The sequence below is a fragment of the Mugil cephalus genome, chromosome 1 (assembly GCF_022458985.1).
Source record: "Mugil cephalus isolate CIBA_MC_2020 chromosome 1, CIBA_Mcephalus_1.1, whole genome shotgun sequence".
Classification (NCBI taxonomy): domain Eukaryota; kingdom Metazoa; phylum Chordata; class Actinopteri; order Mugiliformes; family Mugilidae; genus Mugil; species Mugil cephalus.
Window position 1 is genome coordinate 6,607,466 of NC_061770.1, and position 60,948 is coordinate 6,668,413.

A 60,948-nucleotide genomic window follows, 5' to 3' on the forward strand; every position below is an offset into this window, starting at 1 on the left:
GTGAATGCACTTCTCATTAGAAGGAAATCTTACACATCAGTATCTCCACAGGATGGTACAGCCTTTGAATCACAACAGAAAGCTGCATGAAACCTGATAAACTGTCTCGAGTTGTGTCACTTTTCCATTTGATTACTCCTACAGCATAGCCACCGCCGACGTACCACACCCAACTGTCCAACTTGTCAGCAGCAAAATGCATTGTGGGCACTGTATGAGCCAGTTTTGATGAGGAGGAAGAAAACGCGGCATTAAAAAAAGACAAGTTGTTGGATCACATCGCATCAGTTTTGATGTTTGTCTTTAATCTGTCCACGTATCTGAACGTGTGTAATACTGGAACTGTGAAGTACTCTTTAAAGATTAGTGAGATCACAGCTTAAGGTGAGGTCAATACAAATACGGCAAGAAACTACAAATCAATGCAGACAAATAGCTGGATGGCACGTGGAACTAAGACTTTCCAGCTACATCCAGAGCTTTAATATGGATAACAGAGACTCAGCTGGAGAATGAAACATATCCGAGCAGGAGCCATAAAGACTTACTGCTGGGAGCAAACAGAAACCCAGTCACTTTGTGTCAGATTGGAACCAACAGAAACCCATTTTTTGAGAGGCTCTGATACGGGAGAGTGCCAGTGTGTGTGACAAGGGGGCTTTAAATGTTCTTCAAAGATAAACTGATCTAAACAGCGAGCGCCACGAGGAACAAGATAGCAACTGACTACAGCTTCCTGTTGGACGAGGCACCCGCTAGATATATGGTTATTCCCAGCGTGATGGTAAAAGTACTGGTGGCTCCCAGACCCCACTGACGGCGGCATGCAGGGCATACTTAGATGTATCTTACTCTTTCTTGTGGCACAAGAAGTAGCATCGTATCATTTGTTGTTTCATTATAATATTATGTTCACTCATTGACAGAAAAGTAATGATTAGTCTGCTATTTCTATGTAATGTTAGCTGGTGTCGGGGGTTAAGCTCGGGACACTTACAAAAAAAAATAACTTGAGAGAAGACAGGACTGGTTTTGCTGCGTGGGGGGCCAGTGCTTCAAGCTGTAAACAAAGCATTAAATTGTCCCCTTATGAATTTGACATGGGAAATGTGCAGCAGCAATTATTTGGACTCATGATGATGATGTGATGATAGACTTTGATGATGAAAAACTCTGCTACGGTTTTGAATGTTTTCTGTTAGCCTGTTTGGTTTTCCTGTTTTTATTTCGTGAAGTTCTTCCTTGGTGTTTCTTGTCTTCTTTTACTTCCACCTTTGATTATCTGATTGGTTTCTCCTTGTGTGCTCCGCCCCTCATTAGTTTCACCTGTATCTGATTAACCCCTCTACCTGTATATATATATGTAGCCTGCCTTTCCCTTTGTTTGCTGTCAGGTTGTCTGTAATGTCACCTCTGTTTGTCCTGCACTCATGCCCCTTTGAGTTCTTGTTTTGGTTTTGCTCCTGAACTGTTTTTGGAATTGTGTTTCTGGATAACCTGTCTTTCCTGTAGCACCTTTTATTCCTTAATTTGTTTTTATTAAAGTCATTGTGTTTCCAGCTCCTGTCTCCCCTTTGCGTCCCACATTTGGCTCCTACTTCAACAGAAACCTGGCAATATCTAAATATTCTTCCAGATGCTTATGTCCCTCAACCTGTTGTGAGCATTGGTTCAGTTCACATGGACAATAATAAACCCTATTGAAATCATTCTGATCCAAACTGTTTACGTGGACGATAAATAAAATGATCTTGTAAGATATGTGTCTGCATGCCCCAAAATATCAGTCACAGTGGTTTTGGTTGCTGTTGAGCATTTTTTCCAACTTGACGAGACTTAGTTCATTTAATAGAAGAAGACGACTAGGTCGGGCTCATGTTTACACCCTACAACACAGGTCTTCAACAGGGGGCCCGCGACCCCTAGGGGGTACGTGGAGGTACTGCAGTGGGGTCGCAAAATCTTTGGTTGATTCAATGTTTTTGTTATATATTTCATTTCATTTGCATCCACAAATTTAAATTTATTTAAATATACCTTGAAATGAATCCAACATATTTCAGTGAACGTTTCCCACAATTGGCCGAGAGCCTATTCAGTCCCCAGGTAAAATCCCTGACACACACTGCAATATCGCTGTGTCACTAGAATATTTGAACCTGTGTATTATTTGAATAGCTTAATATTGAATGCAAAATGATAATGATATGTATATGTATAAATTGCACTAGCCTGAGCTTAATATAGAACACATATAGTAGGTACGGGGTCCCTACTTAGTCTCTCCATCAGTTTGGGGTCCTTGTTCTGAAAAACATTGAAGACCCCTGCCCTACAGTGTTTACAACAGGGGCTGTTATTTGGATTATTAGTGGAACACTGGCCTCCATGTCTTTCATTAGAGGACAGTTAAGTGTTCAATGGGTTTTTCAGCACATTTTCAGTCAAAACAGACAAAAGCTTAAGGACGCTGGAATGTCTGAGAACCTATTAAAACTGCACGTAGTCGTCTACTGTATATTGTTAATTTGGAGCTGGTGATTTTAAGCAGCATTAATAAACACAGGTAACATTCATGATAAATGCCACAATAAGAGAATGGAGTACTTTTGCTGAAACTTGAAAAATACTTGACAAGTAAATGAGCAAACATCTGTTTGTTCATTTACGTGTCAAACGTTAAACATCAGACTTGACTGATCTCACTTTGCCAAAACTCAGAAAATGATGCATCTCAACAGTTCTTCCAGGCAATCAGAATCGCACTGATTGGTCCGAGGGGAAATTACAATTCAAAACAAAGTCACACATTCGCTGCTGATGGGCCCAGATGGGGACATTTTTGGGTATGACGTTACTTTTATTTTTGTTTTACTGACATGCATTCATAGAGGGCAGGCTGGTACAGAACATAGGACGTTTTTAATCATTTCATTTCACGGCCCTTCAGCCGCGAACACTGTTTTGTAACATCATAGCACGGTTAGGTATAACATTTATAAAATCCAAGGAAACAGGCTGGAAAGAATTTGACTGTCAGCGCTGGGCAAGGTCGTCCACGCCGTAAACTAACAACTGGAATTGGAAGGGATTGGATTTGGACCCCTCAGACGCTGTCAGGAGAATTCAGGGTTTGTTGGCTCTGTTGCAGCCAGCAGTCAGCAAGGGCACATGAATGCTTTCTTTTTGCCACTATAAATTTTTAGGCTCGCTTAAGCCCTTTCCTTCCCTCCCTCTCTGTGTCTTTTCCCACTCTTTCACAGGGAGCATGCAGCGTTCACACCTTCCTATTATTAGATCACTTCCTGACTTGCAGCCTTGTTGGTCCTAAAGCCAGAAATATGTATTCCTCTCTTGGGTTGGGCTTCTGCTGCTGCAACTCCATTATAGACAACTGACTTTTACATGACAAGCTTTTAGCTGACAAGCGCTATTACAATCTCTATACTTTGGATCTTAAACCTGACCAGATGCAGCGTAGTCACTGCTGAAGCCCTTCAATCGTAAACCACTGTGAACAGAATACCTGACAGAGCAGTATTATTTTAACAAGTGAATGCTCTCATTTTCCCTTGTCTATCAGTCAGCTTGAGTGGATAGTGGCCAAGAGGGGGATGGGTTGATGGATGGATGGAGGGTTGTGGGGGGGCTCTCCACCTCTTGCCCTCCTCTGCTGTCATCTGTTGCCCCACAGCAGGCCAGAGGTTGTTGGCGTTTTGCTCACTTGTAATCCGTCTCACTGTCTGGCTGCTGGCTCTCGGGTCACCTGCCACTCAATCTGACATGAATCAGCATTGACGCCAGCAGATTTAAGCTATTTCTCTCAGTCTGTAAACAGAGCCTGGGACCATGGGCCTCCAGCAAAGGAGAAAAAAAAAAGAACAGAAACACCCCTCACCACCTATCCAAAAACTACTGAATGTTGCCTAATGACCCATAAGAGCATGAGAGAGCATGCATAAGAATCTGGTTAGACATGTTTTTTTTTTGTGTGTGTGTGTGTGTTTGATATAACTCCAATTAAATGTGGAGTGACAATCAGGTTGTGTTAATGCGACGTGACATGCTGCTGCAACTGACTTTTCCAGCCCCAGACCAGGGCACCCAGAGAAAACCCAGGGTCCTGGCAGCAAGTTCCACATTATTCCAACAGTGTTCTCATTGTTGGACGAGGTCCGTCCAAAATTTTTAAAATGCTGATCCACACTTTCTTTTAAAATAATACAGTCAGATTGGACCCTTTGTTTAACTTGTTTGTTTCCATGGGAACAAAAAAAACCTTGTGGCCAGACAGACGTATTTACTCATAAGTATCAAAGAGTGGGTGTAAAGGAAGATTAATAATGTTGAGATCTAACTAAATTCTACCTTCAGGGACACTGTAATGTTCAGTTTGTGTTGAAGATGTATTGACCATGTTAGAAGTTGCTGTCACTACTCTATCCATGGCCACATAAGGCCCACCCAGGCTATTTGATTGGCCTGGCAGATCTTGGTCTGAGCGTGTTCCCAATGGAGTACCAACTTTCCACCACAAAAAAATGACAGGCCGTTAAAGCTGGGCTGGTACCCCGGTTAACTTTTCTGTGATTATGGGTTGTATTCAAAGATTATATCTAATCTATGCTTAATACAAATTGGGTGGCTTATCTTAGCTAATATTTAGTGAAATGATTCTCTATGAAATATTATCTCTCAGACTGGAGATCATGAAGAAAAGCTGCATCATGAGCATAATTAGTCTGTACAAAGATATATTTATATACAGTCTATAAATTATTCACATACTTGCACATATGCAACGTGTGTTACTAGAGGATTCCACCACAGAACTCAGGGCTTTTAGAGCCAGAGTTTTCACTTGACGTATTATTATGTGGAAAACTGTTCTCAGTTCACCAGTGATGGCCACAGTTGCTCATCCAGCTCAGGCGTCTAATGACTGGTGCACAAAACACACCATCAGCATCGTCCCCACATGATTTCCCAGCACCGTCTGCAGTGCACAGACCTCGCGGTCTCAGATCAGTTTTCAGTTATTTTTGCAGCTTTCCACTTCCACTTGCAGCTTCTAAAATTCGCCTCACCCCTCCAGCTATTTTAGCTAGCATATTTGTTTGCCGCCATGCAGCAACGGCCACACATACGTGTTTTCACACCTCTGGCGTCTTGCGCATAGGATAGAGAACGTCCGTCATGTGCAAGCGCAGGTCAAACCAAATATATCATAAAACTGTTGCATATTTTCTAGTCTAACCTTTTTCTTAATTACAGATTTGATAAATAAACAAAATTCTCGTATAGATCAGTCCATTACATCTCAGTTGTACATAGTGAATAACCTACTATGAACATATTGTTGCATGTAGGCATTCAGCAGTTGTACATTTTCATTTCTTATTTCATTTGACCAGACACTGGCTGTTTTTAATTCCCGTCTTTAAACATTTTTTATTTGTTGGCATTTAATTCACAATAACAAAATCTGTTTCAATTCAGTTCTTTTATTTTTGTGTTTTTAATTTCTTGTCATTCCTTACCTTTGTGTTGTATGTTTGTTGCATGCTTTTCTGTGTGCTCAGTAGTACAGCCATTTAAATGTGCTTTAGGAAATAGTTGACATTAATTTAGCCATTAACTAAAAGACCATGAAAATTGTGAAATAAATGTTTAGACACTGACGTGTGCGACAGGGCTGCGTAATGCACCATTGTGTACTGTATCTTGTTGAGATGAGCGGTGAATTTTTACTCATGAAGGCCAGTTTAGGGTCTGTTGATGACACGCGGCCGCGTTGCATCGCATGTATTAATAACCCTTGTAAGTCTTGCTCCAACTTTACTAAAACAAATGACCCATTTTGAAAAGGTTCTCAATCCTCTACATATTTGAAATATGCTTCCTCTCCGCCAGCATGTGTGAACTAATGCCACGAATTCATAACAGTTTCTGAATTTATGAGGAAGCTACCTCTCCAAGAATGAATAGCACGCACGGGGAAGATCGGCCGAAAACCCTGTGAGATGTAGCGTACGTCTCTGTAACACATCGAACACGCCGCAGCTGTCTGAGGCCAAATGGTTAAAACAAAACAACCGATATTTCACGGAAAAATATAGTTTTCATTTTATGGATTCCAGTGCATTGAACGTCGGCGGAATTAAATTCATCTAATGAGGCATTAAGCAGCGGGGAGGATGTGAGGCAGCTGTCACTGTGGTCAAAATTCAGACATGGACATGTGCAGTCTTAAAAAACCCAGCCAGTGTGCAGACAGGGAAATCAATATAGCATTTTGTTATCTATCTCTATCTTACAACTTAAAAGAGAAGGATTATATGTCATTGAGTGAGCCCAGGCAGGCTTAGGCATAGATCTATCATTGTAGAGAGTCACGGGCCTTTTCCTGTGTAAATCATGTGTCACATGGGTAGCAAGTTCATTCTCCGGCCATGGAATACATTTAGGCCTTGGACACAGACCTCCATTTTTCACTTTTGATTGAGTGCTTCCCTGCAGTGCTGGACCTGTAAGTAGATTACTCTCTAACATGACGCTTTCATTGTTCGTTTTGCTGCTGCCGCCCATATCAGATCAAAAGCGTGAAAAATAAGCTTTGTGCGCTAAAACAGGTGATTGATACATTTTAATTACTCCACTTCTCTTAGGAGTGCAAGCGTCAGAGCTGCTGAGGTTTTAATGTGACAAACGCTTGACAGCAAGACAAGAGAGGCAAATGACGCACCTGTGGCAAAGTTGTGAGCGAACTGAATTTCTCCCACCTGAGCAGTCAGTCCTGCACGTGTCAGAGCCTTCAGTGCAACCACAGGATCCCCATAAAGCAAAGCCTCAAACCGAGCGGAGACAATGAGTGATCGGGCTTCATCGTTTCCGGGACCCTCATCCTCGTGGAGGTTTCTGAACCATCTCTCATGTGGAACCTAATGCTGACCTAGCGAGCCTGAGAAAGTGAAAAGTAGCCACAGAAAATATGAACCGCCGTGAACTGTAATACATCCTGTCGGACTAAGATAAAGGGCTCTGCAGAAGATGCTCTGCGCATTAAAGCCTTTGGTGAAAAAGGGAATCTTGATATTAAAGCATAATATCCATGCTGTGATTGATTTTACATTAATGCCTGTTATACGGCAAACCATGAGACATAAAGGAATTGATCCTGAGCTCCAGTCTCACCTCCTTAACCCTCTTGTGGTTGACAGAGGAAGGTAATCTTGCGGTGTAGCTGCTGGTGTGGGAGCTGTATTCTACAGGTACTGTATAAAGACAGACCAGCGGGTAGTCACTCATTCACGACATCTATATTACATCTGCGAGATGGGGTCTTCCAGAGACAATCATTCCTGCGATTCACTTCCAGCACACAAGAATCATCTTATGTCATGAAAGTATGTGAGTGCTGAAATTGTCAGACAGCTCCCACTTCTAGCTTTCATCATCTCTTCCCAAAGCATTTCGATTTAATTTAAGTGTGCCGGGAAGTGCTTTCATTTTGTTTTAATGAAGTTTTAAAAGTTGGCTGATCTGTAATGTAAGCTGCTGCTGCCGCTGCTGCCGCCGCTACGATCCAACTTTCACGTACCTATCATCTGTTCTCCGCGTGATTGCGACAGAATACGATATGATGACCTGTCAACCATTACACAGTGTGGGGGATGTTCCTGAGTTCACTCAGAAGTTAATCACTGGTGCAGAGAAATAACTCTGTCCTGCAGATATACAGAAAGGAAGCCATATTCCTCCTCATTCATCTATCTGTCCGTCTATTGATCTATTGATCTACGGAGGATTAAAATGACAGCATTGACGCTCTACAGCTGTAAAATCGTCCTTTGTGTTTTGTTAAATTGCAACTATCCACAGTTAATGTGGACGTCATCTGCGCTTCGACTCAGAGGCTTCTCTGAATACCCTCGTTACGGGCGCACACTGTGGGAATTTGGCTCTTCCAGTGTCGCACTGCTGAAAGTGACCCAAGATTATGTGAAACAAAGCCGCGGTAAATGCCGTCATCTACACAAAGACAATGAGATGTTACGTCCAATGTCACGGCATTATGTTGGAGAATTTAAACAAAGAATTGAACCATAGACAATATCTGCTTGGAAATGGAGAAGGGCCTGAGCTGCCACATCAAAATGGAGAAAAAAGGCATAGCATTTGAAAGCCTAAAGGCTTAAACTAATACAAAAAGTCTAATCAGACTAGCAATCCCTGATGTTAATGAAGGTGTCACACATTGCACAAAGAAAGTTGTGCCTGGCAATCTTCCATTTTTCGGCTGCCTACACCAGTGACATTTCATCTCACATTCAAAGAGCGCTGAGGCCCCTTAATGAAATGCATAATTAACATATTCTAATTGTGCTGAGCACAGTGATGGTTTTGACAGAGCTCACTTTCCATGTCTAATTCAATGCTAATTTAATCTGTTCTTTTCCCGCCGACATGACCTTTCTTGATTGAGTTTCACCGCAAAGAATTTTTTGATGGATTGATTTATCAACCTCTTGGAATGCAACAAAAGTGCCAGTTTTAGACAGACGAGCGAGGGAAAACGACAACGGCGGTGGCAGCCGAAATCAGGTGACTGCGGAGGGGGGGAAAAAAAAACAATTTGATATTTTAAAATTAAATGAAGCCAGGCGAGCTGTATGGAATTATGTCTGATGATGCACTACGGCATTAAAGCACTCCCGCACAAAACATAGCATTCTGAATCCTGCAGGTCTAATGGCATCATTTCTCAGTCACTAGCAGAACATTGCTTAAGCCATTCAGCTGGCGTACCTTTAACACGAGGATTAAGTGGAATCTAAAGGCGTCTTTATGACAGAGAGAGCAAAAGATACCAGCACTATTCATGGATCTTCTTAATCTGAGTATTTACCAAAGGTTGATGCTGAGTAGGCAGCTAGGAGAATCTCAGCCCACTCAGCTGTTGAAATTCCCATTCTTTTGTAATGGGAAAGAGAAAATGATATTCAACAGAGGGGAAGACATATAGGAGACTTTGTTTAGCTTTGAGCTGCGGGTCACAAACTGAAAGGAATTTGTTGTTAGCAATAATTTACTTTCTGAATACACACGCCTTTTCCGTTACAGTCCCTCAGATGTCAGATAATACATTTTCATGCACTATTCCGAATGGAAATGGGAAGCGACGGAAATTCCCCCCGACGTCTGGTTCCAGGTCCCAGTGTGAGGCGAAAAACCTAGGTAGTGAAATTAGGGGAGAAAGCTGGGGATGAGGAGGAATGTGGAGCTGTCAGTCAGTCAGTCAGTGGGAAGGGGGATTATGCAGAGCTCAGAGCAGTAATTGAACACCGTCGGGCCCGCCCTCATTTACATCTCAGCCTTCTGCTGCCTTTGATTGGCAGCTGTACATGAAATGCCACATCAGTTGAAAGTATGTTGTGAGCTGGCACTAACAATCCTGTGGCTCCGGGGAGACCTGCCATATTGTAATTTGGTTATCAGGCATGAAGGAAATAATTCTAAGTGCCAGGAAATGTGAGGCAGAATAAATGCTTCATTGCTGCAAGTTGCCCAGGGTGACAGTTCTTATTTAATGTACAAGAGCGTCCCGTTGCCTGTAGATTTGGGGAGCGGGGTAGGGGAAGGGAGATGTAAACGAGGAGGAGGAGGAGGAGGAGGGGGAGGAGGAGGGGAATTTTCGCAAAGATGATGGGTAAATGGAAAAAATAAACACAGATAATCGATAGAAACGTCATTATGCTTAATTTGATGTTGAAAAAAAACAAAAAAACAAAAAAAAAAAAACAGGAACAAACCCTACTTAAGCCCTATTTTTAGGCTCTCACGCAGACAAAAGGCACAAGCAGAAAAAGCAGTGCAGATTCGTGCGTGCCGCTGCATCATTTGGTTGACATGTAGCGAAAATGGGTCCTGAACGCAGCCACTTCTCTTAAGTGGCTCGGGCCTTATTTGTTTTGATGCACTGTTTTTGCATGGGGAGTCTTTTCTCTTGAGATGGAGCTGTCACGTTGTAAAAAGAAGCCCCTGATGCTGGCAGCAGCCCCCGGGCAAAATGAAAACAAGTAAGTGGCATAGATAAATCATGCCAGCCAGCGTCTTGTTGATGAATCAGATAAGACCAGAGCATCTCAGGAACACTGGGCTTAATGGAGGTCCCAGTGGCAGCTGTGGGTGGGTTTATAATGACTGTTGAGTGTTTTCTTTTGTTTACTTGCAATTATAACACAGGCAGATAGATAGATAGATAGATAGATAGATAGATAGATAGATAGATAGATAGATAGATAGATAGATAGATAGATAGATAGATAGATAGATAGATAGATAGATAGATAGATAGATAGATAGGTTTTCTTGCTGCTGCAGGGCTAATTATTCATAAACTAATAGGGTTAAGAGAAGGTGGCCTCTGCCATCATCTCGCGTGTGAACAGACTGACTGAGAGACATGATGGCTGACATCCCCTGGCAGAGTGCGGATCATTTGTCCGCAGGAACAGGGGCCGCTCAGTTCCAAATGCCATGGTGTGTGGTGCCCAGACAATGGGCTCAATGCTGGGCTATTATCCCCTGTGTCAGCAGGGATTGGCCTCCCATTTGAAGAGGTCCACTCGTCTGCATCCATGCCACTTTGAGGAGCATCATTAGGTGGGCCTGTCAATTTCCAACCCAGTGTTATCTGGATGCTATAAATACCGTGCATCATTCCTCCTTATATTTGCCTTCATACCATCCATCCAGCTGCCTGCAGTCCTGAGTAGATGGTCCGCCCGGTGCCAAATGATCTCTGCCATTTGTTTTTAATCAAAATGGACAATACGGCCGAGTCGACAGCCTAATGACAGCACATTTACATCCCCTCTCCCGCTGAGGGATCGCCTGCGCATCGCGCATCATCAGCGTGTCCTTGTTTAGATGTTTTTCGGCCGCGCGCGCTCTCTTAATTTTAGCACATGCCTCGGCTCGGACGGAGTGACGGGTGACAGGTGCTGCATTGTAAGGCCCACATACAGTACATCAGTTTAAATAACACCGGTGTTGATCATCTGCCAGGCTCACGATGGAATTCAAGCAGGTAAATACTGCTGAATGTATAGTGAACTTCACGTCACACTGGATTTCGACTGTACCTGATCAAACGGGCCTGTGAAGGGCCGAGACAGGCTTAGACCATCATTAGTCCATAGTGAGGTTGCAGACTACTAGTAGCTATCTCAGCTCATGGCCAAATTGGCTGGATGTCAATCTGTCTGTGTCTTGTGAGGTGTTAAGAAGCCTAATGATGTCTGGTCTTGGCTGCTCCATTGTTTGGATGTTGATCTTCCTCTGCAGGTGATGTAGGCGGCTGAATGTTATTGGAGAGTGAGTATCAGTGATGAGAGAATTCTTCTTTTCTCTCTCTCTCTCCTTCTCTCTCTCTCTCATAATTATTCACGTTAAATGACACGCCGCTGCGATGTATGAATGCGCCTCAGTGGATAAACAGCAACAGAAGAAGAGATCGAATCCACGGGATTTATAGTAAAGCCTCCAAAAATTCTCATTAATGTTTAGATTCTGTAATTTAGAGAAATTAACCACAGCAGGAGCGAGAAGGTGGAAGAGGATTTGATGTTGTGACGCTTTGTTTGCAGAGATTTATATATGATGCTGTTTCCTGACACATCTCTTACTCACTCTTTTGGCTTGTCTTTAAACCTCCCTTTGGCATTGCCAGACTAAGTTATGTGGATTGCCTGTGAAGATGTGATATCTTGGAAGCACTCAGGCTGCCCCCAGAGAATTGGCCTGTAAACCATCATTAGCGAGCGGAGAAGTGTAAGTCTTTAAAATGTTAGATCCAGCTGACGTGCCATATAACCCTTTTTATTCCCACTGACAAACCAAACCATCTAAAATCATGTATAATTATGCCGAGGCAAATCCAATTTACCCCTTCTGAATGTAGGGTTTTCTAAATAAATGAATTATAGCCACAGAAATATATAAAGCATTCTACACAGAACGCCTCTGGATTTTAATTGTGTCGCGCAAATAAAAGATGAGATTTAAAATTAGATTTTACATGGGATGAATTTTACCCAACAGACTTGGCAAAGCATTGGGATTTGTACCATCTTTTTTTTTTTTTTTTATCTTATGGACTTAAACAAAAAAAAAAGAAAAAAAACACACAAAAAAGAAGAGCCCTGACTTTTGATGTAGTCAGGGCAAGACGGAATTTCATATTTAGCTTTGACATCTTTGACAATTGGGGAGAGAAGCAACCTTCACAACTTTCAAGCGCACATAAAACTTAGATCAGTTGTATTTTTAAAGGTGCAAAGGGAAGTCACCATACTCAACTGAATCAACATTTCAAAGTCTTCATGGAGCCCTTGACTTTTGTGGCAGATCACAGAGGAGTGGATTGGCAAGGCTCATTTACATTGTTCAGAAAATCGGCGGCGGTGGCTGGTCTGTCTTGAAAAGAAAAATACCCTTTACATGGCTTAAATGTAACCTTTTGTCTCCTACTCGGCGAGTTAAAAAAAAAAAAAAGGAGCAGGAGGAGCAAGCCTAAATAAAAGTGTTACATATATGCATGCAGATGCTCCTCACATTAACGCTCCTTAAAAGGCCTTAAAATCAAAAATAAATTAAAAAAAAAAAAGAAGTTTGATTGACTCTTTGCGTGAGCCAGATCTGTGGACCTGTCAGTTGATTAGTCCTCTTGATTACCATTTATAAGAGGCCCTGGCGCTCTATTATTTGCATTCCTATTTAGCCATGATTTTGCGGAGGGCACACCGTGATTAAACTTGTCAAGAGGCCTGATTGACAGGGTCAAATCTTCACATTCCATTCTGCTGAAATGAGAAAAGAAAGAAAGTAAAATAGACACTAGATGTGTCAGCTTCCCTTTCCTTTTCCTCTCCCGAGCTCAGCAAACTCCCCCCTCTCTGTCCCTCCCCCCCTCTTACAATCTCGGTCAGGAATGTTTTAATTTTAGGGATAGATTCTGCCTGTCAAGCGACGCTGGATGGCCCGTAGTTCAGACGATGAGATGTGATGGGTGTAAAACAATAATAAAAAAAAAAAGGAGTAGGAGATGTGAGAGAACAAAGAGGAAAAGAGCTCACTTTATTGGACAGATTTAATTACACCGAATAGAGATTAAGGCAGGCAATCCACTGAGGTGTGAAATTAACCCTTGATTACTGATGAAGGTCTGAACAGAGGCTGGAAACAACAGTTAAAAAAAAGGAGAGAGAGACAGAGATTGACCACTTGTAATTATTTCAGATATCACTTCTTTTTCTTTTTTTCTAACATCTGGATAGGTAATGCTGGCATGCATAAATGAACAAGGATAGGAAACTACATTATTAACCAGGCTGAAAACACTAACAGAGAAGGACTTGACATGATCTGAAATCTAGCAGCTTGCTTGCATCAGAGATTACTAACCTTTCTGTTAGACTGGGCTCTTTCCCTGGAGGGGAATGGGGCTATGGAAGGAGGAAAAAAAAAAAAAAAAAACAATTAAAAATGCAGAAATGAGTTGATGCAATCTGCTCACTTTAAATGATGTTGTGGACTTATTCTCGTGGAATCTCGTGGCTGTATTAGGCGTGTTTGGAGAGTGGACAGCTCTGAATCGCAGATACCTGAATGAAGGGATTATATGGTTTCAAAATAAATGGCTTAAAGAACGTACTTGGTCTGGACATCTCCAGGTGACGCTTACATTTCGGGTGTCGCGCGGAGAAGAAATAATACAAGAAAAAAACGGGTGCATCTACATTCTCCGCTTTACTAAAAGGTAAAAATAATAAGGTAAAGGGACGGATCACAGCAGCAGCATCCAATAAACATTAATTAAGCTAGTAAAACCGTACTCGCTTATGAATGAAGCCATTTCTAGTACGCCGACGTTTATTCATCTTCCCATCGCCACACGTTATCAGCCAGTCATCCAGGAGGGAAATGGGACATCCCCTTGTTCAGACCTGATGTTCACAACTTGCAGACAGCCGAATGCACTGCCCCGACAAGGCTAGCTGTTCGTGTAATTAGCAGTAATTAATGAACAGAAAGAAAAGACTCGTTTGTATTTTAAATGATCTTAAATGATCCCATTAGCACTTGTCATAGTCCTGTATACCAAACAGCATGAGTTCAATTAGTTTTTTTTTTTGTTTTTTTTTGTCATATTAAAGTGGTTTCATGATGCCACTTTTGAAGTCTTCCAGTTGTGTGTTGTTGTTGTTTTTAATTATCTGCAAGGTGGCTCTGATAAATGTTTCCCATGTCGTAAGGGTTCCGGCCTGCGAGATTCCGGGGCTGTTATCTCCAGCCCACGTCGCGCTGTCTCTTAGAAGAATATTCTGTATATTGGGTAGCTAGGCTAAACCACCGCCGCCTACTTCTTATCCCTAACCGTGCGTGCATGACAGCATGCATACAATAAAATATGTACCCTGTCTTGTACATTTCATTCCTGGTGCTGAACGGACAAGGGAGGAGGACGGAGAGGAGAAATAAAGTGCCATAATGAATCTAAAAGGCATAATTCATTCTGATCAAACGCACTCAGGGATGAGTCATGCTCCGGTGAACCCTTCTGACCGCTGATGGGTCTGCAGCAGGGAAGAGGATGAGGCGGGATTGACGAGCGCACATAAATTCTAATTATTCCCAATGTATGCGATCCTGCAAATGGCCATCCTCACAGTGGTGGCCGACAACGGTTTTCTCTAACAAACCCCCGCGCCCCCACCTTCCTTCCCTTTTCAAAATGTCCCCTCAGACTTTTTATGAAGAGCTCCGGCTGTAAACCTGGGACAGGGGCTATAGAGCAGAAGGAATGAAAGCAGCGGGTTGTGTAGTTGGTACAGGAGGGAGAAAAACACCAGCCCCTGCTCCGGTGCCGAGAAAAGAAAGGTACGATGATCAATTAATCCAGGCAGTAATTGGATGAGTGTGTATGTAAAGCGGTAATGCTGTAATGAAAGTCATCCATTGTGCACATTCTCTCCCTGGCCGGTGAACCATCCCCCTCATCATCCTCTGGATCTCAGGTGCTTAGCCATGCAAATCTGTCTGACAGCCCAGTACATCTCTGTCTGCCTAATTGGACAGTATAGAGTTGTTTATGGATATTGCAGACATTTAGGACTCAGTTGGGGGCTGCTCAAAAATCATTAGCGAACGGCCCCTGTTACTGGACTGTCAGCTTCACTTCACCGACGTCAAAGCACTGCGATAAAAAAAAAAAAAAATGTTTATCTCTGTCAACAACAGGGAAAGCCTCTTTTTAAATGGAACAGTATACTTGCTGAACATTCAAACGTGCGCCCATGAAATGAGAGGATCTGGATTCTAACAGCTTGTTGTATCGCTCCCACCACTAGTTTTTGATGTGTAAGCGAGGTTGGTGTTTTTGTTAATTAGAAAAACACTCCATCTGTAGAATTTGCAGCGGTGGAGATTTGCGCGTACCTGAGATGAGAGGTTGCTGCTTTTACAATGCGTGTTTTGGCCTTCTGAAGGCTGCTATAATCGATATTTCTTTAATTAATAATTTATCTGATGTATAAGGAAGATTGTTGTGGCGAATACCCGGGGAATATACTGCTCTTTTATGAATGGCATTAGTATGTTTCAGATCATTGTTTCGGTTCAGATTCATCGGTTTCCTCAGCCTTTAGGAATTTGGCTTTGATAGTCGACTAAACAAATTAAACCTGAATTAAAGATTCAGCCCTGATAGGTGGACAATGAGCAAAGAAGCCAGATTAGCTTGAAGCCGCGCTAACGGCTCTGTGAGGTTATACTCTGGCACAGTGGTGGTTTGAGCTAAATGCTAATGTCAGCATACCAACATGCTGATGTTTAGCAGGTGTAACCAGGTTTTCTGTTTTAGCTTATCCCCCCTTTTCTTCTTTCTTTTTTGCTAATTAGCACCTCACGCAAAGTGCAGCTGGGGCTGATGGGAGTGCTATTATATTTTTGCAGTTATTTCATCAGTATTGGACAATTTCCATGTTGTGATGGTTGCTAGGAATTAGAAGTTACCTTCTGGGGACCTTGAATATGTGTTGCATATTCGACGGTATGATATTTACTGTGACAAAAGAAAACTAAATGTTGGTTCGATTTTAGTTATATAGAGTCAATGACGATACAAATTCTTAACAGGAAGGAACCTTGAGCAGAACAGAGGTCGTATGTTTGTAAAACATTTTCATTGACGTATATAGTTGAGGTATTTCAGTTTGATATAGTGCGCTACCACTGCCTCACCTTTAAGTTTTCACCGAGACATAAAAGTTTCTTATTGTACACCACGAAGCATTGCGCCTTCTCTGAGCACCCACCGGCTCCGAACTCAAGCTGCAGGTTTGGATTATGAATGTTCAAATTGAAGGCACTCTGATTTGCATGGCTGAACATGGCGAGGCCGGGGAACAGGTCAGAGGGACTCCAGACACAAGCTTTTAGAGGGATGAGGCTATGCCAGACTGCACAGAGGTGATGTGCTCGTTGCGCTGATGTGACCTTACACACAGCAGAGAGCTGCAGGGCTCTGCTAACACCGCACCTAACAGATAGCTGGACGTACAGCACTGTAAACATTACAGGATATGCCGCAATGGCCGTGATTATTCATCAGAGTTATTTATTAACGCTCATTAACACGAAGCCATTCCAAAGACAAACCTTCAGCCAGCGGTAATGGCCATGTCATCAAGCGGTCTTCCATTTTTGCAGAGGAACTGTTTTATCATTGCACTTATCTCTGTCAGGATGCAAATGTACCGGACGATTGATCGGAGTGACCACCGAGGAGGACTTTACGCAATGCACAAAAACTGGTGACTAGACAAGGGTAAATTCAGAAGGTGGTGCTCACTCTAACTGTCTTTTTTTTTCTCTCCCCTCTCTCGTTCTGTCCCCCCTCTACGACTCTTTAAACCATTCCATCTTTATAGCTGAGCCAATCAATGGCAAACCAGTGTCTATTGTCTGTTCTGTGCTCAGGCCACTGCCCTCCTACAGCACCCCCCATTACAGAAATGTTTCTTCCCATCAGTGCCTTTACTTATCACTTCCCGGGTGACATTGAACTTCCTATGCCCCGGCCGCCGAGACACATCTCTGAACTCACACAATTACTCTTCATCCCCACTAACAATTTAGTAATGAAGTATTGATTTCCAGATTCCTCTCTTATGGATGATATTAGATTTTGTTTGATAAACTGTGCCTGGGCCTCTAATCTGCACTGTCCCTTTTCCCACTGTCTGTAAAACAAAGTGCCACTGGAGAGATAATGACCAGGGAACATCGATGAACTCATTTCATCAATTTGTAACACTTGACAATGAAAAAGGGCAGGCATTTTTCAAGCAGCAATGTCAAAGTTTATTGCTCTGGGTACGGTCTTATTGGAAGCCAGACATCTTGAGCAGCATTCGGTTCTAATTTATGGCCCCCAATGTGCCAGTTACTTTTAAAGGAAATGTTTGGATACTGGGAGGATATTAGTGTTGCACCTGGGTTGTCTGATTCCCAGGGCCACCAGGGAATCATGTGTCATGTTAGAAAATACAAAAGCAGCAGAAGAGAGGCTGAGACCGGAGCTGTTTGTGATGCAAGGAAATGCTGCTTAGGACATAAATCACGCCGAGAGGTTGCATGCAAGTCACACATGCTTGGATTCAAGGGCCACATAAATGCTTGAATTCTAATGTTGTTGCTTAAACTGTGTTCTCGGAATATTAAATGCGCCATTACTAACAAAAACAAATAGGTATTCACTGGAGATGTGAACTTTTATGTGCCTCTTGTGTCCACAAACACATGGTGCAATCCTTCTGTTTTCCTTCTTCCCTTTTGTGTTCTCTGTCTTAATTGGAAATAAATAGGTTGATGTCAGGGATGTCTTGAATAAATTCTCTTTCATGAAGCAGTTTTTACTTCACTGGAACTAAGTTGCCATGGAAAATTATCAATACAGCCTGATTCTGGTCAGGCTGAGATTACCAATGATACAAACAAGTAGCTCCCTGCCCGTTCCTCTCTACAGTTGCACTCTACTCCTTATCACTTAAACCTGAGCTCATATCTTTCTTCAGTCTGAAATATCGTCACAGCACTGCAGTCAACATCAGTTAGGATGACGCTTGGCTGCAGCCACACAATAAGAACTCATCATTTTTTTTTACCATTTGTTCTCGCCCATAATGTCACTCAAAGGGATGATGCGGCCTATTTGGGAACAACGTTCACAGTCAGAGATCCTTGCCAAAACACACGATACGCATCATGACTGCCTTATACGCACTTCCCTCATCACATAACATTTACAAACTAACACCATAAAATTCATGCCTGGTTCAGTGTTGAAATGATGCCAAATCATTGTCCAGACTGTGTAGTGGGTTACAAAGTAGCCACGCCCTTCATTGTGTGTACCATAAATCTTAAATACTACTTAAATAATTGAGTAATACTCGTTAGTCAATAATGAAGCAATTAGCTATACAGTCCAAAACTGTTTATTTCTGCTGTAAAGTTGGACTTTTCAGTTGGTGCACTCGCCATTGGAGCCAGCCTCAAGTGGCCATTTGTGGAACTGCAGTGTTTGACACATCTGCTTTGGCTAAAACACTGTTCATGCCTCTGCGGGACTCAGCGCCGTAACCTACGATGCGAGTCATTTATACTCGCGTGCATATCAGTCTGGCTCGTTCTGCTAAAATGCCACCCAAACGCTAGTCTGCTTCACTGTCAACAATTGCGGCTGGAACTTTGAGTAAAATTTTCCAGAAAATTAATTATGCTAATTATGCTGTCTCTCTTAACCTCCTCACTTAACCGTTCCTCGATGTGTTCCATCTTTATTGATCGAAAACAATCAATGCTAAAGCAGAAACACGCTACTATCAAGCAGACTGATCACAGCTCTACTTCCCTTTCTGTGGAGGTGCATGTCGGGCTAGAAAAGAGAGACCAGCCCTTATTCTTTATTCTTTATTCCTTATCTGTCAAAAAAAAAAACAAAAAAAAAAAAACACACACACACACACAGCACACCTTCAAATAAAAAAAGACTCCCAGTGGAGGCTTTGGGTTTTGCTAAATCCAGCAGCGAGAGTTACTGTATCATTCTGAAACTCTTTAGATTACAATGAAAATTTCACGTCAGTTTCCATCACTTGAAAATCCAACAAATATCATAGGATCGAAAATCCACAACTTTTATTGCTAATTAGCCATTGCTAGCCCATTAAGATTGACAACTAAAATAATGTCAACATGACACCAGATACAGCATAACCAGGTTAGCACTGCTGCTTTATATCACATGAAGCATCTCTGTATAGTCTAATAGAAGTCGTAACGTCTCTGTACACTCATCAACCGAGTTTGAATTAGCATGATTCCATTAGCTCTGAGGTGGCTTTATGAAACAGATTAATCCTGGTTTGTTTTGTATGTCTCTGCTTTTCTGAGCCACCTTTATGAAACACCCCTGTGGTCATCAAGCCTTTGACACCAGATCAGTCTTCGTTGTTCAATAAAGGCCTCGGCTACCATGCAGCTGCTTACCCTTTGCACAGCGGAAAAGTTACAAGTTGAAAATTCTCACCTGTGTTTGTCTTTCAGAAGAGTTCGTTCTTGATTTCCCCTAAATCAACACATCATCTAACTCCTTTGTAGATTTTCTAACTTGTTTTCGTATTAAATGTATTCACATGGTGCGTTTCTGAATGTTCAACAACCCTCGGATTGTTGTGTTTACTCTGCTGCGTGCTCCAGTGCAGACAATTTATCTGGTGCAAAGTCAAATCATTTATTTCCCCTCATTCATCCTGTTAGAATGAGAGACCCGAGGAAGAACAGCCAATTTAGACTGAAAATCCCAGTTCAGCTCAGGGTAATCTGATTTCTCTGCTCCCCAGAAATCTACATGTATAGTGCTTATCAACTGGATTACTGGCAGGTAGGAAGAATAACCCAATTTGAGGTTACTTGTTTCTCTGTGTGTAGTATTCAGTGTCACATCACATTAGAGGAGGAGGGCTATTGCTCTGTGGAATGGATGTGTAACTTCCTCGCTCCTCCTTCTAGCTGCTCATTCATTCGCAGGTTTTGTTTTTTAATGTAAATATGCTGCTTTAAGGGGTGCATTAAAAAGAAAACCGCCGGATCATAACAACTTATCTTTTTTTTTTTATTTTAAATTTAAAAAAGTAGCACATATTTTCTGTCTTACCAGGCACATAGTGGAGATGACTGATCTGAGATAACCCCCACTCTAATCCCAGCATGCACAATGAGAGGCCTGCTCCAGGGCTCCCACACTCCCCATTTGCAGATATTACACAGGGTCCAGTATGGGTTGTGGTAACGGATGACCACTGTCCAAGTACCCTCATCACCACAGAGGTCAGACCCCCCTCAAACACTCCCTCCAAGGTGATTATTGATAAAGGATGACACGCCAATGTAGACACGGGAGAAATTATTCTCACAGCTCTTCTCTTGTTTCTGTGGGAGACCTTGCTTAATGTATAAATACTGTGGTGGGACACTATTCCCTCACCTATTGAGTGACTATAAAAGAAACGGAGTGGAAACCATCAGGGATGCAGGGAGCCATGTCAGTTTCCTTTAGACACAGTCATCCTAATATCTTTTAAAGGAAACAATCATCTTTCCTGATGAACCAAAATGTCCTATAGCGGCCAAGGTCAAGTACACCACACACGCACGCGGCTACAGTAAATGCATCATGTGTTCAACTGAGCATTGTGTCCTCTTATTTTCCCCGTAGTCTACACAGAGAACGTTTTGATCTCAAAGGCAGATGCTTTAAAAGCTCTTTTGCACAAAGAGGTAACACATTAACATCTTAATATAGCCTGAACTGTCTGTCACATAATCACATCTATAGACTTGTCTATGCTGCATTAGCAGTATGTAAATACGAAATAAGTAAATACATTCATATCAGGATTCTTTACAAGGTTTAATGCAGTTGCAAATAGCTATTGAGTAATTATTACTATAACTGTTACTCAGGCTAAGAGGCATTCACAACTGGGTTTTGAATCAGTGTAAATGGCAGACAGATAACATGGCAGCACACACACAGCTGTGTTGCATAAACACAACGCGACATGGCACTGTGATTTTAGGTAAATGTAGCAGAGGTCGACAGCGTATTAACTGTAATCAGGAGGAGTCTTCTGGGGTAGAACTATTGCAAAATGGGAAAAATTAGTTTGGAAAATAAATAAATATGCAGAGCCCAATTTACACGTATACGCTGGGTTTATAAATGTATTTGAAGCTATCAAAAATGTATTATACATTAATAGTTGTGGACGCTTCATGTTGAATTACGATCATTACTCATCTTAAACCTCTATTTCAAGGTGTTGCCATGTGGCAACAATTACTTTAACCACATTTTAATAAAAGGCATTTATACAAAACCTATGTTTGTACTGCCCAGGTGTCAAAATGGTTGATTTGATGACATCGCATATTCAGGAAATCCTATGTGTGTGTGACACTGTATAGATCATGACCTCAAAACTTCACTCCTTCAAATAGGAATTATCTGGAATTAGTTAACTGTCAATTTAATAATAAATTGCTTTAATTTATTTATTTGCCATATGACAACCAAATGCGAATACGGAAGAGAACTGTGTACATTCAACCAAATGGATTCTAATTAAAAAGCTAGGCTACTCTGAGTATTTATTGCATTTAGGGAAAAGAAAAATATCATTTTTATTTCTATTCATTTCAGTTAAATTTAAGACAGTAAACAATATATTCTTCTTATAATCTTTGACGTGTATATAGTAGATTGTGTTTTTCCTGTTATATATAGTATGTATGGTGTTGAGTGCCTGTACATTGCTGCTGCAACGGTGAAATTTCCCAGTTTGGGATTAATAAAGCATCTATCTATCTATCTATCTATCTATCTATCTATCTATCTATCTATCTATCTATCTATCTATCTATCTATCTATCTATCTATCTATCTATCTAGAGGATAATATATTTTACATACTTTACAAGAGGAAAATACTCCAGACTGTACTATGTATGCATGGAATATATACTTCATGTAGTACAGTAATAGTACTAGTAATAGTAGTTATTATTAACATATTTTACAAACCACAACTAAAAGTATATTCATTTCTTTGTATAAACATCAGGGTATATATTTAAATGAGTATAAGTTGGATCAGTTTTGTCTTGTTGACAATAAAATCAGGTTTTAAGAAAAAAATGAATTTATGCCACATATCATTGTGCATTGTTGCTATACGGCAAATGTGCACCTTTAATTTTTATTATCTGTTACTTATGTTATTATTAAACAACATTAAGTCGACATAAAGACAAACGCACATTTATTCATGGTTCATGTGCTGCTTATGAATCCAAAGTATGGGAGTTTAAAATACAGTGTTACTTTGACATTCAGAATTTCAGTTTACATCATTTGTATGAAAACAATAATTTCTCACGCGTCACCTAATGAATAATGATACTGTTGGTATTTAATGTATTGTTTTCCACACGTGATGGAGGCTGCATAAGGAGATAATGTCTTAGGTGACATCAGACATATATTTCCCGCACTGTAGCTTGTTGATGAGAACAGTAAAATCAGAAAACTGGGGGAAAAACAACACTTGCTTAGGGGTACCATGTCCTACCAATCACTCTCCCCTTCTAAAGGGGCTCCAATGGCACCTGAGGGGGAATCTCATGGCTGTCATCCCAGAAAGCCTGCCGCATTGATGCCTGCTTACCATCTGCTCCCCATATGAGCAAAAAACAGGCAATTGTCTCAGAGAAGGCACCTCAATCACACTGTCATTGAACTAATATACTTTAACATGTTTTTTGGGCAGCTTTGGACATCATCTTGGTAGAATGTGCAAAGCTGGAAGTCCCCATTTGGCTTGTGGAGATAGCGGTAAATGATGTGTGTGCATGCGGCGTAGGCCGAATGCGTTTGAAATGTATATCATAGCCCTGCCCCGTCTCTGCATGGACTTGGCATCTGACAGTGAAAAAAGCAGAACAGTGGGACCCTGTCAGTGTTACACTTCCTGTAAATAACCCCTCCATGCCTTTGGTTTTATCGTTCCCTGCAAATGATCCCAGGCCCCTCCAGAGCCGAGGAGAAATAGCATTATTTTATGGCATAGAAAAAGAAAGAGATAAAAAGAGGAGCCGGGGAGAGGAAAAAAGGGAGATGGGGCTAAAAAAGGTCCTTCAGGGAACATGGTGTAAATGAAGTTCCAGGAATGACACGGGCGAGCAATGAGGCGTGGATGGAAAATATACGCTGCACATCATCGGATAGAGATGCCAGTGGAAATGGCTTCATTGAAGTGTCAGCCCTCATCCATCAATCAATCATCCGCAAGAAACAATAACGCTGTGGCGATGGGGCAGCTTTTATGGGGCTTACTCATGGGTATCGGAAACAGCACTTAAGTGTAGTTCTGACACTGGGAGAAAAACAGAGATGAGGTGCTCGGCTTATTCCACATGCAGGTAGAGCAGATAACAGTGGGGAGGGAGGGACTAAGTATACGGTGCCCCTGTGGCAGGAGAGCTTGGACAGATGAGTTTTTATCTCCACAGCCGTAGTGGGTTTCTCCTTATCGTTTGTAAATCCTCTCCGTCCATTAGTAGTTGGAGGTTCTTTGGATTTAAAATGTGTTTATGTTGAGTGAAGCCAGATATATACAGTATGAGACAGTATATGAGGCTAGGCAGCGCTACAGAGACAATGCTAACATGTTGATGTTTAGCAGGTTATGCTCTCTATCTTGAATTACTGTGTTGACGTGGTAACCAAGGCTAATTAGCACTGAAGAATAACTAAGATATTTCACAAAATGTGGTCAGCTCGTAGCACTGGGTAAAAAGTCTGGGGATCCTTAGGGTTAGGGTTATGATTAGGGTTAGGGTTATTAATCAACTTCTCCTAGCATGCTACGCAGATTTTAGAAATTATATTTTATTCACCACCTCATTGTTCTCAGGTAGACAGGTGGCTCTCTCATTATGAATCTGCTCTACCTCACACAGTGTAGGTCTGTATTTAATAGCAAAGCAGAATAATTATTGTGTTTATTCCTAAATAACCTCAGCAGACTGAAAGGTACTCAAAATAGAAGAGCACATTCTTCAAGGCTATATGTTCAGCGCTCTCCCAACATGAAAATAAACCAAAAAAAAAAAAAAGCTAAATGGTCCAACAGTCGCTTTAGCTGTATGTGAGCCTTTTGATTTCCCTGACCCAAGTCTCTTGATGGCTTCTCTGCAACATGAAACATGACACGTCATCCATTATTCTGTACATGTGCCTTGCTATCTCGGCCCGCTCCATATGGCCCCTGTTGTCTCTAGACACCCAAATCCCTTTCCTCGGGCCAGGGGCTGTTTTTGTGGGAACTGTTACATTGCTCCTCTTCCTCAGAGGAATGGGGTGACGATGATGAGCGATCACAGCCAGAGCAGACTTTCAGACTCGAGTCCTGACAGGATATTCAACAATTGACCGTATCCGCTTTGTTGGCCCAATTGCTAATTCATGCAAGTTGACAATCTGGAGGCAACAATTATGAGCGATGAAAGGACTGAAAATAAGAGGAGAGAGCACTTAAGGGGAAGGAGAAAACTATGAAGTTTACATGGGAAAGAGGGTGGTGAGAGATTTGACAGTCACACTAGTAGAGAAGAAGAAGGGGAAAACACTAAAACACGTCCACAAGTCCTAAACGTGACCTCTGAACAGATGAATGGATGCCAATGCAAGCATAAAATGCCATTTGTGTAGTGGATTGTGCACAAAAATGGCTGCTGTGTGAATCCTTATCGCAGAAAAGCTAATGTGATGAAAGGAGCTTGATAAAGAGCCAGGAAGACCTCAGGTGTTTTGTGCCAAAGAATTTTCGGTCCCGGGTGAATTTTCCAGAAATGGTTATTTTCTTTGGCTGCCCTGGTCTAGATCTTTCTGTATAATACTGTGGAATAAATGAGATGTGGTCAAATAAAGCTCTAATCAAATCAATAAATCTGTTTTCTGTAGCTAATTTGAGTGAAGCCTTTCTTCAGTTCTGGCAGAAATGCACAAGCTATAATGCTCATTGAAGGCCGCAAATTTCAAACTTTAAAAAACGAATCCAGGACGCAGCCCTGACCTGTCCAGGGTGTACCCCGCCTCTCACTCGATGACAGCTGGGATAGACTCCAGCTCCCCCACAACCCTCTAGAGGACAAGCGGCTATAGAAAGATTAGAATGAGAAATCCAGGACACGATGTAAACAGAATGAAGATTCAGTGTGTATCTCTGCCTATTAAAATGTCTTCTGACATGAAGACCCTCGCAGCATCCTGGACACGGGCATCGAGTGTAACGGGACGGATGTCATAAGCTGTTGTCGACTTGCGTTCTCTGCCATGCATTTGCACTAAGTTCGCCACAGTGTGAGGGAATATGAGCATGATGCTAAGTGAAATGCTCATTTTGCGTTTGTGATTACTAAGGCCCATGGGCGATATGCACTAATGTGAGCTAATGCAATAGATTACACAGTGCTGGCCCAGGGGAACAGACAGCAAACAGATGTGGTCTACTCAAAAAAATAAATAAATAAATAAATGAAAGGATGAGGGGAGGGGGTAAAAAAAAAATTCAAAGTTAAAAGTGTTCAATGTGCTGAAGATTGTCCCTTTGCAGTTTGTTGTTGACGGGATGCACAGCTACTCTGCTCCTTTACAGAAATGAGGAAAATCTCCAACAGTGTGCTGATGTCTCTGTATGTGTAGACACAATTACCACACTTATTTTTTGAGTATGTGCTCACTGAATCCCAAAAAAATAAATAAATAAATCCTGTGGTATTGATCGGTTTGGAAGTTCACACCATCCGTGATGTCACAGCAGGTGTGTTGCCATTGATAGCTGAAAGGACACACCTGTGTGACATCACCCATTAAGGTGGTGATACAAGCATGCCAACTCCCACACACTTTAGAGTAAACACAGCGGGACAAAAATCTTTTCTATTTATTTTGGTTTGTTTGATTCCTTTTGTTTGTCCTGTCTAGAGAGTTGCTCTTTCTTTAAATGAGTGCAGATCCATGAATTTTAAGGCCCTCTGAGTATAAAGGTTAATTCAGTCCTGTGTTTTTCACTATAGTTGTAATTCCATCTCAGCGTGGTCACATTGTGCAGTTTTATGACAGCTCTACAAAGGTCTGTTACTGAGCCTGAACATAAAAGCTCTGAAACCAGAATCTGCACGGGCCTATGATATTGACTTTGTAAATACTGCTCTCTAGTGGTTGAACTGTGTCATTGACAGAACACACACCAGGAACACTGCAGGGGGGAGATACCAGATATCGATGATGAATTCTTTCTTTTGGTCAAGTTTTTATGGTGGTATGGGGCTTCCACATGTCAGTCCACAATGTCTCTTTGGACGCTGGAAACAGAGGATAGTACTCTATCGCTAAAATATGAGTCTATTGATATATTTTCTCTACGTTAGTTATGAGGGCTCCAGCTTCCTCCCACTAAAACAGCATGGGTCAAGTTTATTGGTGACTCTAAATTGACCGTAGTAGCCGTGTGACAGACTGGCGTCACTAGCTGCCACCGACACACTTTACAGGATAAATGGATAATGGTTGGATGATACGTTGTTGTTGACAAGCAGAAACATGCAAATCAAAATGTGTTCAGTGCTGCGTTTGTCCTGTAACCCAGAGGGAGAGACTATATTAAGTATAGGGCAGTGAAATGGTTGAAGTATACAAACCATCAACAGCTCTATACTGCAGTGTCTTTAAAGTTCACACTACCTTCGACCAAATGCATTCTAAAAGATAGACTTCATCTTTTTTGCAAGTGTTTTTTTAGAAGAAATGTTCTGGATCAACAAAAAACATCTAAGAACTGCTCAAGCATGTCTCACTTCGTTTAGAGATAAAGTTCCATGGAACTTGTTCAGACCTTTCATCAACTTGTAGAGTGTATTTTTGATGCACAAACCAGTCCCAAACTGCAATTAAACCATGCCAATTAGATTAGACCCTTGGGTTTTTAAATGATTGTTTATATTTATTTTAAATGAATAAAAAAAATCAATACATAATACTTACATTTTTAAATGTGTAAATGCTGCAGAAGCTAATGTGGGTTCTCTCAGCAGAGGGAAAACTGAGCAAACTGTTGAAAATAAAATTCTTAGTATGTGTCACCTCTTCCTTAGGTTTATCATACCAAGTGCTAATTACTGACTCAAACTGCAGCCTGATGTGCTTCCTGTTGAGGAATGAGAGTGGCCCCACAGTGAAGACACAGATACCGACAGATCTCTTCACCTCTCACTTTATTACTGAAATGTGTCATACAACTCTGAAAACAATATTTTACTTTTTACATAAGTACACATGTAATGTGAATACCAAAAAAAATGATAACTTAACTCAGGCCTTTCAAAGTGGCAAAACTTACACACAGAATACATGGCATGAAAATATGAGATTACCTGAGGCTTTTTTTTTTATTATTCACAGTGTACAGTTAACTGAACCGTTTTCTTTTTTTTTCCTTTTTCTTTTTTTTTGTTTATTCCAAAGTCGTGACCAGTCAACACCGACGTCTACCACAGGACATTAAACGTCACTTTCAAGGCTGTGAAGTAGAAGAACCTCCTGAACGGTGCCTAAATGTGCAGTAAATAACACAGCGTGGCTTTCTCACACATTAACACAGCTGCTTGTAACGTGGTGCGATGCACAGCGGATGGATCTGGGGCACCACTAAAGCAGCCGACTGGACAAATAATAACTAAATCTGTTGTGTTTAAAACTTGTAAATGCAATGTTTATCGAACATATCCACAAATTGTGTTACAGTTAATCAGTAGTTGTTCTGAGTTTGTGTGTTATGCTCTGTTTGACACACTCAATCATCTTATACGACAACAACTCAAAACATATCTCTCTGGTCGATAGACAAATATTTATGCAGGCTCAGCTGACATGATAGCTTCAGCAGCTTTACAAAGAGAAGTGTCTGGAGCACAACATGAGGTAGAACGCTTCAACACACACAATGGGAATTGTTACAGTGGCCTGTTTGTAAACTACTGAACTGAAGCTGTCAGGTTCTCGAGACAGAAACTCCCCACCCTCCAGTGCTTTGGAAAAGGAAAATAAAAATAAGTAGTGTGTAATTACTGCCTGGACATCAGCAATAAATGAACAGAGCAGCAATTTTTCACACTCATTTGTTTCTTAGGTTTTAGCTTTACGCAATGTATATGTGCTGATATATTCACGTTATCGGACACACGCATTTTACTGTTATGTCATAGATAATTGAATATTAGTGTGGGTCAAAAAACAGCCACAGATTCATGGAGAAAGAAATATCACAGTGAACACCAGTGGATCATTTTTAGAAGAGAGATCATTTGCTATTTCCATTTGAAAACAAAAAAAAAAGAAGAGAAATGTACAATGAAATCTTGAGCCCTGAAATGTCTATGCAAATGTTTCTCTACTGAGGAAAAAAAATGAAATTAGGGGAGCACAGACACATCTTGGGTACTCCTCTTCAGCCTTTACAAGGAACTCGTTTTTCAAGAAGTTCTCCAAAATAAGGTAGCAGCACAGTTTAAATCCAGAAAGAGGGGAAAAGGCTTTTCAATTTTCAAATACAATTTAATTCCTTTATATCAAGTGTAAAGTAAATATATTTCCAAAAAGCCTGGTCCAGGTTTGTGAATCAAAGAAGAAACCCTGTTGTATGCGTTTCAGAATATTTCTTTTACCTTGGTCCTTTTTTTACTTTAGGTACTTTTGTCAGTGGTCCCATAGCGCTGACTAGAGAATGAGCCTGAGGGGTCTCTCCTCTGCAGGTTGGGTAGACTGGGTAAGTGTTGGTACATCACAGACCTGCCCCCTGAGAAAACATCTTTAACATTAACTCAGCAAACTGCTAAAATGAACAAATATAAAGTAACAGACGTGTGATAAAAATGAATAAAATAAAACTAAATCACAGCCAGCTACTACATACCTGCTCTTGGGTTGGCCAGTCCGCCGTGACTGGGGTTTCCTGGTGTGCCGTGATAAAGAGACGCCAGGTCACTGGGGTTGTACGAGCGCAGGAGGTTCATCATGTTCCACTCACTGTCCAAACCTCCTCCCATAGATGTGCTCTTTACGGCACCCAGAGCCTCAGAAGCTGTGGATGAACCTGATCCTTGTGATGTGGTTTTCACGCTTAGCCCTGGGATTAGCAACCTGTTAGGTCCGTCTCCTGCTGCTCCTCTAAAACCAGACTTCTCACCAGTCTCAGCTTCCCTGATTGTAGGAACAGAGTACTTTATTCTCTTGCTGGAAGGGTCACCAAAATCCATCTGTGGGAGGCTTCCAAATCGGCTCGACAGGCACAGCCTGGCAGCGTCCGGGTGCCAAATGGCACCACTTCTTGCTGGGTAGCTCCTCTCACCGATACCCACTCTCTCTGGAAGGGAAGTTCTGTCCATGGCATACTTGCTGCCTGTGTTATTTTTCCTCATTAGCTCCGTGTACCTGGAGAATTCCTGACTAGGATGAGAGTCGGTGTTGTGTCTGTAACGTATCATCTCCTGAACGTCGTGCTGAGGTGCGAGGACGGGGGACGGCTTAGGACCGGGAGGTGGATTAACTGGGGCCTTGTCTTGTGGTTTAGCGGGTTGCGGGGGTGGGGACTTGGTTCGACGAGGGTGCTGCCTGTCTGTCATCAGAAGTGGGGTGACATCTTTCCCGTCGAGCGCAGGCGGGCAGCCCGTGTAGCGTTTCTGTTTAACGTTGCCCCCGAATCCGTTCTTTTTGGTGTTGTCTGACTTGTCTTTATGACTAAGCTTTTTGTGCATTATCAGAACCTCTGGGTACATGGTTTCATATGCACAAAATGAACAGGGAATTGGAATTAATTCATTCCTGGGTTCTGTATTGGCAGAGATGGAGAGGGACACTTTCAAAGACAGATTTAATGGAGCCTCTGAGCTTTCCTCCTTCATCTCCTCTCTTTCCTTCTTCAGGTTAACGGGCACAGGGCACATGAGCACATCATCAGTCTGGGAGTAAGTGGTCTTCCCCAGCTGGCTACCTACACTGTCAAAACCACCTTTTGGTGTTGCACTGGTGGAAGACCTGGTTCCGGCAACCCAGAGTTTGGATCTGTTTGGTGCAGAGTTTTCATCGTCATTGCCGTGTTTTGAGTCAGGAGGAGAGGGCACTGAAGGCACAGGTCTGCTTGGGATCCCAACGTAAGGTTTGTCCTTGTGACGCCGATCCAGGTGATATTTTAATGAGGTTTTCTGGGCTGCAGCGTAGTCACAATAAGCACACTTAAATGGTTTCTCACCTGAAACAAGGAGATGCAACATTTTAAATAGAAGTCAAAGTTTTAATATATTTTCAGGATCATTCGTGAGCTCATGTGGCAAACATACCTGTGTGAGTCCTCAAATGAACGGTGAGGTAGTAGCTTGATCTGAATGATTTACCACAGTAGCTGCATTCTTTTGATCTGACTTTACGATCAAAACCATCTTCACCTTTGAAAACAGACAAAACACTTAGTAAATAAAAGGAATGAAGATAAATCAAAGGCCAGTGTTACCAGCCCTCCTCCAGCAGAGGGAGCTCTTGGTAGCTCTTTTTTTTTGGTTTAAATGGAACACAGCTGAGGCAGTATGATTTTGTAAAGACACACAGATTTACCTAAACCCAAGGTTTCCTCAAAGCCCTCCTCTGAGCCTTCCTCTGCATGTTCCAGTGAACTGATCCTCGACAGCTTCCCATCAACAGAAGAAGTTGGACTTTCTTCACCACCTCTCTCTCGCTTGTGGACCCTGGAGTGGAGAACTAACTGGTGATAGGTCCTGAAGGTTCTCTGGCATTCCTCACAAGTGGTTGGCCTCTCTTTGTCCTTATCTTTTTGCATTAGAGACCTTCGCTGTGGGGCCGGGCTTTCTCCAGCAGCCTGAGACCGGAGTTCTCTCCCAAGAGCCTCTTTCATAGATTTGTCTCCATGGCCCTCCGACCAAATAGCATTCAACTCCTCTTTATCAGAACTGCAGTCTTCATTGTCTGTGCTGACTTCCTGACCAGTATCTTTAGTATTATTGGGACCAACAGCTATCTTGCCCTTTGTCGCAAGTTGCCAGGCCTGATATGTGTTATAGGGATCTAGCTGGGGAATCCATTTTGACGACCTCACATTTTGCAAAGCATTTCCTGCAGAGTGTGGTATTAGGTTTAGACTGTGAAGAAATGCTTCCTGTTTGGCAAGGGATTCAGCAGCAGCACCATCCATCATCTCCTTTTCTTTATCTTTGCCAGGCTCCACCTCGCGATTATGCACTTTACTGTGTTCGACCAAACTGTCATGATCAGGGAAGAAAAACCCACAAACCATGCACATTTTGTAAAGTGTGACTACAGCCTCTGGAGCAGGTTCTTGGACGATGTCATTGATTGTTACGGGGGTCTCCAGGTCTTGCTGAGCTTTGCTCTTTGGTCCCGGTTTCACGTGCATCTTCATGTGGTTCTTGAGAAACCAGGGCTCTCTGAATCGCCGTCCACAAACACTGCAACAGTATGTAAAGTAGTCTTTATGCTTCCTCATGTGGGTCTCCAACTCACTGGCATCTTGCGATATCAAACCGCAAACGATACAACTGTGAACCTCCTCTTTCTCAACAGGGAGGCTGTTGGGTTTGGGTCGGGGTCTCTCTCCTGGGATCCGGAATTCTGCTTCAACGCGAAGTACAGCGGGTTCAAAGAAAGTGGTCGGGTGCTGCGTTAACACGTGGGGACCGAGCTCGTCCTGATGAGTGAAAATCTGATCACAGAACATACAGGATAGCGATACACTTCCTTCAGACTCCAACACAGTCTTTTCTGAGTAAGTGGCATGTGGCGTCATGCTGGAGTCAGGCCCTGGGATGTTTGCATTGTTGCTAATAAGAATGTCTTGGGCAAGGCCATCTGGGCTATCCACAAATGGCAGCAACGAGTGAGTCGGCATTTTCCAACTGAAGTCGCAGACCTTGTCCAGATTATTAGGAACCTGAAAAGAATGGGAACAGATACTTCAGGTTATGCTTGATATCGAGACCAGGTAAGTAATGCACCTAACAATCTGTTTGAAGTACACCAGAGAGAGAAATGCCTTCTCTTAAAGTGAAACAGGAAATGTATCTTTTTTAGAAATCAACTACACAGACAACTCATTTCCTCTATGTGCAGGCCACTGATAAAACTACGTTTTTCTGCTTTCTTACTTCTTTGTAGATATACTACATATAACCTTAGTTTGTAAAGACTTAACCAACTCAGAATCAGACCTACTTTATATAGTCAATATTAACATATATTATAGGTTCACGCTATTATTAAACATGTTTTTAAGAAGCTTCAGATTAAGAGTTAAGTTATTTCTCCTGTTTGAATGTAATGTAATAGAAACAAGAATAACACATCAACCCATTAACAACTGTCTTACAGACTTGGTCTGAGTGGCATTTAACAGCATTATACAACAGCCACACACCTGAAAAACCAAAAACATTCATCTAACATATTTCAGTGTGCGACAATGTCGACTCACACTTTGCACATATCAACTGTATGATCCTATATAATCCTTTGTTCTCCTCTTGTTTTTGTTAACACTGGGACAACCTCTCTTTGCGGATTTGTATACAGTCAGCGTGTATGATGAACCGCTTACATTAGAAAGAAATCATGTTAATGGTTTGATTGACTCAAAAGTGGACTAACTGGATAAGCAGGTTCAAAAGCTGAAGGCTTGAACAAATGGAAATGAACTCTGGCAACAGAAGAGCATTTAGTAACATTTCTCTACATGAAGTCAACAATAATGTCTTAAGTTAACGGGGGAGGGGGGATCCCGACTCTTAAGTTCCCACTCATTTCCCGGAGAATAGAACCATTTCATTAGTATGATATGGACTCTCTTGCCAGTTCATTGGGTGCACTAGTGAAAACAAATACTTTTTAATGGAGTAGTCCTGCGCTAAATCTCATCTTCACTTCGGTTATGGTATTCAGCATGTTTAAAATAACAGGGTGTTGTTGGTTCGACGTAGTTTTCACTCTGGAGGATGTGGTTTGTAGTAGCATTGAATTGTATCGTGTTGTACACATGTTTCTATTAATCTGACAACCCCATTTCAGTCAGTGGGCTAACCTTAATAACACAAACACCTTTAAATTAGTCTTAATCCAGTTCAACAGCCCCACAAAGTACATGCTGGTGCCATTTCAACACAAACAGACATTACAATAGTCATGAAGGAGGTCCTAGCTAAAGACTGAGTGCTTTACATTTGCCAACTGCGAGTATATATTCGCATTTTTAACGAGGTGTCTCCCACTTTACTAGCTGTAATTAATTAGACTGGTAGCACTTCATCCAGGTGAGCCACTCTGACCATGTGTAATTATTTTCTTTTGAAGTGCACACACTTCAACGTTAACGTTAGTCCACCGTGTAGTTCAAGTAAACACGTCACGTCTCGTTAACACCACTAACGTACTATACTCGTGATGCTCGGACTAGCAGTTAACAGCTAACGCCAATAAAGTCCAATCAATGCTCCATTCAGCGCAGCGGCTATTACATTTCTATAGGCGCTTCATAATCCGAGCACGAGGAGGGGGGTTACTTACTTTTATTTTCAGCCACACAGATCAATATCTCCCACCACGGAGGAGGCTTTAGTCAACTTCAATTTCATAAAAAGCTAAATTTAGCCGGAGACAATTCAACAGCAAACACGTTCCCACGAGCATATTTTCATAACAGATTGGTGCAAATCAAACGGACAAACTTTTGTGTCTCTGCTCGCGTTGCTGTTTTTTTTTTCTCTCTCTCCCCAACAGTTAAAGCTACAAGAATAAAACCTGACGAGACAACGACAAGACACGAAGTGAATAGTCGAGCAACGACACCAAACGTTAGCGAACTACTCTTTCTGTTGTCTCCGAGCAAACTGTAGAAACTCACCAAACAATACCTACCAAGGCAGAGTTTCCGGATTAATAATGATACTGACACTACGAGCGAGCTGAATTGACTGAGCTGTGCCGCTTGTGCGAGCTGCTGCTTCTTCATTTCGCACGAGGCGTGTTCGCTGGTGGACAGCTCACCTTATTCAATTGTTTGAGTCATATTTGTTCTACTTGGCGAGTCTTCACTGTGCAGCTGTTGAGTCCCGAGGCGCGCTCTCCAGCCCCAACAGCTCTCGAGGGGAAGATGGAGCGCGTGCACGGCGGCCCCCAAAAACCCGAAGGCCAGTCACGTGGTCACGAATAACAAAAAAAAGTGTCAGTGCGCATAATCATAGCCAATAAAGGTCAATGGGGGTTTAATCTAATTAGTATATCATTATAGTTTTGATCCGCACGTTTGTGTTGAATAACTGCTTTTTTTTATTTCTACACAGGGAAGTCAACTATTACTGTGTTTACTTCACTGACTTCATGTTGATAATAAAGCTACTTTCTGGGTGACTTAATGTTTGAAGTGTTAATGCTGTGTACTGAGCTCACCTAAAAGTGTTGCCCTTCTTCTTCTTCTTTTTCTTCTTCCACGTTCTCACGTCATGCATCAGCTACCATGTGGAGATGGGGGAGGGGAGCCTCAAACTTCTCACAGTTACATGAGTTTTTTTGTATTTTTTTCTTTTGCAGAAGCAGGTTGGTTGAGTCATGACAAATTTCAGGTTCTTCCTATTTCACGGCATAAAAAAAAACAAACACACATTTAACAACCAGGGCACGTTTGTATGCAGTCTTATTTGCTGTGTATCCTATACATATATAGAGAGAGATGTGTGTTTGATCTCAGAGGGAAAGGGTTGGGCACTCTAAAGATTATAATTAAAGGACAACTTATAGAACCGCATTATAATGATACTGAAAAATGTTACAATACAGTTAAGTAACTATTTGGTCGTATAATCGATAAGATGTAATGTTTGTAAGACACAGTGGCAGCTCATCTTCCCCACTTTAAAACCCTCCATAGACACATTGATAAAGCTATACTTTACACAATCAATGATTCCAGTGTACACTCATTATTGAGACACACTCCCTTCCCCCGAATGGCAGCAATGTCTGAGAGGAAAAAAAAAAAAAAAACATTATCAGTAACCACTCCCAGTTAAAGAACAGTGAACAAAGGCTGCATTTGCCAAAACTATCTCTCCCAGACCAGGGCTGTGCCCTTAAACTCTGCGCTTTTTTGCCTATATAATAAAAATAGTTTTTCCGATCCTTGTTGTTCTGAAACGGGTTAGACAGACAGGCTAATGGAAGTAGATCAGCAGGTTTAGCGAGCAGGCTCAACCAAACTGTGAAACCTGATAATAAATAAATAAATATAGATAGAAAATTAAGATATGATTACAAACTGGATATAATTTATAATACTGTTGTTCATGTTTCTAAAAAAACACTTTTGAAACAGAAGATATCCCATTTGTGTGTTTTGTATCAAGACTCTGTCCCCCACATGTGCTGCTGGGAATTCAAATATTTTTCTACCCCAACTGCACCACGGTGATTCAGTTTTTGGGTATTTTTTGCCTCAGATCCTGTTCCACAAACAAGCCTACTATGTTAATCAAAGACACCACATGTGACACATCGAGGCCTCTCGCTCACTTCCTATTGTTCTGTGGCCACAAAGGCAGTGTGAAAGGCTATCAATCTGGAGCAGCAGTATGATCCCTCAGGATGACGAAACCACTAAAAGATGTAGATCTTATCTTAGACAAAAGGAGGAAAAAAAATATTTAAATAGAGGCGGTGATGAGGGTTTGGTTTTAAACTTTCATGTGTGAATGTGTATTTCATGTTGGATTGATTTATTTGACTGGCATCCAGCCTCTGGGGTAGTGATGGCAGCAACAAGTGGGAGAAACTGTTTACTTTTAACTGACTTAATTAACTTTATGCAACTGTTAGCCATCATAAATAATGTCTTTGTAAAAAGAAAACAAAAATAGACCTATACGTTGGACATTGTGCTAAAAGCATTCTTTTTTTCTAATTAAAGATAACGCTGTGTCTCTGGAAAACTGCGAGTGAATTATTATGTATTCACCCTGAGACAGACACCATGATAGGAACTGGATTAACGAATGGGGAAAGGCTGCGGTGGCTTGTTTTTGTCTTGACGTGTCAGGAGCAGCTGACTGCATTGTTCTCCTTCAGATTCACAGCCTGGCTTCTTTCATAATCCTGGTGTCGCTTCTGAAAGGCACTGATAATATATAATCTCCTCTCTCACTCCCCTAGCCTAGAAATGTTTATTCATCGCTGCCAGCTGTTGTGCCGTTGATCATCAGAGAAATCTAATCAGTCACCAAAATAAAAATTTGTCTGAATTAGATTATTGCCTCGGGTGAAATTGTTACTGCTGTGTGCTATGACCTCTTTCACGTCTGACTTTTCTTTGTATCACTCTCGGATACACATCCAGTATATGCACAGTTACACCTGATTAATGAGTACAATCAAAGGAAATTATTAACAAATAAAAACATGAGAACGTGACCTTGCTCTCAGTTCTTTCTACTTAATCTGCTCTTTCTTTGTTGAATTCAACGGAGCTGTGTTTAATCCTGCAACAATGTTTAGTCGATCGCTTTCTCTCTTCGTGTAAACCAGGTGGCAACCAAATAAATCATGATGGCTGTCACCTTGATCTCCCATCAAACCTGAAGTGCACAGTGCTGATATAAATATCTCTTCTTTGAAACCGGTAAATGCTAAACTGCCACGCCTAAATTTAGACAGATTAGCTATAAAAACAACCAGCCCAACAATACTGTATGCACTGTATGTGTTATCTATAGGACTCAAACCCAGTCCTGGGGATCTAAACCCACATCTGGGTGTAAGATTTATTTAAAATCAGATGTTTTATGCGTCCTTTAAGTATTTTAAGTAAACCAGCTTTTCTTATGGTGAAAGTTCCTGTTCTATATTTATGCTTCTTCATTTGCAGCGCTTGCAAATTCCTTGCATGTGAAAACCTGCTTGTCAAAACAAGGTCAGTAGTGATTCAGAGATTAAATTGAAATCTTGGCCAAAACGTGACACGACATTGGTTTTCACACCATTTTCCAGTTGATCGACGGCTAATTCCAAAGTTTAATGCATCCAGATGGCGCTCACACACGCAGCAACAGAATCATTTTGTTTCTTTGTGTAACTTAAACTGCGATCAATCCACCAATATGAAGCGAATGTTTAAATCTCACATGCCAGTATTGCAACATGTTGAATGGCATCAGAATAACTTTAGTCATCTAAAGAGTTGCATCAGACCACAGACGGCTTTTGTGCCTCCAGCAGGATGTAACGTTCCCCTGAAAAGACTGAGCATCTGCATCATAAAGCCTCCCGAACACACATGTTGTGCCTGCAGGCCCTGCGCATTCAACACTTGGTTAAAGTGAACAAGCCTCCCCTTTAAAGTCTAGATCAGCACTATTAATTTGTCATCGGATCAGAAACTATGGTCACTGTCTTCTCATTGGTCCCTGGAAATGTTTCCCCCTCATGATTACCCACAGTACAGACCTGTTAGTGGCGAGCGCTGCTGTGATGCACATTAGTGCTGACAGCAGGCCTCCTGTCAGGCCTCCCTGCCCACTGTTCCCTTGTTTCACCCCCTCTGTGCTCAGTGCATTCACACAGTCACATGCATTGTCCTAGGATGAACTGCGGCAACATGGTGGTCAAGCAGCTCTGGTGCAGCGTGTACAGTCTTCACATTGTTGAATTCATAACGCTCTCTGTCGTGATACTCTTATCGATTGTGCCCTTGTGGAAACTGCTTTTGTAATTGTACAGAAAATCTCTCCCCGCCCGCTCTGAATTTGATACCCTGCAAGTAAAGACACGCAGCTGTTATCATCATCTGCACTGTCTCTGTGCCAAGACATCTTAATGCATCTTAACAGCAAGATGAAGCACGGAGTTGGTGGCGAGGGCCACTGTTGTTTCCATCATTAGTTTTTAGACGATGTAATGTTTGATATCTTGCACTGCAGTACAGAAACTTTCAGCCACTTTCTACCTTTGCGCCGCCGTAAAAGTCCAAATTTCTATCTGCTTGTTCCATTTGCACCACGCTTTGTTTAGTAATGAAAATGAGCTCTTCACACACTGACGCCACGCTGCATCTTATTTGAAACAATCCTCAGGGGGAACACACGTCTTGAACTGCGCGAGCGGTGTCTCACTTTTGCGCCGTCAGTGCAATTACGCCGATGCACAATTTAAAATGATCACACCTATTACAGGCAGTAATACAAGAGGAGTGTGTCTCATTGATAACAAAGGAGTAGTGTGAGTTATGCCCTCAGGGGCTGCAGCTCATCACTTAATAGTTGGTGAATGGTGGGTCTCAGACATTTCTATCTACATTCTCCCACACTATCAATCACGGAAATTACACCATAAACGTAGAAGAAGATTTGAGGTCTTCCTTTACTGGAGATATCGAATTCCTTGTGTTTGATGCGTTTCTCCCAGACTATAAAAAGTAAGATTCATGGGTAACGTCCAGCAGAAAGATGTCTGTCACAGCGACGGCTTGACGTAAGCTTTCTTAGGTAGATGAGTAAGGCTCATGTGTGAAGAGATTACCTCGACACCCAGTGACTCAATGTGTGACTCATTTGCCACACCTTACTAGCTTATGCGTAAATTTCATCATGATCATAATTTCAATCGTGCAAGAATTTTACCATTTCATCCTTCGTAGAGTTTCATAATAATAAAATATTTTACAGTGAGGAACGACAGACAAACGGGAGAACTTATTTATTTTCTTTGAGATAGCTGAAGTTACGCATACACACATACACGTTGGCAAACAGGAGCCTCATGTTAATTGCACATACATGTCAAATGACTGGACTTCAGTGGTTAAATGACAGGACACAGAGTGCTGCAATCGAGCGAAAAGCTCATCGGTTGCGACTGGAAAATGGACGGCAAGGACACATTTGCACAATGACACCATTTTGCCACTGTAGATGCGCTTGTGAATATTTACAACAGGTTCCCCACAGAACAGTGAAGATTGTGATTTCCCGTGCGACCCAACATGTAACTGTTACAGTATGTATGTCTGTGCTTTAGTCTACATGGAGTTTAATTAAAAAAAAAAAAAAGAAAAAGAAAAAGTAAGTGCAATCTGCTACATAAGCTTGCTCCTTATATCGGCTATATTATTACATCTTATTTTTATATTTAAGTACCTTCTCAAATTAACCTCTGCATTACCACAACTGCATGTATATTCTGGTATGAACTGTAAAAATATATGACTTTTTAAAATTTGCAGTCAAAATAATAGCTAAAAGCGAAGCGTGTCGCTACAAGCCCCAATGTGTTAGGCTGCAAAATAGAGATTCATTAAACGTCTGTAGAAAATGTTTCACGCTCACGTTGCAGTACTTGTCAAGACATTTATATGACCAAAAATATATCTCAACAACCTTTCCTTCTCACTACGCCTTTTCATATCTCCACCAGTTCACCGCTACCTACCTCTGCCTCAGAGCTGCTCACTTTCCTTTAACCTTCCAATAACCTTTCCTTTCTCCGCAAAAGTAACAAAAATGTAGTTAAAGTAATGAAGGGGGGCGAGAGAGATAAAGATTGGGTAAGAGCTAGATAGAGAAAGGGGGTCTGTACAGGGAAAGAGATGGTTGTGGTTTCATTTGGCTTTCTCAGCTCCTGGAGCAGCGACCGCTGGCTCTGTCTGGACGCCAGCATCTGTAGAGTGACGCTTCTGACCCTGTAGTTTAAAGGAAGAAAACGGTCAATGCTGCAACAACCTTAAAGAACCAGATCCTTTTACAACAATTTTACATTTGATTTGATTTTTTTTCTAGTTATGAGAAACAAAATGTTTCCTTGAACTGCTTGAAATGCAGCATTAAAATTAAGTTACACTGAGAGAACATATACACATTTACATTACTGTAAAAACTGTGGATACAAATTCAGAATCTCATTGATCTTTTTCTTTTTTTAAATAGTCGCTGCTGCCCTCTAGTGGACATATTGCAAAAAGACAGTTCAATACCCAGGGCCGTTCAAGAGCACATCACTGAATTAGAGGGAGATTGTGATATTTTTAAAACATCTCTGCCCTGCATTTGGTGGAAAGTGGTGTTCTTCTTACCAGATTCTTAAAGAACAGCTGGATGGAGTTCCTCTTCTCCAGTTTTCTGGGTACATTGGCTGCATCATCTCCTGCTTGGGAGGCCACGGATGCTGGTTTGTTATCTGCCGCTGCCTCTGATGACTTGGCTGCTGCTTTCGGTTCCTCTTTGGCTTTAACTGCTTGAGATGGCTCTCCTGCTGCTGCGGGCGCGGTCGGGGTCGCCTTCTTGGGCTCAGCAGCCTGAAAGCATTGTGGTACACGATGAAAAGTCCAGTTATTCCAGTCCTAGACCAGCAGGGTTCACTTGTTTGTTCCTTGTACCAGTGAAATGTGTGTTTTGCTCATTAACTGACAATAAGATGCGCATCTGCTGTTAGGACACAGCTTGTCTTAGTGATTGAACACGAATGATCACTTATCTGATGTGTTGTTATGGTTTTCAAATGCAGACTAATTCCGGCGAAAGAGTTGTTTTAGGGCATGTTTTAATACCAGATGTAACTGATGAAATTACTCTGGTTAATAATGCACCTATTCATGAGGTTATTTTACAATATTTACCAGTCCAGTAGTTTTCCTGAGGAGCCGAACTCCACTTGTGGAGGCTGCTTGGACTTTTGTGGTCATGTGATCTAACAGTACCTCAAATTCACATCAATGCGTTACTCGCTGTTAATTTATCACAGTTCATACCCAGAGATTTTCAGAAGCTTTGGCAGATCAAAAAGTGAATGGGCTCTTACTTTTGGTTTGAAGAAGGAAAGGAAGGGCGATTTAGAGGCATCTTTCTTCTCTTCCTGAACAGGTGGTGGCGGTTCTGGCTTTGCAGATGCCTCCAGAGTGCCAGCTTTTGACGGGTCCACCTTCTTTTATCAAAACAGCAGAGAGGAAAACAAGTATTAAGAGATATTTGCAGATCAAATGCATGGCCATCATGGAAACCGACAGATCAAGCAGGAGCTGCCACCTGTGACAAGTAAGAGGAGCTAAATGGGTGAAAATATCCAGCATCGGAGGATAGAGGAGGGGGGAAAATCAATTCAAGATAAGACCTGTAAGAAATAAGAGGCCCACACCATCATGCACAAAAACGTTGCTTTCTAGGAAAAGAAAGAGAAGGGAAAATAGAAGAAGGTTTCAATCTCCACTTGAAGTTTCCCTACATTAAAGAAACAGCTTGATCATTTGGGAAAAGGTCGTTTCACTTTGTGAAGAAAGTAACATACAGATTATATCTGCCCATTAACTTTGAAGTTGCAGTCAAGGGACAGGTAGCTAAGCGTTGAGACCAGAAAACACAATCTTCCGACTATGCCTTCACAAATATGTTCCCAAAACGCTGAACTCCACTAATTTACCTCAGCTTCTACCACTGGCTGTGGCACCTCTGTCACCATCTACAGGAAAGGAAACGTTATTGGTCAAGATGGGAATTGCACAATGTACAGCACTGGAGGATGTCTAAATTAAAAAACGAAATTTTGTTAACTGGCATTTAGGAAGTATTATATGTTATATTGTTCCCTGTAGAGAATCTGAAGTCCCATCATTTCAGAGGTGACTGTAGAGTGATTCTTGAGCACTTCCTGCTCATTTACCTGCACTTCTACAACTGGCTGTGTCACCTCTGCCTCTGCTGCTGCTGCCTCCTGAGGTTCAGCCTTACTTTCAGTCTGAGCAAATGCAAACAAATTAGAGCATTTAAAATCATGAAGAGGTCCAAACAAAAGAGTATTCCACTCCCTGGAAAAAAAATAAAACAAGACTGACATTTTCCTTTCGTTTACCTGCACTTCTACAACAGGCACTGGTGCCTCCTCGGGTGTATCCTGCAGAGTGAAACTGTTGTTTACTCTGAGCAAATGCAAATTTAGATGAACACATTAAACAAATGTAATTAGGCATTTATGTAACACAGACAATATAGTATGTAGTTTTTCAGACAGCAGTTAGACCAAGGCCTAACATTCACATTCACACTCAATTACGTTCATATATAAATTCCCACAGAGAATATTGAGCAGACTCTCCAGTTTACCTTTCCGTCTACAACTGACTCTGGTGCCTCACTGGTTGTCTGCAGGACAGTGAAGGAATTCTTAGTTTTAGTTAAAGCCATCATCACAAGTTAAATGCCCTCTAAAACAAATGGAGATACTATGTAATTATGACAGGCTTAATATTGTTAGGTTGACGTACTGGATGTGAACTGGTTAAAGGGACAGTTCAGATGCGTTGGATGAGTCAGGGGGAGAAGATCGCTACACTGTCACGTCTGTGTGTAAATATGGTACTAGAACCAGATGGCAGTTACATAGCTTAGCATAAAAGTTCCTTAACAAACCTATCAGCAACTCTACTAAGGCTCTAAATATGGTGCACGCACGGCAAGGAATGCAAAATGGCAATGCTAGCCCTTCCTTAAGCACAGTATCTACTGCTGTGCTACTATACGGAAGACAGACAAAAGCAAACAAAGCAGATCAAGTTCAGATAGAACTTTGTTTAGCCAAAAATAGGGGTGAGCCTTCTCAGAGCGATTCATGCTATAGTGGTCGTATGTATACCATGTTTAAGGCCTGAAGCTCGGTAACTGAAACACTGTAACTTGCTGTTTAAACGACCATTGGTGGCAAGTTGTGTTTACCAATGTGGTCACTCTTTATGCTAAGCTAAAGCTAAGCTAATCACATTCTATTTTGGCTCTGAATTCTGTACACAGACATGAGAGTGACACCAATCTTCTCGTCTAATAAAAAAGCACATAAGCCGATTTTTTTTTCAATAAAACTTTTCACAATGAAAACATGGTAGAAACAGTGGAGTTGATTTGAGACTTTTGTTTTCCAGTGAAATCAAATTCAGATTACTCTTGTGACCAGTGTTTCTCAATTCCAGTCCTCAGGACCCACTGCCCTGCATGTTTTCGATGTTTCCCTCCTCCAACACACCTGATTCAAATGAAAGGCTCCTTATCAGGCCACTGCAGAGCTGGATGACAAGCTGATCATTTGAATCAGGTGTGTTGGAGGAGGGAAACATCGAAAACATGCAGGGCAGTGGGTCCCAAGGACCAGAATTGAGAAACACTGCTTGTGACTGTGGGGTCACATTCTGAGTTCTACAAGATCTGATTCTCCAGAGACTATGGGTTTCTTACACAACTGTTGTTCCTATTGGGAAACATAGAATAACAAGTTTCCACACAAATCTTGTTCAGTTAGTAGCCGGATGAGCAATGGTCAGTCTGAGAGTACAATAATCTACTGTACCACTGCTGCAGCCTTGGCTCCGCTTGCTGAAGCAGCCTTGCCTTTGGATGTCTTGAATCCTAGCAGTACCTCAAATTCACATAAAGTTCGATTCACACTGTGTTATATTGCAATAAAAGTCTACACGAGTAGACTCTACATTAATGGCTGCCCCTTAAAATAGTGGAATCTTCACTCTGCAGTCACAGCAGTTTATTTACCTTTGGGCGGAAGAATTTGCTCAGGGTGCCTTTGGCTGATTTGCCCTTTGAGGTCTCAGGTTCCTTTGCAGCAGCTTTTGGTTCTTCTTTTGGCGAAGGCTTAACAGGTTTGGCTGCTGGTTCTGCTTTGACCTCCATTTTCGGTGGCTCCGGAGGAGGCGGTGGTGGGATAGACATTCCTTTGGATGCTGCAGGCGGCTCAGATATTTGTGCAACCTTTCAAAAGGAGATAGAGGACAGTTATTAAAATAATAGTCTGCCATAGAAAATTACAGCGATAGGAAACACACTTGATATAAACAGATTTAGTGTCAGCGATTACATTTCCTATATAAAGTGTAATTTTAGTAAGTGAAACCAGCCCTTTATTGTAATTTTGTGAACTGCATGATGTGTTATGCAAATCAAAGCACTTTCTGGGCTATATGCTCACAGTAGTGGTTGCTGCAGGTTGGGTCTCCTTCTGGGACTATTGTGCAACAGAAAAAGGAAGCGGTTAGAGATAAAGTTAAACTGAAGGAAACAAAGATGTACGAAAAAAAAAAAAAAAAGCATGTCTGTACAGGTCTTTAAAAAAAAAAAAAAAGTCAGAAATACTCTCACTTCAAGCCACAGAAACAGAACAGAAACAGAAAGTTAAGCAGCTACTACAAACTGCATGTCCAAAATTAGTATAGCCTGTGTTCGATGATCAGCCTCCGGCATAACTGAACTCACAACTAAAGTTCTGGAAATAGAAATATGGCTTTAAAATAAGCAATGAGAGGAAATAAAATAAGGGCAACATTAATTTATCAACACTTGTTCACCTGATCTTTTGTGACATCAGGAGTAGCTGTTTCCTTTTTGGTTGTTTTGGTAGGCACCTGTGCAACAAGGGAATGAAGATAAACTGTCTTCAGTCATTTTTTGCACAAATTTAAAAAGAATGAAAGAAAAAAAAGCTGAGGAATGTGTAAGCATCATGGAGCATTATGTTAATTTATGCATAGCTGCAGTGTAAAAAGTTCAGAGTCAGAGAATGTGTAAGAGGAACAGAAAAATAATTATTTCCATAAAACAGAAGCCTTTCATGGCTGCAGACATAGGCCTTTATGGTAAACTAACTGAGGCCCACAGAGTGCACACTGAGGGCCCTGGCAGAGCATATACAGTACATGCGCTGTCATTGTGACGGCCATTGTGCTCTGGAGATGGCGTAGGCCTGCCCTCGCTCTATCTTCACGAATCTCAACTTCCAACCGCACAGGCCTCCCTTGTGAGCTCACACTATGGGATGAACAATAGGACACCACATTCCCGCATGTTCAAAGACTTGATTAGCATGGGGCTAAGGCAATGGTAACTCTTTAAAACGGCATGAATCCAAAAGGCAGCATGATGAAGAGGAAACACAATAGCTGCTTGTTGTAGGTTTTCCATCAGGCATCATGGCACATTTCGTTATGGATACCTTCACTGCCATGTACAGTAGCACTCCTTTACACAGAATAATACATAGATAAATTAATTGAATAAAAAAAACTTCTCTTCACTGCTTCTCTTCACCAATAGCCACAAATATCTTAGCTTCACTGAGGAATAAAATAGAGCACACATTACATTCATTCTTTGTTTTGGAAGCGGTTGGCTGTTTGAAAATCTAAGTGTCCGAGTCCAATCCAATTTGCTTTTTTTTTTCTTCTCAACTGCAAATCTAGTTTTAGTAGTAATTTATAGTTTAGTAATACAAGTAATTACAAATACCAACAGTAAATAAACTGCCACTCAAATTGTGTCACTTACTAGGGTTTTGAAGAAGTTCATAACTGGATTCTTTTCTGGGTTACTCTCCTCTTTGCTGTCCACAGGCTTGCTGTTTCCGTTGTCAGCGTCAGGAACTTTGTCTTCCTCTGGACTGGAGTCTAGAGTCGCACTTTCTGCCTCCGTTAATGATTCAGATTCTTCCTTTAGATTGGCTGTGTCCTATACACCATCACAGAGAATTAGCCTTTGAGAATTATGTTAGAGCAGCGGTACTGATATGCAAGCAGAGAGTGTCTTAATCGCTGCATTGAGATGGGAGCACAATTCCAACCATGCCTCTGCCTACTCGGGGCATTGTCAACAATCACCCTTTTATTAATGTGTGTGTCCCACCCCTCACTCATTGATATTCAACAATGCGTGTGAGTTATGCCTTGAGAAATGTCAGGGAAGTCTTGCTTATGATGTCTTTAAAATATCTGAACAGGCCAACGCTGAGTTTAACATAATTTTTAGTGAATCTGTTTAATTTGGCTCATCAATATTCATTTATAATTTTGACTTGATGTCTTACTCATTTTGCAAATTAAAGCATGTGTTATGAAATTATTAACACAATTAGAAATGAAGCAAAAGAACTGCAGTGTTTTTATTTTTCTTTTTATTGAAAATGTTTCAGTATTTTACAGTGTGAGCTTTGTTTCAATTCTATACATGCAAACAGTGGTACTGTGCATTTTTATTAAACACAAATCACTTTACCTGCCAGTTTCTTTTATTAACACATGCTACAAACATTAAGTGTGACATGAAATGTACGACATCCTGATGTGAGGTAGATGTAAATAAATAATGTAAATAATGTAACATGTTACTGTTGTTCTTCCTTTGGAGCCACATGAATGGTGATGGTTATATCGTAACCCAATGAAGAGATCTCTAAATCCCCAAGCAAATAAGCTGATTCCTCAACAACTGACGTGCAAGCTGACAGCAACCTAGCAATTAAAGCTTGTATGTTTGAACTGCCTGAGTCGTCCTCAGTGACTGCTAAACTTTGTGAGTCCATTGTTGAATCTGTTTTGTCCACACTTGATTCATTCTCTTCCGTCTCTGTAGTCATGTCTGTTGCTGCCTCATCTGAAATGACAATGTCGCATGCTGTTTTTTCTCTGATAATCTCTTTGACAATGGCCTGGAGAGCCTCCTCGATACTCTCTGCCACAACTGAAGGGGCAGTTTGAGAGTTCTCTTCGGTGAAGGCATCACAGGGATGATCTGTTTTGTGTATTATCTCTTCTGTGACTTCATCTTCCGGCTCCTCAAGGATCACCACTAGCATTTCAGTTCTTGGTTGTTGCTCACCCTCGTCCTCAGGCTCCTCAGTAGGATCAACAAATTCAGCATCCTCCACGTCAGTCACAAAAGGACCATCCGTCTTTTTCTCATTGTCTCCCAACAGACCTTCAGCTGAGGCAATGTTCTGCATGAGTTCCTCTTGGACTGGAGCACAAAGTTCAGACTCTTCAGTAGGCTCCGTTTGTGGCAAGTCTGCTTCAGGTTCCTCAGCATCCTCAACATTTGCTTCAAACTTCTCTAAAAAAGCCTCACCAACTGATTTGAGTATGTTCTCTAAGACTTCATTGGCTGGAGCTTCTTCACGGAGGCTTGGAGTCTCTTCTGTGGGTTCTATTGTAACTGCTTCAGTAGATGGCTCTTTGGCATGAATAAATTCCTCAATAATGTTCGGCGGTGTCGCAATTTCATTTGCCAAAACCTCGATAGCTTCTTCATTAGTCTCCTCAGTAGATGTCTCAAGTGGCTCCACTGGGAGGAAAGGATTTGGCTCTGGCTCTCTAGAGAGAGGCACAAAAACTGTTGCCATGATAACCTCTACTAGAGAGCTGACATTATCTGCTGCAAGCTCCAGATGTGTGGCATCTGTGGCTTCAAATTCTTGAGAGAGGGCATCAATAGCTGCCTCTGGTATTTCTGATTCTTCGGTTGTTTCTGGTCGCACTTCAGGCATCACATCTTCTCCAACCTCAGCAGTTTCATTAGTAGTCACAGCTTCTGGAACAGGCTTCACTTCATCATCAAAAGATACTTCAACCAGTTCCTCAATGGTGATAAGTTCAAAAGGAGCTTTAAAAATAGTACTTTCTGTCTCAGGAAGTTCATTGGCAGCTACAGGGTTGAGTTTTTCTTGCTTGCTTATTTCTGGTACACCTTTGACTGCAGTATCCTCATCGACAGTGACCTCCACATGGGTAGATACCACATTAAGTTGAATTTCCTTCTCACAGGGGAAAGCAGGTTCTAGGGCTGGAGATATAGAGATTGTTACAGTAGTTAACGACTCTTCCTCAGTGGAGGGGATGTCATCTGTTTCCTCAGTCCCAGGAGTGACCGCATTAGCCTCCGGTTCAGCTGTTTCAGTCAGTACTACACCAGCCGACATGTCTCCAGCTCGCTCACTGCAGTCTTCGGTGGTTACTTCATCTATACCTGGCTCTGACGTGACTGCACCTGTGTAGTCAGCGGTTTCAGAATCACCAGCGAAAACTGCTTCAACGCAGTCTGCCACCACTTTTGGAAGGTTGTAAGTGATACCCAACGGAACAGTTTCCTCAGTTTTGTTTTCCTCCACAGCTGCGTTGTTACATTCTGGTTCTGTAGCCATTTGTGGCTCGGTTTCCACTAGCACAAAAATGTCTGTGACTTCCACTCGCTCCGCTCTGAACACTATACTCTCATAAATATCGTTGACCACGCCAACCACCTCTTCAATGATGATCCCAGCGGTCTGGTCGTCGAAGAGGTGGTCGCGTAAAGTGTCTTCAACAACCTCCTCAGCTATGACAACAGTGGATTCATTCAGTGAATCTTCCTCAGTCTCTGCTGTGAGGACGTCCGCAGTGGTGTTTGTGTTGTCATCGTCGCCAGTTTGCGTTGAAGTATCGGTTTCGTGTTTTTGGTCCGTTTGCGTAGATGTTTCGACTTTGCCACACAGACTTCGATCTTGATGCACAGTGATGACCGTGTTCGCAGCTTCTTCTCCGCTTGGGTCCTTCATTGTGAAAATCAGCACGTTTAGGTGAAATACAATTTGTGTTTGTGTCAGGGACACATTTGATAACCACAATCTCACTGAACCATCAGAAAAACTGACAATCTGTATAACAGTCTGAAATTAAATACTTTAAAGATGTGGTTTTAACTGTTGTTGGGATGTTGATTAAATTCTGTGGTGGTTTTAGGTTTAGATATTGTAGTTCTGAATTCTGTTCTATTCTATTTCTAGTTTTTGATCAATATAATGCTTTCTAATTCTAAACCACCAAATCTTCAAAACGTAGCACACAATTTACTCAACATGAAACTATTGCTGGGTCAGTTTCAGAGACATTAACATTTTTCTGGTATGTCAGTGAGAAAATACTCAAATTATTTTTGGAATATATGCACTGATAAACATGCCATTGTTGGGGAAATTTAATCAATCAGTCGAAATCTGACAATTTGACCAAAGACATACTGTACAATATATCTTTAAATTGTGTAGTGTATACAATCTAATTTTTGAAACTGTGCATTGTTGTTTGGTGTTAGTTATTTTAGGATATTTTATTAAAAAATATTGGGTGCTAAAGAAGGACATTGTTTAGGTGTTTTTGAATGGTACAAGGGAGATCAGGATTGAGTGGTTGGGAGTGCTTAATATAATGAATATATTGCTGGTTTGGTTCTCCTCATGAGTTTTGTTGAAAATAGAAATAAAATAGAAAATAAGCGCCAGACTTATCTTTTCAAAATAAACACCAGCCGTGTACTCACCTGCTGTGGTTCACTGGGAGGAAGACTTACATCTGGCTGATCTTCACTTGTGGTCTCTTTTTCTTTTTCATTTTCTTTTTCATTTTCTTTTTCATTTTCTTTTTCATTTTCATTTTCATTTTCTTTTTCATTTTCTTTCTCTTTCTCTTTTTCTTTTTCTTTCCCCACATCAGCTGCAGGTTCTGCTTTCTTTTTGAACACTTTGCCAAAAAGCTTTGGTTTCTCTTCTTTGCCCTTCTTCGCCTCTTCCTTCTTTACGTTGGTGTCAGGGACTTCAGAAACAACCGGCGCACTGACAGGCTGAGAGACTGATTCCACTATCACAAACTCAGATGATTCTGTTGTAGGGTTTAGAGTGTGGGACTCGCCATTTTGTTGGACTATAGTCTCACTCTTACCTGCAGGGAAAAAAGGGCAGTTTTAAAATCGCCGTCATCCCAAAAGTCCAGTTGTATGTATTTATGAAGGTTTTTTTTTTTTTTTACACAGTTCTGATTCAGTAACTCCTCATATAATCATACAGCTGTTGTCATAAAAGGTAGTCTGAATGCTAAGCTCCTTGCAGACATTAAACTGATATATCCTCATGCAGTTCTCTTTGAAGTAAACATGGGCTTGTCAGTCCAACAAAGTGACATTATCTTTATCTCCAGTGTCAACATTAGGTCTTAGTTAAACTCGGAAGACATCCCTCAGCATTAATGCTACTGCAGGGAAGCCAACCACACCATGACAGGTCAAATAGTTGCTCCTTGTCAATGTCTGAGACTACGCCTACAGTTTACATTTGAAGATTGGCGTCTTCAGTCCAACTGGGAGTCACTCTGTTTGCAGAGTATTATAAGAGTTCGAAATGACTAATCTGACACCAGCATAGGAAGATCAGCTGACGAACAAAGACCATTATACTGGCAAAATAAATACCATAAAACACAACAGAGAACTTTCTTCCTTCATCCTTATAACTGCAGTTCCATGTGTTCAGAAACAGGTTACTCATTTTATGGCAACACCTTCATTTGTATATACATTTATATGTTGCATTTTAACACTGTAAACTGTTATTGTGTATTAGTTTCATGTTTTTTGTTAAAATTAAAAATCCCACTCACCATGTGTCTCTAGTCCATTAACTCCAACGTTTGCCGTGAGACCATTCGCTGATCCATTTTCATGCTTCTCACTTATCTTCCCATTCTATGAAGAAAATAGAGAACAAACTGATGGACGGGTCGGCCACATCTACAGATTACTGTCTATTTTAGACTAGAAACATAAACACTCCACCTTTCCCACTTGCAACTGGTGTGGAGGCATTAACAAAGTCTTTACCTTGGTGACATCCTCGTTCGTGGAATGCTCGTTCCCCATCGTGTTCCCAGTCAAGATCTACAGCTTTCAGTTCCGCAACCAACTTAAACAGAAATGTACTTTTGCTGTGTCAAACTGTGAAGCAAACATTTACTTCAAATAATTGTTATCTTTTTTTTTTCTTTGCAAAGCTCTTCCCTTTCAGTCTTAAACTCATCCAAACGTCTTACCTGGTTACACCTCTTCAGGTCAAGCAAGGGATGTCCTTCTTAAGAAAAAAATAGTTAGAGAGGCGTCCTTCCTGCTCCTGCCCAACTGTGTGTTTAGACTATTGTTAACAGGCTATTTAATGTGTGCTTTGAAATGGGTGGGACTGTTTTAAGAAATCAATTGGATTTCCTACAATGGGAGGAAGAAAAAGCCCACCAAGTATAGGTCCTCTTTAGTAAAACCATGTGATTAGCTCATGGTAATCTCCATGTGAATGCTCTGAAAATGCTAAAGCAAGATGATAATGAGGTTACACTCTAATCAAGCACACTATGATAAGGCGGTGCAGCACGGGTTTGTTGACAGATGTAGCGGAGAAGTAACAGGATGTGTTTTAAGGATATTGGTCTGGCATGTGTCCATAGTGCCAAAACAAAAAAGAAAAGTCTTCATGTCAGCCAGGTTATTTTGATCTCATGAGAACCTTTTAAGCATTTTAACATTTAGATTAATTTCATCAAGCTTTATTTTAAGATTCCTAATTCTGTGAAGTAAACACAGAATTAGGAATGAAACTTAAATGTGCATTAAAATATCTGTTGTATTGTTTTTACGTGAACTGATTAAAAAAAATCTTTTTCATTTGCAAAGATCAAGTATCTTCTTTATTGTCACAGTTAATCAAGACAAACAAAGAGCTCTGTAATTAGATCATCAGTCTTTAAAGACTTCCACATGGTCATGTTTAGATGCCCTTGATGCATCAAACCTATCTGAGGGCCATTCAGATACTCATCTTTATTTTTTGTTTGGTGCCTTTTGTGAGTAAATGTGGCAGTGTTCATTCTGACCAAGGTTTCTCATCCAGTTGTCTTAATGAAAGCCAGGCATCATTTGGGAATATGTTTTGTTTTGTTTTTTTTTTGTTTTTTTTAAAAAAAGGAAAATTGTACCGTGTGTATTGGGTTTATGATAACAAGACTTGGAATCCATGTGCACAATGTCCCGATTGTAATGTATAGCCTGCACACTGAGGTGGGAGTTGGATTCCCCTGTTTGGGAGGAGCTCTTCGTGGGGAGGTTGCAGCTGAGGGACCTCAAGCAAACATTTCACGATGTACCAACGCATAACAGCCTACTAGCTTCATCCGTGGCACAACTGTTACAAAAAGGCCATTGATTAAAAGCTGGAAAAACTGGAATGTTTAATTCAACTCAGGTCAAAACCATATGATTTCTCATGGTATTGAGCGAATGCAGACAGTATGCAGTTGTTCAATGTGTTATACTTATGCGTGGTTAAAACTGGATTAATGCTGCTCTTGCTTTGCAGATATTCAGTAAATATTTGACCTTAGGTGCAGTACTGTTTGCTATAGAAATGTTTACAGAGCACTAGTTCCGGTTCATATAATAACTAGTGGGGCATACTGTAAGCAAGTTTGCACATTTCTTCAGATAAAAAATGGTAATAACACATCAAATGATCACTTAGAGTGAATTTGTTGAATTGCTCTGCTTAGTGCATGTTTAGTCAGTTAAGACCAAAGTTTGTGCCACATTATGTTAAATTATTTACGTGAAACCATCTGTGTAGTAGAGGCACGGTAAGAATGTGCTGTTAATTAGGAAAATTTGTAAATAAATTTAAGATTTTTATGTAAAAATGTCAGACTCCAGGTTGTTGGTTTCGCTAGGTGGCGGTGCGCGGTGTTTTTGTGTTGAGCACCGCCGTATGTGAACAGTAGAAGAAGCCAAGATGGCAGCCGTCAAGAAGGGAACTGTTGTAAGTGAAAATTTAAAGAAATGCGTTATCTTGTCTCCGAGATGCATGCGTCTTGTTTAGTGTAGACCTATTTATAAAATAGTAGGAGGGTGCTATGTGAGAAAGAAGACACAATATCTCCTGCTAGTGAAGTCACGTTCGTGGTCACACCCTCGTGTAGCTCACAGTAGCTACTGTCAAGTGTTAGCTAGCTAGCTAAGTTGAAGCATTAGCTAGATTGGCCCTGTCGTTTAATAGGTTGACCAGACGTCCCCGATTTCTGGGGTCGGTCCCTGTTTTGGATGACCTCTCGCCTGGCTAAAGCTGTCCCATAGAATGTCCACGATTTTATCGTTTGATGAATGAGAAAAAAAAAAGTGTTGCGTGTAGACTAGAACAACGGTTATTACGGTAGCAGGATAGGAAACGCTAGTGTGAGCATGTCGAGCGCCGCAGACTACATTGTTACGGTAGCCGGTCGCGCTGCTATATATTACAGACTTAGGTAAATATGAATAAATATTTCAAATAAATGAAACGGCATTTGTCGCTGTTTCTTCCTTTCATCTTAACAACATTTATTTTTTTTTTAATCTCCAAGTTATAAATGTCCTCGGATTATAGTGAAGTTCGATTACCATCGACTTCATTCCGACTAACCGGAAAACTAGTGTATTTAAGATCATACCTTCATAAAGAATACAAGACAACAGAGTGATTTATTTGTTTTATTTTAAACTCAGTCTCGTTTGCAATATAGCTGAGCTAATACAACAAACCGAGGACATAATCATACAAAATGTGTGAAAATAACAAAATAAATTATTATTTACTGATTAAGAACTACTATAAAAATGAAAACTTACATCTTATGTTTTTGTTGATCATGCACGTGTTAACTATGTATGCAGTCTCTCCAAATAGCTTACAGTAAGGGGCTACAAACACTTGCTGTTTTATAATACTGGGTGGCTCAAATTGAAATTGCCAGTTACTCAGCAACCTGCCGCTGTGCTTACTGATTACACACTTATCCAGGCAGAATAAAAAGTTCCCACCAACCGTGTATCATTTAGACAAGATTAGTTACTTTCCACTTTGTTCCTCTTAATGATATACATTACCTCAAATGTAGTATCAAAAGTGTCAACATTTTGATTTGAGAATCGAATTTTAGAGCATAAAGATCTGGTATCGATATTTCAGTATCTGTCTAGCATGAAGGCTGACTTTAAGTGTTAACCATTTCCTGTTGTCTGCAGGCCGTTGAAGATGTGCATGTCACGTTTGAAGACCAGCAGAAGATCAATAAATTCGCCAGGAACACGAGTCGGATGACGGAGCTCAAAAATGAGATAGAGGAAAAGAAAGTAAGTTGTACTGAATGACATTCTGGTCTGTGGTTTATTAGTTACACCCAAATAAGACCAAAGTGGTCTAGCGTCTCTTTACGTTATTTGTAATGTAAAGAGATGTTCTGCTGTTAGACTATGTTTGTGTGGACATTATTTGTTCAACATGATGGAAATCATTTTGATGAGAGATTCACATTTAACTTAACATGGATGACGAATGTAATGATCTGATGAGATGTGTGTTTACCGGAATATAACGGAGAAATAATTTCTCTTCGAGACCTTATTGACAGCTCTGAGTTCATTCAGTAGATTAAGCTGACCGAGATAGTCACCTTTTTAACTGCGCTGCTTTTTTCTACCTCTTTGTTTCTGTCCTTCCTGGAAACTCATCACATCATCTGTCATGTTCTCCACACGTTGGGCAAACGTGTAGAAAGGATGTATTTATTCTAGCCAGACATAAGCAGTCAAGTGTATATGTGGTTATTAGGAGCTAATATTTTCCCATTGAACTGATGAGCAAAGGTTTCCACCGTCTCTCTTCTTTTCAATCTCATTGAAAACTCCTGCAGATTAGATCAGATCAGATCCGTCTGTTCTGACTGAGGTGGTTACATTAGATAGTTTTATTGTAGTTATTAGAGGAATCACTGGATGGATCAGACACAAAGTGCAGCCTCCAAAATGAGGGTTAGACAGAACTAATTTCAACTTCTAAAAGTGTATTTTGACACTCATGAGTTTAGCGATGACTCTCGGCTAACTTGCACTCCAGTTTATTAGCTTACAAGTAAGCAGTGTGTTTCCACAGTCTACTGACTACTTTCGCTTGGACTGAAATGTTCCAACTATTTTAATGAAGTGTTTAATAAGCGTTATGGTGATTTTGAAAGCTGCCGTTTGTTGCGTTGGTGATTTTGTAATGAAATCGTGCTATTTAAATGCATATGGTCTGTGTTTCTGATATATATTCTACCCTTACTAGCAGAAGCTTAACTGCAACCTCTAAAATGATTGTAAAGTTCAATCTACTGCTTTTAATTCCAAAGAAAGCCGGTTTGTTCTGATCTGTCACAATTAAATGTAGCCTGAAGGGCAACACAGCTGCTAAATTACTCATTGTAATTTTTTACAGCCCTCTTTGAGACTCTGTAATGACCAGCTAATGTCTCCACACAGAAAACGCTGCAGGACCTACAGGATGCCAGTGACGACCTGATGATGTTAGACGACGATTCGCTATTGATCCCTTATCAAATTGGTGATGTGTTTTTGAGTCACACCCAGGAAGAAACACAAGAGATGCTGGAGGCTGCAAAGGTAAATGTTTCACTGAACTTCTTTAGTGAAACCTCTAGTTTAGTCTGCTCACTCTTTAGACTTGAAAGACCACTGTCATATGATCAAGTCAGTAAATCTGAGATAACACTTGAGTCAAAAATGTTATTTATTAATGTTTTTGAAAGCTTTGATTATTTCCCTAGAGGACAGCCCAAGGTGTTTCTGAGAAGTAATAGTCCTAGAAGCAACATAGTCTTAATGAAACGAAACAGAATTATAAAAACACACCTGTGCGCTCTTCTGTTTGACTAGTAGAACTGGATTTCTTTGAAAATCACTTTGTTGAGATGAGTCACGGTTGAGGTGGGATTTGAAGGACGACACATGAATCACACCCCCGCTCGGTTATTAAAAGCTGATTTTAGAATCACAGCGTGCCACATGAAACACTGATGTGTTGTGCATCACAAAAAAACAAGGGTGTTTATGTGTGATTCGACTAGAAACAAAAGTTTAAAACTTTACTGCAGATGTTCACAGAAACGTTACATATCACCTATCGATTGGAAGCAATAAAAGCGGTGAATTAGGTTACGTTTCTACGTTAGGTTATGCTACGTTATGTTTGGGAATTTGCACCAATCGGGGAATGCATGTTGTTTATATAGAGCTTGTATAGCGATATCCCACACTTTTTCAACGACCATGGCAATTGGTAATCCACAAGCTGCTCTGCATCTGAGGGGATTTGGCGACAGATATCAGGCACTGTGCAGGACACAGTGATTTATTCAGAGATCAGCAGCCTGTTATAGGAGCGGCCCACTCTTCAGGTCGCCAACAAACTGAAAGCGTTAAAAAAATACACCCATGCTGCCCATTGTTTACCTGGAGGAAAAGCAGGCACACAGCTCTCACAGCAGGAGGTCTGACACGGGACTTCTGACGATGTGAAAGTGCACTGATTTTCGATGTGAAAGGGGTATTAAATGCGTTCATAACGAAGCTTTCAAAATGGAGAATAAATGGTTAGATCTCTAAACACAATTATTTTACAGTTTTTTTTTCCCAAATGTGCAGATTTAATGACAATTCTGTGCATTTCCTTTGCTGCTTAATGAATCTGTCTTCTTGTGTAGGTTGTATTAAGTCTTTCTCATCTGTCTCTTGAGGATAAACAATATTGTTCCATTTAAAATGGTCTTTTGCTCTTTGTCGGGTAGGCAAGGAGAGTAAATGTTCTCACTGGATTGTCACAGTATTTATGGACTGAAACCATTAAATATGTTTTAAGGGAATAGTACTTTTGGAAACTAAGCTTTTTTGCTGAGATAAGAAAATCGATACATTCATATTTACCGTGCAGACATGGAAGATTAAAGGCATGACTCTTGCTTTCTTGTCTGCATGGTGAACAGAAAAAGACTTAGACAAACTTTAATGACCCACAAGAGAAACTGCTTGTATCTTAGTAGCACATTCATTAGCACACGCTTAATAACCACATGTAAAAAGAAAGGTACAATTAGTTCAGAATAATGTGAAAGTAAAATCCAGTATAATAAAATAGAAATTAGTGTAAGCAAAAAAATGCACAAGAAATAGAGACAGAAGAATATACAAGGATTAATAGTGAGGTGCAATAGTGTCTGTTAACATGGTAACGTGGAGTTAACCGTTAGAGAAAGGTGAGCTGTTACACATCTGGATAAAGTTTGGTATAAAAGAAGTTCTGTAGCGTTCACTATGGGAGCCGAGCTGAATCTGTTGGAGAATGAGCTCCTCTGTCCCTCTAATGTTTGGTGTAGTGGATGGGATGGATTGTCCATAATGGAGAACAGTTCTTCCAGTGTCTTCCAGTCTCCTGTCCCCCACTGAGACAAACGTCTCCAACTCCGCACCAATCACATGTCCAGGCTTTTGGATCAGTTTGTTGATCTTACTGATTTTTGCTGGTGCTGATTAGCATAAAGGCTAGAAAAACGAAAAACATCAACCTGGTTCTGTTCGAACGTGGTAAAATCTACCAGAATAATTAATGTGGTGCCTTGTTTGTGGTTTTACGTGGGTAATAAGCCTCCCTCCGGGGCTGTAAACATGAAAGGCCTATTAGTCTTTTTATCCAACCTTGACCAAGACAGCAGATGATTCTAAAACATCCAACTTCTCCTTAAAGTGCATGAGGATGAAATTAATAGTGTGTCCAGATCAGAGCGGCTGGGTAGTGTGGCTGGACACCAACAGCCAAAGGCCTCTGTGTCAGGCAGCATTGTTTAGAGGCAGCTTGTACAAAAGGGACACTTGAGATTGTCCTTGGTGTCTCTTCAGGATAAAAACTGAGCAGTGTCTTAGCTCCACTGCTGATAAATCATAAGGAAGGTGAGTATAGTCTGACCTGATGTCTCCGTACTTTTCTCGTTGCTGCTTCTACCTGAACTGATTGATGTTCACTCATTATATTCACTTATCAATCAGTTGCAGTTTAATGCACACTTACATTCCCTGTCCAGCCTTTAAAATGTGCTTTAGATGACACAGTCGTTTATTAACGGTGCTTTCAGGGAAGGTCTCGTGTCTGTTGTCACTTGCCTCCTGTAGTGGTTGTCCTGTAATTGGAGTTTCTGTGTTCTGTAATTAGGAAGCGCTGGAGCGGGAGGTCAGAGGCCTTGAGGAACGTGTGTCAGCGATACAGCAAGTTTTGAGTGATCTGAAGGTGCAGCTCTACGCCAAGTTTGGTAACAACATTAACCTGGAGGCCAACGAAAGCTGAGCAGCAAAAATGGACTTTGACAGCTGCCCCAACACGGACATTTACACGCAGCTCTGGTGTCAGATCCACAGTATGATTGCCAAACAAAACACCAACGCGAATGGCTTAAGTTTGTGGCCTCTGTTTTTTGATTTACGTGTCTGCAGTCAAGTTTCGGTAAACAAATTCACGAGGACGAGACGTGGGGGTTAAATAAATGCACATCATTTCTCATGTATTTTAAGTGGTCCCTCATTTAATATTCATGTTTTTGTTGATCGACGTGAAGTAAAAAAAAAAAGAAAACCAAATGACTGTGTGGTATTTACACTTGTAGCAAATTAAACCGTTTGAAACACTGCATGAGAATTAGTTGAACTTTGTGTTTTACTATCAGAAATGAAGGACTTCATGAAAAGCATGTCTCACTAACAGTATGACCTAAATTAATGACTGAAGTGAACGACCTCAAGAATATTCTTTTGCTAAGAATATTATAAATAAAACAAAATCATTTCAGAGCAACACATGGTTGTTAAGTCCAAAGAGATGTACACTGACCAGGCATAACATTATGACCACCTGAAAGTGTGGAGGTCTCACTTTGAGCCCAAAAAGTTGTGACGTATCAGAGAAGGTGTCGGGGTGTCTTGTCTGGTCTAGGTGGGTGGTACATGTCTAATAAGTAACATCCACATGAATACCAGGTCCAAAAAGTTTCCTAGCAAATCATTGAATGGTCGTAAGATGGTCAATGTTATTCAAAATGAAATGACTTCCTACCTCCATTAAATATAGGCCGATCAGGTTTATATTTTCAAAGGTAGAAATGAAGACTGCACTAGAGTGCTTAAACAAACCAATATACAAATGGCACACTGTGTCAGGAGTCAATCACAAATGTGTAGAAAAGATTTGAATAACAGTTGCTAATTCAGACACAAACACACGTGCAATTTAAAGATTAATCTCAGAAACATTCAGTCTAGAGATAAAAATAACAGGCAAAGTCTTTTTTACATGAAGACAAACAAATGGTACAAGAGTGGATTTCGCTGCATGTTGTCTTTTTGCTCCATTTCAATTCTCCATATGCAACACGCTAGCTACCAACTATAATTGCGTTCTGTGAAAAGAAAAAAAAAGGTCATCAAAAATGGACGGATCTCGGTGACATTCAACAGATCACACCAGAAATCAAAAAAAAAAAAAATGAATTCAGGTGTGGGTTTAGCTGCTTGTAATGTCTTTGTTGCCTCCCATAAATATAAATAATGCACGCGCCTCGTTAAACCGGGGCCCTCGAGTGTGTCCTGCATGAGCTGATAACGAATCTAGTAAGAAAAGAAATGAAGAAGTCACGGCAGGCACCTCTGGAGGATCAGAATCTCAATTAACAAGTTTCTCCTCCCAGTGGGTTTCCTGCTCAACATTCATGGCTCTGATTAAGAGGAGCTCCTCCCACACAGGCTTGTCTCTGTGCGTGGCTTGTTAGCGCTCTAGCTCAGAGGAACACACATGGAGATGACTGGACCTATTTCCCAGATGGCCTTGTTTACTCTCGGTCCCCCTCTTCTCTCTCTCTGTATCTCCGTCTTGCCTTCGTTATCTGTTCATTTCTATCAGTCCTTTCATCCCAGCTTCCCCTATAACGACGCGCACGTTAATGTTTATCGGCTGCGCAGCTGGATTTAGATGTTCACACCTCTCTTTTAAAGTTTCATGAACACCCTGCAGTATTCCAACATGCTAAATTAGCATCCAAACATGTTCATCTGAGGGAACACAATCTGACAGTAGCAGATGATAAGGTGTGTGCATGTGCGAACCCTGTATTCTTTGAGCAGCAGCAGAAACAAACCAGAGGGTGTCTCTGTCTCCCCAGGAATTTCACTGTGAAATCAAGGAGCTTTAATCGGTATCAACATGAGCCCGTTGGATGTGGCTGCACGTTGCTCATGCTGGAGAGACACGCCGAACCCGCTCACATCATCGCTTCCGCGGAGGAATTATGAATGAGACGCTGAGAAAATTAGAGAAACAAATGCATTGGGAAACGCTTTAGGTCATGTGGATTTGCTGTGCAAAAATGTGAGTCTGGAAACATCCCGCTTCACTTGATGAGTGAGATGAGCGGAGCAGCGCGTGCAGCTCTGATCATTGGCTTGTATCTCCTGCTCTCTTTGTGCTCACTTTATCATTTCCTGCTCCGGTCTTGCAGTGACAGCGCGTGTTTGCTCACTGTCTCCGCACGTTAGCCTAAATGTCAGCAGAGTCAGCCCAGATGGTTTGAAAAAATCCAGAGCAGCTACAACCCATTCTTCATCAATTACAGTTGTTCTCTCTCAGGCAGCTTTTATTCGTTACACGGAGGAGGAGCAATCCAGCACCTGTCAAACTCAAGCTGCAGCATGTGAAACGGCAGACCTTCATATCATGCTCCGATAATGCGCCTGGTTGCAAAATTTAAAAACCTCCTCTTTTGCTGTCAGGTTTTTCCAGGAAGCACAACGGGAAGCACGACAGAAAAAAGCGCGTGGAGCTGTGGCTGATTCTGTTGTCATTATGCATAAAAACATCACGTCATGAATGGAAAGAAGCAAGAAAGTAAAGGTCAGGTCAAGTGAGGTTCGATTGGCAAATGTATCATTTGTATAATACGAGCTGAAATGATTCCTCGCTCTCATTCCAGTTCAGTAGTTACTTTGCATACATGGCAAAAATGTCTAAAATGTTCTTGTTGCCTTTGAAAACAAAAGAAGTAGCATCTTTGGGATTAGCCAGGCTAGTCCCTCCTAGCTCTTCTGTGACTGCTACCATGTGTTGGCATGAAGAGTTACAGTATTTCCTCACACCCG

At 41.2% G+C, this 60,948-nt stretch overlaps 3 protein-coding genes across 17 annotated transcripts; 1 reads left to right on the plus strand and 2 right to left on the minus strand.

Annotated features, from left to right (window-relative positions):
* Positions 1-27,448: 27,448 nt before the first annotated feature.
* Positions 27,449-34,733, minus strand: znf217 (zinc finger protein 217). Of its 3 annotated transcripts, none has more exons than XM_047572476.1 (5): positions 34,313-34,733; positions 30,857-32,207; positions 30,586-30,690; positions 29,163-30,497; positions 27,449-29,057 (listed from the first exon to the last, which is right to left on the minus strand). In XM_047572476.1, exons 2-5 carry the CDS (start codon positions 32,163-32,165, stop codon positions 28,933-28,935), a joined length of 2,874 nt encoding a protein of 957 aa, XP_047428432.1. In that variant the 5' UTR covers positions 32,166-32,207; positions 34,313-34,733; the 3' UTR covers positions 27,449-28,932. The 3 variants fall into 3 exon arrangements, with proteins under 3 accessions (XP_047428432.1, XP_047428423.1, XP_047428441.1); XM_047572467.1 differs by having other exon boundaries at positions 34,184-34,733; XM_047572485.1 differs by having other exon boundaries at positions 27,449-29,045; positions 34,184-34,731.
* Positions 34,734-38,992: 4,259 nt separating this feature from the next.
* Positions 38,993-51,128, minus strand: bcas1 (brain enriched myelin associated protein 1). Of its 13 annotated transcripts, none has more exons than XM_047572576.1 (17): positions 50,958-51,119; positions 50,749-50,830; positions 50,529-50,613; positions 49,417-49,814; positions 45,619-45,798; positions 44,643-44,699; positions 44,267-44,302; positions 43,834-44,049; positions 43,634-43,702; positions 42,400-42,438; positions 42,149-42,190; positions 41,960-42,034; positions 41,720-41,758; positions 41,105-41,227; positions 40,923-41,003; positions 40,380-40,601; positions 38,993-39,989 (listed from the first exon to the last, which is right to left on the minus strand). In XM_047572576.1, the coding sequence occupies exons 2-17, from the start codon at positions 50,785-50,787 to the stop codon at positions 39,909-39,911; spliced, it is 1,782 nt and encodes a 593-aa protein (XP_047428532.1). In that variant the 5' UTR covers positions 50,788-50,830; positions 50,958-51,119; the 3' UTR covers positions 38,993-39,908. The 13 variants fall into 13 exon arrangements, with proteins under 13 accessions (XP_047428532.1, XP_047428549.1, XP_047428557.1 ...); XM_047572593.1 differs by having other exon boundaries at positions 50,749-50,862; positions 50,958-51,043; XM_047572601.1 differs by lacking the exon at positions 44,267-44,302 and having other exon boundaries at positions 50,958-51,117.
* Positions 51,129-52,615: 1,487 nt separating this feature from the next.
* Positions 52,616-58,451, plus strand: pfdn4 (prefoldin subunit 4). The gene is made up of 4 exons (XM_047572765.1): positions 52,616-52,723; positions 53,965-54,072; positions 55,240-55,380; positions 57,980-58,451. Exons 1-4 carry the CDS (start codon positions 52,697-52,699, stop codon positions 58,109-58,111), a joined length of 408 nt encoding a protein of 135 aa, XP_047428721.1. The 5' UTR covers positions 52,616-52,696; the 3' UTR covers positions 58,112-58,451.
* The last annotated feature ends 2,497 nt before the right edge of the window (positions 58,452-60,948 follow it).

Excerpts from the sequence above, each read along its gene's own strand:
- bcas1 (XM_047572576.1), bottom strand. The coding sequence starts at position 50,787 with ATGGGGAACGAGCATTCCACGAACGAGGATGTCACCAAG. Across the intron at positions 50,614-50,748 it reads CGAACGAGGATGTCACCAAG|AATGGGAAGATAAGTGAGAA; the intron begins GTAAAGACTTTG and ends TTTTCTTCATAG. Across the intron at positions 42,439-43,633 it reads GAGCCAAGGCTGCAGCAGTG|ACAACCAGTGAGGCACCAGA; the intron begins GTACAGTAGATT and ends ACTGTCCTGCAG.
- znf217 (XM_047572476.1), bottom strand. The coding sequence starts at position 32,165 with ATGCCGACTCACTCGTTGCTGCCATTTGTGGATAGCCCAGATGGCCTT. Across the intron at positions 30,691-30,856 it reads TGAGGAAACCTTGGGTTTAG|GTGAAGATGGTTTTGATCGT; the intron begins GTAAATCTGTGT and ends CTGTTTTCAAAG. Across the intron at positions 30,498-30,585 it reads TCATTTGAGGACTCACACAG|GTGAGAAACCATTTAAGTGT; the intron begins GTATGTTTGCCA and ends TCCTTGTTTCAG.
- pfdn4 (XM_047572765.1), top strand. The coding sequence starts at position 52,697 with ATGGCAGCCGTCAAGAAGGGAACTGTT. Across the intron at positions 52,724-53,964 it reads CCGTCAAGAAGGGAACTGTT|GCCGTTGAAGATGTGCATGT; the intron begins GTAAGTGAAAAT and ends TGTTGTCTGCAG. Across the intron at positions 54,073-55,239 it reads ATGAGATAGAGGAAAAGAAA|AAAACGCTGCAGGACCTACA; the intron begins GTAAGTTGTACT and ends GTCTCCACACAG.